The sequence below is a fragment of the Cervus canadensis genome, chromosome 20, assembly GCF_019320065.1.
Source record: "Cervus canadensis isolate Bull #8, Minnesota chromosome 20, ASM1932006v1, whole genome shotgun sequence".
NCBI lineage: Eukaryota > Metazoa > Chordata > Mammalia > Artiodactyla > Cervidae > Cervus > Cervus canadensis.
The window spans coordinates 31,536,103-31,608,191 of NC_057405.1; the positions used below are offsets into that span (position 1 = coordinate 31,536,103).

At 41.7% G+C, this 72,089-nt stretch overlaps 1 protein-coding gene across 4 annotated transcripts; it reads right to left on the reverse strand.

The window, feature by feature from the left end:
- Window positions 1-15,241: 15,241 nt before the first annotated feature.
- Window positions 15,242-48,760, reverse strand: HMGN3 (high mobility group nucleosomal binding domain 3). Of its 4 annotated transcripts, XM_043439349.1 has the most exons (7): window positions 48,526-48,727; window positions 27,703-27,753; window positions 21,855-21,884; window positions 18,583-18,633; window positions 16,269-16,385; window positions 16,050-16,149; window positions 15,242-15,723 (listed from the first exon to the last, which is right to left on the reverse strand). In XM_043439349.1, exons 1-7 carry the CDS (start codon window positions 48,538-48,540, stop codon window positions 15,710-15,712), a joined length of 378 nt encoding a protein of 125 aa, XP_043295284.1. In that variant the 5' UTR covers window positions 48,541-48,727; the 3' UTR covers window positions 15,242-15,709. The 4 variants fall into 4 exon arrangements, with proteins under 4 accessions (XP_043295284.1, XP_043295286.1, XP_043295283.1 ...); XM_043439351.1 differs by lacking the exon at window positions 16,050-16,149 and having other exon boundaries at window positions 48,526-48,715; XM_043439348.1 differs by having other exon boundaries at window positions 15,678-16,149; window positions 48,526-48,729.
- Window positions 48,761-72,089: the final 23,329 nt, after the last annotated feature.

The window sequence follows — 72,089 nt, forward strand, 5'->3', positions numbered from 1 at the left end:
CTGAGTATCCTAACTGCTTTTTGCACAGTTTTAACCGTTGTGCTTAGTTTGAAAACTTTAACAAGCATTGTGCACCATTTCAGGAAATCACATCAGCAAGAGCAACGCCATTTGTAGCATCTGAATCTCTGATGCCAATGCAGCTGTTGCATCGCTGTGATTCCAAGCTTAGAAATAAACATATTTATCGCCTATTTTAAAGTCTCAAGTGTAAAGGAAAAATGCTGATAACTCACTGAATATGTCTTACTTTTCTTAGATATGACCTTATTTTATGCATCTATCTATACTTTATTATATCTTCTTGTGAAGTCACACCCAAACATTTACATATTGAAATACATAAGTCATCATAAATGACTTTGATTTACATCCTTCTTTATTTTACAGTTAGAGCAGTCTACCAAGATTTTTTGTTTTTTGTTTTTTTTAAACTGAGGTATAATTGACATACAATATTAGTTTCAGGTGCACAACATAATGATTCTATATTTGTATCCAGTGTTATATGATGATCACAGTAAGTCTAGTTAGTGTCCTTCCACCATAATATCACAGACATTTTTCTGGTAATGAGGACTTTTAAGATCTACTCTCTTTCAAATATGCAACACAAATGCTGTACTCTATATTACCAAGACTTACTTTCTTTTTATAGCTGGCTGGTAAACTGTACCTTTTGACCCCTTGACCTATTCCCAAATTACTCTTACCCTGGAAGCCCCAATCTGCTCTATCTATGATTTTGGTTTTTCTTGTTGGTTTTACTTGTCTTGTTTTTTAGATTCCATATATAAGTGAGATTGTGTGGTATTTGTCTTTCTCTGTCTGACTTATTTCACTTAGCATCAGTTCAGTTCAGTTCAGTTCAGTCGCTCAGTCGTGTCCAACTCTTTGCGACCCCATGAATCTCAGCACGCCAGGCCTCCCTGTCCATTACCAACTCCCGGAGTTTACTCAAACTCATGCCCATCGAGTCAGTGATGCCATCCAGCCATCTCATCCTCTGTCGTCCCCTTCTCCTCCTGCCCCCAATCCCTCTCAGTATCAGGGTCTTTTTCAGTGAGTCAACTCTTCACATGAGGTGGCCAGAGTACTGGAGTTTCAGCTTCAGCATCAGTCCTTCCAATGAACACTAAGGACTGATCTCCTTTAGGAGGGACTGGTTGGATCTCCTTGCAGTCCAAGGGACTCTCGAGAGTCTTCTCCAACACCATAGTTCAAAAGCATCAATTTTTCGGCGCTCATTTTTCTTCACAGTCCAACTCTCACATCCATACATGACCACTGGCAAAGTAATGTCTCTGCTTTTTAATATGCTATCCAGGTTGGTCATAACTTTCCTTCCAAAAGGGTCACTTAGCATAATGCCCTCCAAACCCATCCATGTCACAAATGACAAGCTTTCATTCCTTTTTATGGCTAAATAGTATTCCATTTTAATATACCTCATCTTCTTTATCAATTCATCCCACAGTGGTTGTTTCCATATCTCGGCTATTGTAAATAATGCTGCAATGAACATATATCTTTTCAAGATACTGTTTTCATTTCCTTCAAATAAATACTCAGAAGTAGAATGGCAGGATTATATGGTAGTTCACGTTTTAATTTCTTGAGGAACTCCATACTATTTCCATAGTTGCTGCACCAGTTTACAATCCCACCAATGATGTTAACTTTTGAATGCCTGTAGGCGTGGTGTAGTCTGTGAACTTTAGCTCAGGACAGTAAAAGGAATGTTAACAAATATTTGTTATACAAAGTCGGTTGGGTCTGATAGGGTTGAATACAACTATTCAACTGAAGGCCTGAGGTTCTTCTTTGTATGAGACTTGGATCCCTCCTGTCACAGTTTAATGCCATTTTCCATTTTCAGTCTTCCCCCTCTCCCTTTGGAGATGGAAAAGAGCTACTGCAAACGACCTTAAAATTCTTTTTTTATGTCCCAAAGTGTAAATGATGTAATATCTTGCGCTCACTAGGGTTGGCATTACGAAGTCTTTTCTGGGTATAAATTTAATTTTGCATGGCTCAAAGTTCAAAATCCACATTCCTGTGGACTCAGCCAAAAGATGGCAGCAGCTTTTCTGCAGTCTTTTCACCGCAGCCTTTCGTGAGCATCCCCGGCCAGCTGCGGGAAGGTTCCTGCTTCGCGATCCGGGAGCCTCCTGAGTCTCCACCCCCCGGGCTGGGCCCACTGCACTGTGTATTCTGGCGTTCGCACTGCTAATTCACCAAGCTAATTAGGCTAGTTAAGGGTCCATAAAGGCAGAAATCTGTTGGAGTTAGTCTCATTCATTTCTTTCAGAAAAAATTGCAAGGAAGCTCCTGTCAGCTTTTGGAATGGGAACAGAATCTCCCAGGCTTGGCATGAGAAACAGTTGAAGGCGCCAACCTGCCAGGCCAAAAGATTCTGGTCACAAAGAGTCCCAATTCAACTTTTTCCCTTGAGGCAAACTTCAAAGTACGCAGGAATCAAAAACTCATATTATGAAAATAAACCCAGGAATAACGCACGTAGCTAAGAATTGCTGGAAACACATTTCTCCTTGCTGCACCTCAATTCTCTCTGCCTCTAGAACTGCCTCGTGGTACTTAATCACTTCTACGGAAGACAAAGGCAGCTTCTCCGATGGTCACTTCATTCCATTGGTGCCCGCAGAGTCTCTTTCATTTGTCTTTAAACATTTTTATTAAATGAAGTTATATAGTTTTCCACATGACCAGCACTTTTTCTAAGCACTTTTAAAAATATTAATTCATTTAATCCTCATAACAGCCCTATGAGATCGGCACTTCTATTCTTATTTAATAGATGAGGAAACACGTAAATACCATTTCCTATTTCCTTTGGTGGTGGTTCCTTTCTCTCTTTCTTCCTTTCTTTTCTTTTTTTGTTTCTGTTTTTTTTTTTTCCTACATAAGGTTTTAGGACTGTGCCTAGTAACACTTTGGAATGAATTTTTTTTTTTAATCATTGAAAAAAATTGGAAAATGACTACAATTTGGAAAACGGAAAATTTGAAACCAAGTTTTTAGTCATTGAGAAAATTGGAAAATGACTTTTTTTTAATCATTGAAAAAAAACTGGAAAATGAGATCAGAGCATAGCATTATCTCAAACCACAATGTTTGAAGTTGCAGGGTTTTTTGGTTTCGTTTTGTCTTAGGTGAAATATAAGCCACTTTAGGAATCCCACGGAAGAGCCCAAACTAAAACCTCTTAGAGATTCATTCGCCATCAGGCTCACGTTAGCAGAATAAAGCAGCACCAGAGATTTAATCTCTTGGATTTCTCTTGTTTTACTGTGCTCTTGGCATTGCCGAATTTTTCCCCCACTAGTGAATTGCTTACCTCCAGGCTTTTTGGGGGGTGGCCAGGGAAGAATAGCACCCTCACAACCTGTGTCAGGGCATTGCTCACACATCAATGCACATATTCAAAGAGCAAATGCCCAACTTCATGACTACTGCAGAGGGTCATTCACATTTTTTGCTTGCATCTATACAGTACCATCTATCTGGAAGCTTTTGTGACGATTTGATTAAAATTTAATGCACATTCAGCTAGTTGGGTTTACAAAATTACCAACGTGCTTGCAAAATTGTGACATTTGTGGCCTGTTAAAATTAAACCTTTCCTGCAAAAGAAGTTCGGGAGCTTCACTTGTTAAATCTTCTTCCCTCATATACTTTCTTTAGGGTATTGAAATTTTTACCACCCTTATTTTTGAATTCTGAAGAACATGCCATTCTGATTTGGATTATTGTCAACTATCAATTAGTAGAGAGAGGTGTGGGACTGCTCTCTCTTTAAAGCATTTTTTCCATGCCACTGACATTTTATAGCAAGCCTCCTGTTAACCAGGATGGCTAGAGAATGTGGAGGTCTCGTTACTTGGACAAGGGAGAAGTTTATGAGAAAGCCCATTCTGTTAGAACTCTTGGGCTTCTTTACAAAATTAATTAGTCCACTTAATGACCTTAGCAAACAAAGTGTGTAGTATTAAACATCACTGAAACTTTCTTTCAGGGCTTGCTGTCTTATTATGCCTTAGGGTCTTTATCCTAAAGGTCCATTATTATTGTACAGAACTGTAGTTAAAGAATGGAGGAGACAGGATCTAACCTGGACCTACCTACTCTGGAATTCTATTCACTGATTTCCCTGAGATGAACTTGCTTCCTTATTAGCAAGAGGTACAAGCTCTGGTGCAGCCTGGGAAGGGGTAAATGCCAGTTCCACCATTTACTCACTGCATGACCTTGGACAAGGGACTTATCTGTTCCTAAGTTTTTCTAATCTGCAAAACAGGCAAAGAGAAGGCCCCATCACAACTCATTAATGCTCATGTTAGGAGTATTAAATATTCACACACAAGTATAAAGTAAAGGCTTGAGCCCTAGGTAGCCAAATTGCAAAGTCTAAGGACAGGGTCCCCAAGACAATCCCCACTTCTGACCCCAACCTCACCTCTGAACAACAGCAGCTTTGGGGGTTCTCACAGCCACCCCCACCCCCAGATTTGATAATGGGATAAATCTGGGAGACTCACAGAGCTCACTGAAGGCAGTTACACTCATGGTTACAGTTTATGAAAAAGGATACACATTAGAACCTGCTAAAGAGCCACTAGGGAAGAGCCTAGGAGGGTTCCAAAGGCAAAGCTTTCATTGTCCTCAGGAAGTGTTCAAGTCCTGGTACTGATGCTTGACAATTCACAGGGAGTATTACAAGCCTGGGGTGTTCACCAGGCTTTGATGTGCAGAGGTGTTACTGGGGTTTCACTATGGAGGCGTGTTTGATGATTGATTGCCCTTGTGGTTGAACTTGGTTTCCATTCTCCCCACCCCCAAACTGGACCAGAACCACGTGGCCCGGGGGCTCACCCCAAATATCAAAGACACTAGTATCAACTGCAGAATTCCAAAGGTGTAAAGGTTGCCCCTCAGAAGCCAGAGACCTAGGCCAGATTCTCTACTGGCAGAGATTAAGTACTGTCCTAATAGGTATGTTTCTGTTGCAAGGTAAGCAGCACCTGTATTCCCACCACTGGATCCAACAATTAACATTTTGCCATATTTGTAGTATCCATGTAGATAAATACATGTGTACGAGTGGGTGAATACATATAATACACATTGTATATACATGCATTATATATTCATATGTATTATATATGCATTATATATTCATATATTATATACATTATTATATGTACATAAACATTATATGTATACTATGTGCTCAGTTGTGTCTGACTCTTAGCAGCCTCATGGACTGCAGCCTTTCAGGCTCCTCTGTCCTCCTTCTCTGCCACTTTCCACTCCAGGGGATCTTTCTGACCCAGGGATCGAAATGGTTTCTTAGGTCTCCTGCATAGGTCTCTTGGCAGGCAGATTTTTTTACCCCTAGTGCCACCTGGGAAGCCCCATATATATACTATATACACTATAGTGTATATATATGCTATATACACTATATATACTATATACACTACTTATTTTCAAACAATTCAGATGTAGATATAGTTATATTTCTATATCTTAACTGTTTGAAAATAAGTTGCAGCTCTCACATGCTTTCATCCCTAAAAAACAAAACCGAAAAACTGCAGCACACCACACATTTCCTAAGAATAACTACAATACCATATTTTACCTTAGAAAACTAACTATAGTTCCATAATATGTCATATCCAGACTACATTCTAATTAAAGGAAAATGCATACCGTGTTCATTTTGTCAATCCCCCATGGAAGAATCTAGGGTGGCTCCATGTCTCAAAGCTAAGCACTGGTGACCACAATTCAAGGCCTCTCTGACCACGTGGACAGCACATTCCCAGCCTACAACAGTACCTTCCCACGGACACTGACATGTCATTTCCTTAGTGCTGACTGTGTGCCAGGCCCAGCTCCAACTCTCTCTGCTTCCCACCAGCAACCCTCTCCTCCAGTCACGGGATTTTTCCATTTTCCTGCACTAACTGTGCCACTGATAGCTGGGAGGAGTCAAACTCTCTCTCAGGCCTCTAGGATTCCCCTGGTCCATTAGTCTTCAAATCGCGTCCTGTGGGCTCACCCAACGAGCCTTAGGAGCCGCCCAAAGAAGTGAGGTGATGGCTGTGAGGGTGGGTCTACCTCTCTCACCAGCATCCAAAAGAAGTATTGGTGTCCTACTGCCCCTGGTGGCTCAGTGGTAAAGAATCCGCCTGCAATGCAGGACCCGTAGGAGATGCGGGTTTGACCCCTGTGTCGGGAAGATCTCCTGAAGCAGGGCATGGCAACCCACTCCAGCATTCTTGCCTGCAGAAATCCATGAACAAAGGAGCCTGGCAGGCTACAGTCCAAAGGGTTTGCAAAGAGTCAGACACAACTGAAGCGACTTAGCATGCACTATTTTGAAAAATGGTTTAAAAAGCCATTAATCAAACCCAACCTATCATTTTGCAGAAAAAAATGGAAGCAGGAAACAGTGAAATCTATTTGCTTGGGTACCCAAAACATGGTTTTAGGAGATGAACCTACTCCAGATGTGACTCCACGTACTTCCCTCCAGCCTTGTAAAGGTTGTTTCCCATCTGACAAGTTCTCCTTCTACTCTCAAGACTCATCCAGACCTCCTTCAAACATCAGGAGCATATGTGCATAATCCACCATAATCCTTCCACAGTTACTCAAAATGGTTCCCTGCTCTGGTCTCCTAGAGTCTTTTTTAGACTGAATTGCACACATATATAATGATTGATTTTTTACCCTGGAGTCTTTTATGGTATTATAGTATCAGACAGAATGGAATCAGTATAAAATATAGGTCAAGAAGGTGCTCTAAGAATGCAAAAGGACAAAGCAACACATTGTGACTGAAAAGATCAGTCAAGTGTCCAAGTCTTTGGACATGGGGACACTGTAGCCACTCAACAGCTACTGATCAACTGAAGATTTTACACAATTTGATTAATCACTATTCAACTCATGGTAAAAAAAAAGAAAAGAAAACAAAAAACCTGGAAGTGTATATGGCCAAAGGTCTGTCTGGACTCGTAAGAATGAAGCCCCAAATTACATCTCTTCTTGGGTTGTTATCAATTCTTTAGCAAAGTGCTCAGAACACAGCAGCAGCTCAGCAATTGCTGGTTAAATGTAGTTCTTGGGGGCTTTGTATATGTTAAGTAAACCAGTTTTTAAGAGCACTGTTCATTACCAATTACTCAAGCTGAATTCAACCAAAAAGAATGAATGAATACTGTAAACATTTACCTTATCCTGATTTAGATCCTACTATGAAAAGACCTTAAAATTTTCACAGATAAAAAAGCAATTCTTTTGGAATTCAAAGGAGACTTGGCTTTAAAAATAAAAGTACCCATCCAGGTCAGTTCCACCTGAGTTTCCTTCCTCCCATCCTCTACTCTCCCCAAATTCCGTTTTGCCTTTCAAATCACTCCAGTTCCACAGGTCATTGAGTGATGGGCTGGAGTCTTCCAGCCCAAAAAGACATCAGTGGAAGAGCCACAGGAAGTATTATTCAAAATCAATTATTTCCTGGAAATACAGTTAAACACTTATCCCAAGTCCAAGGAGTCATTTTTCATAGGCGCTCTACAGCAACCAGGTAAATAATATTTTAAAGTGCTATTCAGTAAATTAACTTACTTAGTTTTATGTATGTTTGTTTGTGACTAAAATCTGTTCTCAAAATGAAATCCATTAGAGTAATTATATGAAGGTTTTACAGTGGAAAAGGTTAGGATTCAGTAATGGCTTTTATAAATACACATTTGTGTTACTAAGTAACTAATAATGTTAGCTTCCCCACTAGACTCTGAGCTCCGTAAGATCAGGACAATGACCTTCTCAACGCTGCATCCCTAATACCTTGCAAAATGCCCAGCGTTTAGATGTTCAGTATGTTTTTGATGAATAGATGAACGTGGAAGACAGACTTTGGTGCAACCCTGATATGTCCTTTGTCCTGAAAACATACTTATTACAAATCAGGATGAATTCATAGAAGACACACTAAATCAAATTTCCACAAAGGAGAAAGACTGAGGAAAAGGATCAGTTGAATCATGCGAAATTGCTGTTTTTGAAGGTCCAAAGAGAAAATAAGATAGGCATTTCATAGTTAGGCCTAATGTGATTGTTTTAAAATTTTTCTGCTCTCATTTCTCAATCAGTCTGAATTTATGAGACTAATTTAAGTACCTTATATTTTAAAAAGAGATCTTTCCTCCTATCTTTATAGAGGAGTTCGAGAAACCAAAGTGTTTCCAAGGGGATGCAACAGGTGTCTTCAGACACTTGAAGGGTCACTGGATGAAGAATGTTAGCTTTCTATGTCCCTGATCCTGGGAGACCTGACATCAATAGTTGGCAGGTACGAGGATAGGGCTTCCCAGGTGGCTCAGTGGGTAAAGAATCCACCTGCAATGCAGGAGACTTAAGAGTGGTGAGTTCAATCTTTGTGTCAGGAAGATGCCCTGGAGAAGGGCATGGCAACTCACTCCAGTGATTTTGCCTGGAGAATCCCAAGGACAGAGCAGCCTGGTGGGCTACAAGCCAAAGTATTGCAAAGAGTCACATACACCTGAAGCGACTGAGCAGGTACCTACAAGGATACAGTTCTTAGCTCAACAATAAGAAAGTACTTTGTAACAGAGCTGTTTGAGTGATAATGTCAAGACTGAAGGAACTCAGTAAGTCTAAGAAACTCTTTGTCATGTTGTAAAGGGGATTTAAACCTCCTTAGAAGGGAGTAAGATGATCTCAGGGGTTCTTCCCACCTTCAGAGTCGATAATCTTGCTTCAAGCAACTCAGTGAGACCCATCAACCTAGGTCTAGGTGTATTTATCTCTATGTGAATATTTCCTGTTAAGTTGTTAAGCAATTTGTAATCTAGAAAGAAAGGTATTATACAGAACATGGTGTAATTTTTGTAGAGAAGTCAAGTTGGGTCTAAATTAAAAAAGAAAATGTGAGTACACAGGTCAAACTGGTATTGTCCCAAGAATAGTACCACAACCAAAAAAGATGTTCCTAAAGTTATGATGTGCCTGCGTACGTGTGTGCTAAATTGCTTCAGTCGTGTCTGACTCTTCGCAACCCCATGGACTGTAGCCTGCCACGCTCCTCTGTCCATGGGATTCTCCAGGCAAGAACACTGGAGTGGGTTGTGATGTCCTCCTCCAGGGGATCTCCCCAAACCAGAGATTGAACCCACGTCTCCTATGTCTCCTGCATTGGCAGACAGGTTCTTTACCATTAGCGTCACCTGGGAAGCCCAAAACTGGATTTTAAAAGGCTTTAAATACAAACAACCTGCCTGCAACTGAGGAGACCCCAGTTCAATTCCTTGGTCGGGAAGATCTGCTGGAGAAGGGATAGATAACCCACTCCAGTATTCTTGGGCTTCCCTGGTGGCTCAGCTGGTAAAGAATCCACCTGCAATGTGGGAGACCTGGGTTTGATCCTTGGGTTGGGAAGATCTCCTGGAGAAGGGAAAGGCTACCAACTCCATTATTCTGGCCTGGAGAATTCCATGGACTGTATAGTCCATGGGGTCACGAAGAGTTGGACACAACTGAGCGACAGTCACACAAAATAAAGATGATTTAATTTTTGCACTAATTCCAAAATATGAGCCTGAATTGTGGTTCATATGTTTGGGTTGCACTGTCCAATTAGCTTAATTTGGAGACACATAGAGCAATGATAAAATCCTGAGCTTGGTTCTTCTGTTTATTGAAGACCACATTGAGTTCAACAAGTATTTACTCTGCCTTTACCATACGTGACAAAGGTGAAAGAACAACGGTCACGGCCACCCAGGGACTAACATCTCACCTGCTGCATGGTTTGACTCTTAATACTTCCTAAACACTTACCTTGTATCATTTAACACTTTTAACACTCAATAAAGTAAGTACTGGGAGGGACTGGGGGCAGGAGGAGAAGGGGATGACAGAGGATGAGATGTCTGGATGGCATCTCCGACTCCATGGACGAGTTTGAGTAAACTCCGGGAGTTGGCGATGGACAGGGAGGCCTGGCGTGCTGCGATTCATGGGGTCACAAAGAGTTGGACACGACTGAGCGACTGAACTGAACTATTTTTATTCTCGTTTATAGACAGGAACTGTAAGATATGCAGAGTATAGAGAGTCTAAGTAACCTATCCATGGTTACATGGAGAGTAAGAAAGAAAGACAGGATTTGAACCTAGGCAGTCTGGTTTCAGAGTTTACAAGCTTAACCACTATATTATATTGCCTTTGACATGAAGCATAATTTTTTCTTTTGCACACTGACCTAAGACAGACCACTTGTGACAGACATACCTGATATATGCACCAGCCCACACCTACAAGGCCCATTCGTATTCATCCAATTTCCATTCAGTTGGCATTTATGGAAAATCTACTGCATTTCAGGCACTGCATTACGTGATTTCACAGTAACTATCTCATTCACCACCAACAGCTTTGTCGAACAGATATTATCTCTATTTTCAGGATGAGAAACTGAGAAGCAAAAGTTAAATGACCTGGCTGGCTTCACATAGGTGAGCAATGGTGACCTCCTGAATTCCTGTGCTTTTAGTAGCCTCATAAACGTCATTTTTAATGGTGTACAGTCAGTGGTTTTTAGTATAGTTACAAGCATGTACAACCATTTAAAAATTCCAGAACCTTTTCATTATCTCCCCCAAAGGAAACTGTTTCCATTATCAGTCAGTTTCCACTCTTCCCTCCCACTACCTACCATGAAATCTATTTTCTGTCATAAATTTGTCAGTTTTGGACATTTTGCATGCATGAAATCATATAATTGTTTTTTTTTGTGACAGCCTTCTTTCACTGAGCATGATGTTTTCAAGGTTCATCCTTGTGAGAGTATGTATCAGTACCTCATCCTTTCATATGGTTGAATAATATTCCACTGTGACACACATTTTGTTCATTCATTCATCAATGAATGGACATCTACACTGCTTCCACTCTGGGAAAATAAAAAATACTGCTATAAAATATCATGCACCAGTTTTTGAGTGAATATGTTTTCAATTTTCTTGGGTATATATACCTAGGGGTAGAACTCCTGGGTCATTTGGTAACTTTCATTTTCCGAGGAGCTTCCAAAACTGTTCGCCAAAGATGCTGCACCATTTTACATTCCCACCAGCAACAAATGAAGGCTTCAATTTCACCAGGTGCTCTCCAACACTTGTTTTCAATTTTTTAAAAGTTATCCTAGTGATTGCAAAGTATTGTCTCCTTATGAGTTTGACTTGCATTTCCCTAATAATTTTGAGCATCCCTTTATTTAAATATTGGCTATTGATACATATTGCTGGAGATGGGTCTATTCAAATCCTTTGCCCATTTAAAATTTTAAAATTGTTTATTGTTGGGTTTTAAAATTTTTATTACATGTTCTGGATACTAAGTCCTTATCAGATAAATTATTTGTAAAAATTTTCACCCATTCTGTGAATTGTACCTTTCTTGAAGTTTTAAATTTTGAAGTCCAATTTATCTAGTTTTTTATTTGGTTGCTGTGCTTAGAATCTCATACTTAAGAAACCGTTGCCTCATCAAGGTCATGAAGCTTACTCATAAATATCATCTTAAAACCAGCTTTCACTTTCTCTTCTCATACAAGGGAGAGATGTATAATCCCAAATTCCCTTTGCAGTTTTAAAAGAGCCTGAACCTCGACTTGGCATTGGAAAAAAAAGGCTCATTTTTACTGAGGCATAGGAGCATCATGTTAATATATTTAAAGAATTCACAAATTTTCTCCCAAATTAATTTATGAAAAGTGCTTATTACAGAGTAGTAAATAAATTGTGGCTACTTATAATTATTATCTTAATCATTATAATTATTGCAAGATATTTTACATATGTGTTCTGGATAAAATAATAGAAAATAATAAAAGTTCAGAGCTCACAATTAAGAGAGAGGCATTCAAAGAGATATATTAGCATAGGTGACATCTAGAAATTGAGATGGCCTCCTTATATCTGCTGGGATTGGAAACCTGAAGGACAGCACTTGTACCTCTAGCTGAGAAAAACATCTCCTAAAATTTGATGACAGGGAAAAAAACTTTCGTTTCATAAACCTGTTTCAAAATCCTTAATCATTTTAACGTCCACCCAAGATGTTATACAACAGTTCACCTACTGTTGGGCTGATGTATCTGATGTATCTTTTCAGTTCACATGATCTTTTCACAGAACATAAAAATGAGAATTACAGAGCCACTTGCTTCTCAAAGCCCACTCTTATTCCACCACAATCCATGGGCCGGCCTCAGGGAGAATTTTAGGACTACCCCTTAGAACTGGACAAGCAGCGCACTGCTCAACCATAAGGCCATGTGATTTGACTCAAAGTCACCGTACATCCAAAGAGTTATGATTTTCCAGCAGGTTAGGCAGACAAGTGGGCTTTCCAGGTGGTTCAGTGGTAAAGAATCTGCCTGCCAATGCGGGAGATGCAAGGGACACAGGTTCGATACCTAGATCAGGAAATGGCAACCCACTCCAGTCTTCTTGCCTGGGAAAATGGGTTGCCGTTTTCCCTGGAGTAGAAATTGGTGACCCACTCCAGTATTGTTTCCTGGGAAATCCCAAGGACAGGGGAGCCTGGTGAGAGCCCACGGGGTTGCAAAGAGTTGGACAGAACTGAGCACAGCGCAGAACACAAACAAGCATTTTGGAGGACACCTGTTTTTCTAACTTGTGTACGTTCACTGAAGGGGTAAGCAATGTGGCAGTGGATGGGATTCCCAAACCTTCACTGCATTTGCAGGCAGCACACTCATACCCTTGGCTTATCCTTAGGTCTTCAAGTTCTTGGGAAGCAATGCGGGCTTCCTGTGTTATTTTGGTGGCAGTCTGCTCTGCAGTATTCCATGTGCTAGTAATAATACCCATAACTTTGAGACGTACACCAATGGCCTACAGAACCCCTCTGTGTCTGAATTAAACGGAATGACAGCAGTGGCCATGGCAAATAAGGATTTAAAACACACTGATGCCCCAAGAGAAAAATATCACAATTCATAGAAGAAATTAAAGTGATGTTAAACATAGGAAATGCTCAGTTTTACTAGTAACAAATTTAAAAGTTAAAACAGTACAGCATATTTTTCACTTATGAGACTAACCAAAATAAGGGTGCTGACAAACGCAGGAAGAAATGGCATTTATATGCTCTTGATGGAAGTGGATAGGGACCACTTATTCGACAACAGTGAGAACATCGAATGTATATTCCCTTTGATTCAGACATTCCACTTCTAGGAAATTATTTGAGTTGAAATATCTAAGTAGGCAAAACTTTCTGTGTACAAGAATGGTTACTGCAGCACTACTGGCGATGCTGCACTGTTAGAGATGGTCTTTATATCCTATTGGTTGAATTAAATTAAAAATAGAATGCATAGTATGATTCCTTCTTTTAAAATTATATGCACATATGTACACGTGCACACAAGTGCTTATATATGCACATATACACACAGTAAAATAGGGAAAATGATGGACAGTGATTATCTGTGGGGGATATAAAGGAGAAAAAGGAGTTCGACTTTATATGTCTTTGTAATTTTTTTTTTTTTAAAAGATCACCAGCAGCACTTTAGAAATTAAATGTAAACCTATGAAGTTTACACTTCACTTCAGAACTGGAAGCTAGCCAGAAATGTACTTCAACTGTATATTAACTGCATGATGAAAATATTTTTGTCAAGTGGTCATAGGATACCAGCTATTTTCCTTTAGGGTAAAAGTTCTTGGCATATCTAACCTTCATCAGTCAAGGTACATTTCATAATCAGAAACTATACATGAGATTATCCTCTATATAATATGGTTCCTATCTGCAGGAGATTAATGCCAAACTTGGGACAATGACACAGGTGTAAGTTCTGAGTCCTGAAACTATACCTCGGAGGAGGGAGTTTGTTTTAGTTGATAAGAGAAAAGCATGGAAGGCCCCAGGAACAACAGCCTTTGTGCAAGAGCCCCAGAGCAGCACAAGCAATAACTATTCTCCAGTTTTTCATCCAAGAGGAATCCGCAGATTTCAGCTTTTCTTGGGGTGTTCATGCAGTTACCCAACTTCTCAGGAATGTAAACAAACAAATTTGCATTTAGAAAACAGCTCTTCCGCTCCTCTGTCCTTCCAGAAACAGAAAGACACTGCTATGGCCTGAATGTTTGTGTCCTCCCAAAGTTCCTATGTTGAAATTCCAACTCCCAAAGATGATGGTAGTAGGAGGTGAGGCCTCTGGGAAGAGCTTAAGTCATGAGGCTGGAGGCCCCATGAATGGCATCAGTGCATAAGAGAGACCCCCAGCCCCTTCCCCCATGTGTGGACACAGTGAGAAGTCTCAGATCTGAGGGGGGCCTCGCTCGATCCTGCTGGCACTTGATCACAGACTTCCAGCCTCCAGAACTGTGAGAAAGAAATTTCTGCTGTTTATAAGCCACCCAGTTGGTGGTTATTTTGTTATAGCAGCTCAAACAGACTAAGGCGGATGCATTTCAAATGATCAGGTTCATGTCCGGATTGTTCTTTTTCCTGAGGGCGTGGAGTAAGTCACACACTCTCCTACTTCTTAGCCTAGAGTGCTCTAATAACACCTAGGCCAACTCCTTTTCCAAATGTGGTCACTTGGGTAAAAAAAACTGTGAAATTCTCAATGAATGGGAAAGCATTTTAACATGAATGTAACTTACTATTGGCTTCCCAGGTGACCTGCCTGCCAATGCAGGATATGTAAGTGACGTGGGTTCCACTCCGGGGTTAGGAAGATCCCCTGGAGCAGAAAACGACAACCCACTCCAGTGTTCTTGCCTGGAGAATCCCATGGACAGAGGAGCCTGGTGGGCTACTCTCCACAGGGTCACAGAGCCGGACACGACTAAAGCGACTTATAAGGATTTCAACAAAATAATGTTGCTTTAAGTTTTATTATATGGTGACTATTGCTGGCCACTTCTGGTATAAAGGATATTAGAAATAATTCTACACTGGCACCCATAGATGATTCTATTAAAATAACATTTTTAATGGCCAGAAAATTAAGAAACAACCCTATATGAATTATTAGAGGGACCATGATGGGACAGACTGTACAAATTCGTTCCATCTTCTGCAACAAGAAAATGAAACACTGCCTAAATTTAGCAAAGACACTATAAGAGGCAGGTAGTTTGCAGGCAGGAAAACCTTTTATTTTAAACCACAAATAATCAGCAGGTGGCCACAACTATCCATGTTTCATTAAAATCACATAAAACCTAGGTACAAAAGCACCACTGATTATTGCTCTAGAAAAACGGCATGAAAAAATCCAAATACGCACAGTAAAAGCACCACAGTATGCACAGGACTAAATTTTTAAAGCGAGTGCATGGAATGCTGAATCAATTTTACAGACAGCTTCCAATATTAAACCGGTATTTATTTTACTCAAGGATGATGGAAATTTCCAAAAAGCACGACTATGAGAAGGTAAAATGTCCATCCTTATATATTTTTGTATGCCAACTAGTAGAGTCCTAAAAAATTAGCATTTACAAAATACTCGGTAAAAATAGCTTTTAAAAGTTGTCCCAAGAGGTACATAAAATCAACCCCAATTTTCATGACCATTCATTCTCCCTCGTTAGCTACAGATTCAGTTTTCTGTGCCTGTGAAAAAAGAAAGGAAGACAAAAAAGACAGTTACTATTAAAACTACCATAAGCCAAAGAAGACTCCACCCGAGCAACACGCACAGCTTGGAACATCTGTTTTTAGCGGCTCTACTGCAAAACCGAGTCAACTCTGGGTGTAAAAACAGACAGGGCAGGGCTATATGACACGAACACTTGGCTGCATTTGTTGCTTTCTGCTTTGCAAACGACCATAGAAGCTTTGCCTGCGGGGCTCCCGCGGTTCATGATTAAAGAAAAAGAACACCACCACACTGCCATCTGATGCTAGTCACTGCAAACGTGCAGAATGGTCTACTGTACCCTTAACCCTCACTGTTTCAATCTGCCCCTTTACTGCCAGTGTGCTGGGTGGGGTACCTCTGGAGGCTGACACATTAACAGTTGAGCGAGAGATGTGGATCTGCAATCACATTACGGGCAATAAAGAGACACATTATGAATGTGCAGTCGCCGGCTGAAGGATCCAGCAATTGCTTTCAAGACACTGATTCAATCGGCGGGAGGTGTTGGGGAAAGTACCTCTTCAGCTTGAGTGTCACCATTTTCAGCCGGTGCTGCGGTACCTTCCTTCCCAGCTTCCTGCTTCTCCTCCTTCTTCCCTTTAACACCTTTGCTAACCTTTGTTGCCGGTTCTTTCTAATAGAGGATCAAAGCACAAGGAGACAGAGTGTGTAAGACAGGGTGGGAGGTGGTGGAAACTCAGCCAGCCTCCATCCAAACACAGGGGAAGCACAAACAGGGGTGACGGGGTGGCTCTTGGGGGAAAACGGGAACCCGGTTCCGCTGAGCTGTGAGTGGGTTACTCGGAGGCTCCCGTGGAAACGGAACAGGCAACTTAGGAAATCCACTGGACTTTGACTTCTCAAGTGTGTGTCTGGTGAGCATCCTCTCTTGATACAGTGAGAAGCGGTCCTGCCGTGGGGAGAGCAGCTGCAGGGGGACACAGTGAAGTCAGGGCAGACCCAGCCAGAGAAACACTGCACGTGAGGACCTGGGGCTACAAGCTGGGAGAGCCCTGGAGAAGGCAGGCCCAGAGGAAGAAAAATTCCTGATTTTAAGACCAAGCCGGGACTGCCCTGGTGGTCCAGCAGTTAAGACTCTAATGTGCTCCCAAAGCAGGGGGCCCAGGTTCCATCTCTGGTTTGGGAACTAAGATTCCAGATCCCACAGGCAATGAGGTGTGACCCCCACTGCCCCCCCCAAAAACACCAAAGCCACAGAAATGAGTTCTGCTTCACAATCGCCTTTTCATACCTCAATACACATCAGTTCAAACAATGCACACACAAGGGATGACGCTCTGAAGGGCAGAGTAAAGAAAAGCCGTTTGGGGGTAAACTTCCTACCCCCGATAATTCTGCACTGCAATTTCCTCATCTGCCAAACAGAATATGTGTCCCTACCTCTGATCTGAGTGTCTATGCATAGGATGAAAGTGGAAGGCGCTCAGTCGTGTCTGACTTTGTGACCCGAGACTACACAATCCATGGAATTCTCCAGGCCAGAATACTGGAGTGGGTAGCCTTTCCCTTCTCCAGGGGATCTTCCCAGCCCAGGGATCAAACCCAGGCCTCTTGCATTGCAGGCGGATTCTTTACCTGCTGAGCTACCAGGGAAGCCCGTGCATAGGATGAGGGTCTGGCATGGGACAAGAGGCTTCCCAGGTGGCTCAGTGGGTAAAGAATCTGCCTGCAAAAAAAAAAAAAAAAAAAAGAAAAAAAAGAATCTACCTGCAATGCAGGAGCTGGAGGAGAACGTGGATTCGATCCGTGGGTCAGAAGGATCCCGTGGGGAAGGAAATAGCCACCCACTCCAGTATTCTTGCCTGGAGAATCCCCATGAACAGAGGAGTCTGGTGGGCTACAGTTCATAGGGTCACAAAGAGTTGGACCTGACTGAAGCTACTGAAACACACACACATAGGGCAAGGGCAATATAACTGTTTGCTGATATTAATTTGCTGTGTGTTATTATTACTACTGTGTGTGTTAGTCGCTCAGTCGTGTCCGACTCTTTGAGACCCCGTGGGATGCTGCCTGCCAGGATCCTCTGTCCACGTGATTCCCCAGGCAAGAATACTGGAGTGGGCGGCCATTCCCTTCTCCAGGGGATCTTCCTGACCCAGGGATCAAACCCAGGTCTCCTGTTTCCCTGGTGGCTCAGCTGGTAAAGAATCCACCTGCAGTGTGGGAGACCTGGGTTCGATCCCTGGGTTGGGAAGATCCCCTGGAGAAGGGAAAGGCTACCCACTCCAGTATTCTGGCCTGGAGAACTCCATGGACTGTATAGTCCACGGGGTCACATAAGAGTCAGACACGACTGCGCGCCTTTCACTTACACTTACTTACCTGCATTGTAGGCAGACTCTCTACCGTCTGAGCTACCAAGGAAGCCTTAATTATTTGGTAGTATTGATTAATTAATACTCAGCAGACTGGCCTCCTAAGACCAATTCTAGGAAGCCAGAAGCCCCTCACAAGTCCTTCACCAGCTGTTGGCTGCAGGCCCAGGCTCACTGCTCTGGAGAACCACCTGAACTGTGTGTTTCATGAGGCAGCGACCAAACTCCACCTTGGACATGAGGCTTCTCAGAGCACCATATGCTCTGACTTCCTCTGCTGTATGGACCAAACGGAAAATACACTCCCAGTAAAGTGTAAAAACTGTGCTCTCTGCTTTTTGAGAAAGCCTGTCTCCAGCTCGGGTGAGTTTTCTAGTCCAGGCACTGAGCCTGAATCATTAAATGTGATCTTTCCTCGGATGACTCTGGGACATGGAATTATAATTTGTTCACTGTTGAAAAAGCCAAAGCGGGGGAGGGAGCACCTCTTACCTTAGCAGATGTTTTTCTTGGTTTAGGTTCAGGTTTGGGGGGAGCAGGTTTCTGCAAAGATAAATGAAGTTATACAAATACTGAAAAAGACAACCCTCAGCACCAAAGGAAACAGCAACAAGACTGCCAAAGACAACAGTCCATTTTGATTATGACATTCATTTCAAAAGAAAAAAAATGTCGTCCTTTTTTCAGCACCAACAAAAAGACCTCCCCATTTCATGACTATCTTCATCCTGGGTTCTCAAGTCAACGACAGGTGAGATCTGAAAGTCAATTCACTATTCCCTGGGCCAGAACAACTCTCTGGGAACACATTTAAGCTTCTGTCTGATGTCTCTTTATTTCCTTTTATCACAGCAATGCAGCAAGAGGAACGACTCAGGCCCTCGGCCAAATGACGCTGTGGATTTGGTTCACACCGGCCTTCCAAACAGTCTAGAAATCCTAGCACCATCACAGGCAAGGCCCATCTGGAAATGAAGAGAGCTGCCCATGAAGTATTCCAAAACCAGTTCCAAATTCTCCCACCTCTGATGTGGGTTTCAAATGCCTGAGCTTGAGCTTCTTCCTACGTTTCTCTTCCAAGGCCAGTTCAAGGTGAACAGAATCTCCTGGCCACCCAGACCCCAGGCTCCCTAGAGTCTGTTATTAGGAACACAATTATAATGATGCAATGTTTACTGTGTGTGTGCGCGCTCAGTCACTTCAGCTGTGTCCGACTCTTTGCGACCCTATGGACTGTTGCCCGCCAGGCTCCTCTGTCCGTGGAATTCTCCAGGCAAGAATACTGGAGTGGGTTGCTGCGCCCTCCCCCGGGGGATCTTCCCGACCCAGGGATCGAACCTGTGTCTCTTATATCTCCTGCACTGGCAGGCGGGTTCTTTACCACTAGCGCCACCTGGGAAGCCCACAGCGTATACTGTTAGCTCCCAAAGTTCAAGATCTTTCACAGACCTTATTAGCCAGGGGGCCCACCAGGCGATTTCTTTTTTTTCTTGCCTTGTGTTTTTCTCCCCACTCCTGGGAGCAGGAGTGGCCCCACGCCCCTCCACACAAGGCTTCAGCCTGGCTGCTTCCTAAGGGCCTGAGATGGGTACAAGGAGACACGGGGGGGAGTTTAAACCTGCGGTTTTTCTAAAGCTATCTTAGGGCAAATATTTCTCGCTCATCAAGCTAGGAAAAAATTATACCTCTCTCCTGGTACCAGGGAGCATGGTTTTTAAACAGAAAACACTGCCCAGAGTACCTCCTGGGCCACCCCACCCCCATCCCCCTCCCCCTCATGGAGAAAAACACGTGTTCTTCCCCAGTGACGCCATGTGTTCAGGATCATACCGAATCCGGCCCTTTCCATTAAGGTCATAAACTGAAATTATAATCAGTTCAATTCCGGAAGGGGTCTTTGGACATAACCTCTCAAATAAGAAAAGGGAAGTGAGGTTGAAAAGCAGGGGCTATTTTCCTTAATCTTCTGACCACCATAAATTTGCTCCCCAAATATATCAGCTTGCATAGCTCTTAAATTTTCAGGATATAAAACATTTTACCTCAGGCTTTGATACATTGTACTAACATGTCCTTGTTTTCTCAATTTACAGCAAGATGGACCTTTCCCCCCTAAACTCAGTATTAGCGTTTTAATGGGACAGGAAATGGTGATGTTTTTGTAGTCTGTAATCCCACTGGCTTCCGAGGCTCTGCGTCAGCACTGAGGTCATGATGTCAGTGGAAGGTGTTATATTGCTGGACCCTGGTGCTCAGGAAAGGCCTTGTTTTATATTTCAGTTTTTGACTTAAACGTCTACCCCCCTTGATAGGCTAGATATCCATGCAATACAACGGCTTTCAGCATAAACTACAGTGACATCGAAAAGAGTTAAGACACAGTGTTTCAACCGTGGTGAAAATTACACCACTGGACAAGAATAACCTTTTGTGTTGGTGTATTGTATTGGTATTGCAGCAGAATCTGGATTAACTATGTATACATACAAACACACCTCCCAGGTCTTAACCTTCCAGGTGACTCTGATGTTGCTTCTTAGGTTGGGACTCATGTGGCTCTAGGGGTAAAGAACCTGCCTGCCAATGCAGGAGACACAGGAGACATGATCCTTGGGTCAGGAAGATCCCCAGGAGAAGAAAATGGCAACCCACTCCAGTATTCTTGCCTGGAGCACCCCATGGACAGAGGAGCCTGGCGGGCTGCAGTCCATGGGGTTACAAAGAGTCAGACACGCCAGAAGTGACTTAGCATGCACACGTGTAGATCACTGGCTCAACCTAACCTAAACCTGGCTATACTTCCAAACTTGAGAATGGCTCCAGTACCTATTTCTTTCCTTTTCTTTTAAATTTGTTTAAACAAACAAGTTTAGCAAAAATATATTGAGAAGAAAAGCCAGAAACTGATATATTTTTTTTAATTTGTGAAAAGTTTGCAATATCCATTTCACAGCTTGGATTCCCTGCATTGTTCCAGGCACAGGTGTGGGCTGAGGAAGAAAGCCAGGCTTCCCTGAAGGTCCCAGCACCATCTAGTACGGGCTGTTAGCCAAGAGGTCAGTGCCTTCCCCACTACATCTCATTGGGCAGCGCAAGTCCCCCTCCAGAGAGCTGGGCTGACCGGTCTCGGGAGGAGGAGGCCGGGCACATGAGCAGGGTGGGCGGGAGGAGCACAGCGGGGCGAGGAGGGCTGGGGCACAGTCTTGTCAAGGCTTGATCACTGCCCATCCCAGCTTCAATGATCTTAACCCACGACTCTTCCATAGGCTTGGCCCAGAGAGGGAGACCCCAGGTGGCAGAGTGGAAATGGCTCCTTTTTTAAAGATTGTCTAGTTCTGAAGTGAGGCTACAGCCTATGGATTCAGACGACTTTCAGAACATTCTGACTACGGTATGGACTTTCTCTTTTCTCGTGGAGAGAGAATCAAGACTTCTTGTCTCCTTTGGTACATCAGGTGTAGGATAGGAGATGAGGGCTTTGCTAATAACGTCACTCTTCATTGCACGGCTCCAGCCATGGCAAACAACTCCCTGGGCTTCGTATCCTTGCTCGCTGGGCTGGCCACTGTTCTTCACCAGCGTATCTGATCAACTGAATTGCTTGGCAACACTTGTCCAACCTGCTCGAAATTCTGACCCAGGCAATTTCCAAAAAGGAAATTAAACAAAGCTCAAGAGAAACACCACCTTAGTCTTCATTCTGCTGCCGTGGACAGGAGTGTGTGTTCGTGAGAGCTAACAACAGTGGGGCCCAAAGTACTCACCGCTGACAACCTGGCAGACCGTCTGGTGGGCTACAAAAGGAAAAGAAACACAAAACATAATTTTTCGTCATTATGCACAATCAAGCTGATTTTTAAAAAATTCATTCTTACTGTCTTACTTTGTTGAAAGAATAGAACGCATGAGTCCCATTAATCCCCCACCTCCACCCCTGGTGAGCACAGTGAAACATAACCCCAAGTGCCCTGAGCACTGGAATATTCCAGAAAAAGTGTTTGAGTAAGGAGGTGCAAGCGCACTGTTCAAAGAAATGGCCTCTCGCAGCGGAGGGTGCTGTGGGCAAGGCAAGAAAGATGCATTTAGGCTCCGACCCAAACCATCATCTACTTCTATTATAAAATGGGCAGCAGGAGCACTGAGGCGCTATTTCAGAACCAGTCCAGTCTGACGCGCATTTCTTACAAACGGAACCGAAGCTTATAAATTTATACAAAAAGAGATTTATATAATCGTGCAGAAACTGAAATAGCAGGAGTCTTCTCCCTGGTTACTATGTTAGAAAAGAGAATGACTACAAATCTTAGGCAGTTAACAGCCACAGTTTCCTTTTACCTGTAATAAACACAATGATTGATCTAGAAATGCACATCGCTGAAAGATTTAAACAGAGTAAAAAGCTCTTTTCATTTGGGAAGTTTACAAATTTAGAGAACCTGTTGAGATTAGAATTTCTCAAGGAAATCTTCTTCCTCAAGGATGGTACAAGTTCACAGCAAAGGAGATGGCAAAGAAAATTTCTAAGAGCAGAAATGCTCTACGGATTTCAGAAAAACACACATGCACCCGGTACTCTACTCCTCACCAGCCAAAGTCGGACCTCAAGGGGATTGCACTTTGTACAACTTCCTTTGTTTAAAATTGTTCCAGGAGCAGATGCTCCACCCATTCTCTTTTGTTCACGGCTCTATTTCTATTAGAACAGTGTACCACCTAATATATAATGGATATGCAAGAATATTCATGAAAGAAAATAAAAAAGGAACTCAAGCTTGTCTCTAATTTGCTGCCTTATGCGGATGCTGCCTCATGACAATAGCTTAAAGGTCTCAAACAATCTTTTTGAGGGTCAGCGCAAATGGTCAGCAGGGACCTGGGTCACAATTCCGAGGAATCATGGAATTCTCAAGTAAGTCTGGGTGAGCTGGTCAAGGCCAAAGAGCCTTGGGGCATTTCTTGCCATCTCCACATCGAAGAATTTTCTTGCTGAAAATAGCCAGACGAAGCTAAAACCGTCTTTTTTTAAACTACAGAAGGAAATGAAGGGCCAGAGCCTCCAGGAATAACTTTAACCCTTCGTTAAAGTTTGTGTGCACAGCTCAGAGGTGGACTTCAGGCGGGCGGGCAGAAGTGTCGAGTCAGGAGACTGTGCAGACACGTCACTGTACAGGGTCGGGGGGTGCACAACTCGACACATAATGTGGGTCTTCCCTCCCACCCCTTGTCTGTACCCCTTCTGCACGGAACCATTATCTTCTCTTGCACTTCTGTAGCTCTGATGCCTAGCGGGGGCCCTCAGCAAACATGGAGGTGACTGGACTGGGTGAGCACCAGAAACGCACAGCCAAGAGTGAACTCGCAGGGAGCGGTGCCAAGGCCACTAGTTACTTAGGATCCAGTTTGGAGCCTGAAAAGGGGCCAACAGCTTAACCATTATTTACAACTGCCTCCCTATGAACCAACGAGCTGTCCCGAGTAACAGCTCATTGAAGGGAAGCCAGATCTTGTGAAAAATTCCCCAACTCGACGGTTCTCTGCTCCCTCCCTCTCCAGGCAAGAGGGGAAGAACTGAAGAGGCAGAGTGATGTCACACCCCCACCCCCACCCCAGGATTTCCAGAGACATTCCAACAGAGCACTGCCCTGCCCGCTGTTCTGATCCAAATGACTCACTACCTTTTCATAATTCAGGTCCAGTGTAAGAGTTTCAAAATAAAAAGCCTACAAAATGCATGCGAAACAAAGTCTGCCTTTACTAGGCCATCTAAATGGTGCCATCTCTAAAAAGCATATATTTTACAGTAAAACGATTTTATGACTTCCTGCCTAAAACTTACCAGCTCTTCTATGTTAGGGAGAAAAACAACAACTTCTCTTAAGTATCCTTCTCTTAAACCATTCTAAGACATGCTCTTTCTCACTGCAGAGAGAGGGGAGGCCGAAACAAACTTTCACTCCCAGTCAGTAGTACTGACTTTGCACCAGGTGTGTATACCCTCCTGGAAAGTTTCATCACATTTCACAAGTCTTCCTATAAATGACTGGACTCTATTTACTGGATACAAAATAGACCCGGCTGCTCTTCTCCCCTCTTTCAAACACTAGAATTTGAAGTATTCATTTGAGACTCAGACTGTGGGGGAAAACTACTATTTAAAAAAAAAAAGAATTTCTCTCAATAAACAAGGGTTTACTGTATAGCACAGGGAACTATATTCAATATCTTGTAATAACTTATAGTGGAAAAGAACTTTAAAAAAGAATATAGATGTATACATATATGTGTATCACCAAATCATTTTATGTGCCTAAAACACAATATTGTAAATCAACGATATGTCAATTAAAATAAAAAAAAAAAAAGAATGTCTCTCCATTTGTTGATTGTGAATCAGCAGGAAAAGTGGCCAAAAGAGCAGTCCTCGGGGGAAAATAGGAAGGCTTTTAGAAAGATGGGTCGCTAAGAGTTACAGAAACAGTGTGAGTGTTTGTTACTGTGGTACACAGGTGCTGGACAAAATGGAATTATTCAGTGAGTATTTATTGATTACCTGATAAACTCCCTAGGCTGGACAAAATTATAGTGAGGGCTACTATGAAGGATATGGAGTCTTTAATGTCCTGGTTGCAAAAGCAGCACAGACATCTGATCTCAATATGACAGAATTCCCTGGGAGAGCTAGAGCAAGTAGAATCACTGGACTTAGCTTAATATTGCTCAAAACATATGGGCCATTCCAGTGGAATTCAGAAGTATATTTACTTTCATGAGATTTCTTAGTGCTTCTGTGCTTCACCATGCACTTCCAAGCAAAGCCTACAAGTCAAGTTGCTTTTAACTTTCAAAAACAAATGAAGAGCTAGGTAGAATTTCCCCTCTTTGCAGCACTGAGAAGTGGAGCAGGATGCATATCAGGGTCTTGACTAGAGGATGGAGAAGACAGAAAAGGCACGGGGTGACCAGATTCTTTTTTTTTGGCCGTGACGTGTGGCATGGTCAATTCCTGACCAGGGATGGAACCCCGGGCCCCCTGCACTGGGAGTACAGTCTTAACCCCTGGAACACCACGAAGTCCCACGACCAGATTTACGATGACCCCAAAAGGGGCATAAGGACAGGGGATTTTGAGTCAGAAGACTCAGAAATCTTTCCTGGTGCTGCAACTGACTAGGTGTGACACCTGGGGGAAAAGTATGTTATTTCTCTGAGAACCTTTTTCACTCTTGTTAAACGGGGATAATAATTGGTGCCTCTGTTGGCCAAAACAGTTCTTCTCTGACATAAATTACTCCCCCTCTGATTGCTTTCTTTTTCTTCATAGCAGATTTCTGATCATTTTATTTACTCTATCTTTCGCCCTCCTACAGTGGAAGCCCCATGAAGGCAGAGACTTGCTCCTTTGTTCACTACGCAATCTGCACAGCCTGCTGCATTCAAGTGCCCCACACGTCTTTTGGTTGCTTTGGTCGAAATGCTGTTACTGCTGTTCAGTCGTTAAGTCAGTCATGTCTTCTCAACCCCCTGGACTCCAGCATATCAAGCTTCCCTATTCTTCACCATCTCCCAGAGTCTGCTCAAACTCATGTCCACTGAGTCAGTGATGCCATTCAGCCATCTCATCCTCTGCCGCCCCCCTTCCCCACCTGCCCTCAATCTCCCCCAGCATCAGGGTCTTTTCCAATGAGTCTGCTCTGGGCATGGCCAAATGTTTCTACGGAAATCCTGAAGGGCTCTCTCCCCTCGTTCCAGGGTTAAATTAAGGGTCAGCTCAAACAATGGAGGTGAAAAGGCTTAGGAATCTGCCCAGTGTAAAATGACTGCAGCCTATCACTTTGGTCATTTATTGTCCAGATACTATACTCTGCACTGTGCCCTTCAAATACCGCGGAGGAGATTTTCAAAAGTGGATCCTCCTTTGTAACTGATATTTATTGACTGTAGACTAGGCTGGGCACACTCAGTGACATAACTAGAAGACCCCATCAATTCAGCAGGGAAAATCAATATATGATCAAACAGTTCTTATCCCAAAGCACTTCTAATTAACCAACCTTTTTTTCACTTTTTAAACAATTGTGTTGGTGTCCTGAAGACAAATCATAAGTTTTACTCTGGTCTTGATTTAAATGATAGGAAGAGTCTTTTCTAGGAAAGATTTCTGATAGCAGTAAGATAATACATGCAATCAGATAAAATATTAAAAATAATAATGTAAAAATATAAGTAATAAAAATTCTGAGGCTAAAAGAATATGCATAAGACAGTTGTATGAGCAAAAATATTTTTCATGTATACTAATCAGCTTGCTGACTTTTAGTGTTCAAAGGGGGGAAAAGTTGTTTTCACTATCCATGATCTGTTGTACATAATGGTTTCGAGGTTTTCTGACAGATCAATTTAAATAGCAGTCCCCAAGGACAAACCCAAATGCATTTGTGCCCAAACCTAAAAACATTAAGGCATATTACACTTAGTCAACTGTCCTACAGATTATGTTTCACCATTTTCCAGAAAATTCAAGCACTGGGACTTTGGTATGATAACATTTTTTTGTTTGCTTCTACCATTTGTTTAGTGACTTGACCTTGGATTGCCAGTTTTACCTCCCAAACTCTGCTGGACACTGAAAACTGGGTAAACGCATGGCGGGGAATTGGCTATAAGCAGTTCTGTTTGTTCTGCTTTTGAATTATTTCTTTACAGATTCTGTTGAAGATTTTCCATTCGGCAGAACGAACTTCCTTTTTACAAGTCACGTGTAGGGGTTTTGCTCTCTTGACAACCTCTGAATTATTAACACAAAATGAGTTACCCAATCAAAGAATATGTAACTAGATATTGTTTTCGTCTCTTTCATGACCCCTTTTAGTTTATAAGTTCAAGGGTTAAGAGCTTCAGTGTTTCCACACACTGTAAAGTTCTGTGCAAAAGGGAATGGCTGTCATCACAGTTACCATCTCATCTGCTGCTTTGCTAGCTCGTCTCCTTTTAGAAGTTCATGATATTGCCATGGAAGGTCAAGTGCAAGTATCTCTTCCAAGTTCCCAGCTTTTTGGAGTTTTCTGTATTTTCATACAGAGCTTCTTTGACTTATTATCTAATTATCCCAAACCCTAAGAATTTTCCTGGTTAAAAATAAAAACTTCAAAATTCTGACATTTTACACATCTTTTGTAGTTTTTAACTTTAGAAGACGATTGCTTTTAGGCAAATATTCAGAACCCAAACGGTAATTTATAGTTCACTCACTGGAGTGGAGAATTTATTAAATCAACAGTCTTTCATTTCCTTACTGTGAAAGGCGGACTTTGTTCTCCTTGATGAATTTACCTATTATCTCACTCTTTGCCCAGAAGGAATTCTCAGTATCTGCTTTAAGAGACAGCAGCACTGACAAGTAGAAACATAAACAGCATAGTAAGTGGAAAACACCTCCTCAGTGCCCCTGAAATCTACCGAGGCCAAGGGCGGTGACAGAGCCACACTTTTATCTCTGGTTTACGCAGTCTCAACAATCCAGTTTAGAAGAGGAGTCATTCAGATGCAGACAATCATAACAATACTAGAAATTCCAGTTAACAATTAAATGCAGGGTGTTAAAGATACACTTACCTCCTGTTTAGTTACTTTGGATCCATCCTTGCCCTCTGTATTCTCTGGAGACTAAAAAGAAAATATTTGGGTGAATTGTATTTAAGTTGGAAAATGCATATTAAAAGACCACATAAGCCAATGATAATCTCCAGGGAAAAGTAAGCTTGTAAGAGGATACGTTTTACACACACACACACACTGCATTTATCTGCATAACTGCTCTAATATTAAACCAGAATTGTTGCAAGAACTGATCTGAGCCCCTGTTCTCAATGTACACTCACTTGAAGTGATTTTCATTGATTTCTCCTGCCACCGGGGGAAAGAACAGGGAGCCAGTAGTCACTTTGTTCCCCTAAGATGAGAGCAGGAAACGCCCAGGCCAAGCGCAAAACTGTATTTTCACCCCATACTCGCCTCGCTTTGATTTCTAGCCCATTTCCTGATAAGACTTGACACATTTATCATGAATTCCTGTTGTTCCATCAGTAACTCCAGGGTCTCTCCCACACTCCCAGCCTCAGCAGAACGGCCCAGCACCCAGCCACCCTAGCTGATTTCTTCCCAGACTTTGATCCATCCCCCCGGGCAGCATCTGCCCACTCTTGCAACAGCTCAAACCTGACTCCTTTCCAGACTCCATAAATACACTTAGATTTATAAGACAAATCAATTATGTCAATATATTTGTATTGGCTGAACAATAAATAAGATGAAAATTCAAATAATCAGAAAATTAAAACTATTTGACACAAGACAGGAATAGAGTGGGCTTCCCAAGTGGTGCTAGTGGTAAAGAACCTGCCTCCCAGTGCAGGAGACTTAAGAGACGCGGGTTCGATCCCTGGATGGGGACGATCCCCTGGAGAAGGGAATGCCTACCCACGCCAGTATTCTTGCCTGGAGAATCCCATGGACAGAGGAGCCTAGCGGGCTACACAAAGATTTGGACACAACTGAAGTGACTTAGCAGGCAAGCATACAGGAACAGAGGAGTGGCTCAGATGGTAAAGAATCTGCTTGTAACGCAGGAGACCCAGGTTTGATCCTCAGGTCGGGAAGATCTCCTGGAGAATGGAAGGGGTACCCACTTCAGTACTCTTGTCTGGAGAATTCCATGGACAGAGGAGCCTGGTGGGGCTACACTCCATAGGGTCGCAAAGAGTCGGACACTAACTGAGTTAATAGAATTCCTGGGACAAAAAAATACAAATAGCAAACTGACATTTGACACAATGTATGGCTTAGGAAAATAAAACAGCTATGTGGTAATGCCTAGTCTGAGAAAATGAGAAAAACATTGAAAAGCTTCTCAAACCCACTGTTTGCTGGGGTCGGTGACACTGTGAATTAATACAATATTTTCAAAGAACAATCTAGCAATATAAAAAAGACACAGAGGACTAATCATGTAATGACGGAGTAATTCTGATTTTGGAACCAAGACTCAGAGAAAGAAACTTTGTAAAAATACCATTTTGTCTGTATTCTTTCTAATATGAAATAACTGGAAACAACTCACAGGATCAATAAATAACAGACAAATGTTTAGATAAACAATATAAGTATTAATGTTATGGGATTAAAAATAGTTAAGCTATGTGAACACATGGAAAGTCCACATAAAGTAAGATTAAATTTAAACACTTAGATTATAGGAAAATCCCTGGCAGACCAGTGGTTAGGACGCCACACTTCCACTGCTGAGGGCCTGGGTTCAATCTTGGGTAGGGGAACTACGATCATGTAAGCTGCACAGTGCCGCCAAGAAAATATTAATAAATAAACAGAGGCTTAGATTATAAAGTAACACGTAAAAGGTCAGAAGTAGCTGAAGTCTTTGAGAAAGACAGAAGCTTTTCTTCAATGCAAACAACACAGTAAACCTCTTCTTCTCTGAGACTGCCTGGGACCCAGTCCCTCTCCTCAGAACCTCCCAGATCCTATCTCTTCAGAACCTCCCAGATCCATGGAGTTCTCTCCTGTTTCCACATCAACCAACTATTTCCCCCTCATCCATGGAATCCTCTCTATCATCAAGGAAAACAGAGCTTCTCTTTTCTCTCCCCACTCTGGCACCGGAATGTCTGGCTCATAGATCTTGTTCTGTATCAGCCGGCTGAGTTAGAGACAGAAAAAACTTAGAAAATCTAACAGGTGAGCCGTTTGACTTTGCCCATTCCCCCAGTCACCAATGTGACCCTTCTGGCCACAAACCAGGCGCTCTGCTGTCTGAAGTGCTGGGCTCTCATTTCTTATCCGGCCACTCAGCAGATCCGATCTGGGCTACCCTCTACCTGTAACTGACAGGCTTTTAAAGAAGCAGCACACAGCTTCTTCTTATTTGTTTTTTGGCCATGTGGGATGTTAAGTTTCCTGACCGGGGATTGAATCCACCCTCCCTGCATTGTAAGCGTGGAGTCTTAACCACTGGACTTCCAGGGAAGTCTCCACACAGCTTCTACTGACATTAAATGACATTAATTTTTCTTTTCTTAAACTGATATTATCCACAAATTTTTTTCCCCTTAAACTGATATTAATGACATTATGTTCAATATGCTTCCAGGCAGTGGATTTGTGACAGCAATATGACTGATCACTCTCTAAACTGAACTAATATTGTTTGTACTGAATGCAAATTATTCAAAAGAGAAACCTGGAAACCACCCCCCCACCCCCGAAAAAAGGCAGGTATAACTGAATATGTTAATGCTTCCAGATGAATGAATGAGCCTAAGACTGGAGATGGGAAGGGAGACAACTGTAGCAAAGCTGGTTTCTCTGGCAACCACTCCACGAGATCACTGTATAAACAAGCACACAGCAAACTGGTAGGCAGGAACGACCCAAATGATCGTCACCCTGGGATCAGTGGGGTTCTGCGGCATGCACGCAGGTCCAGACACCACTGCACTCTTGGCTCTCCAGCTCAGAGCCCTGTGATCTGGGACAGTGACCTGATCATGTGACTCCGTCTCTTTCTCTGATCGAGGATGATGACACCGAACTCAAAGGGTCCTTGTTTACGATCAAGCGAGATATTAGGGAGAGCATTTCATACACTGAATGGCTATACAGATGTTATACAACAAAACATGTAAGATCTTAATGAGTCTTTTTTTATAGTAATTTTCATTTGAGTATAGAGGTAAAATAAAGAACCACCTTTTAATCCTGAAATTCTAGACTTCCATATTTGTGACTAAACCATATCTACTAAGCTGTATTCATCTTAATGAGTCTGTAAATCATCAAATATGATATATTAAATTCAACAGAGTCTTGAGATTGAGCGCAATTCCTTACATCCAGATTCCCTGCAACCTTGTCATCTGTTTCTGTTACATGGAGTAACAGGTATATGATTTCAGAAAGACCTACCACCTTTCAGGCTGTCGTATCACACACTGCTAACACTTAGCCACGAGGCTGGAGAGAGCAGGAGGTCATGGTATAAGGGAATCAAAAGAGAAGCCCGAAGCTTTCGTCCGAGATTTTGAGGAATAAAAATGAAGAAAAGGGAGAAATAAGGCTTGGGGGTGTACACAGATGATCTCAGATATACTTCAACCGCCTTGTGAGCAGAAGGGAAGGATGAAGTGAGTGAGATAGGATGCGGGGGGTTCCAAGGCAGAGGGGTTCCTGCCCGGCTCCCCCAGACAGGGCAGACTCACACTGATCTAGTTTGAATGCAGAATGGTCAAGAAGGCAGAGAACCACGGTCTAACAAAAAAGATATTCACATATCTGAGGCTCCTTCAGCATCCAAGTGGATGGGGACTGAACTAAGAACCAGCAAGGGGTAGGGGACACATGTGGTGGCCTGATGAAGGCACAGCAGGGATTCTGGGGGAGTCAGAAATACCACTGGGTGGCAGATCGCGCAAGTCAGCAGGCAGCTGGATCACCGAACACCCAGTGGAAAAAGAGAATCAGCCAAGAGCACGAATTGTGTATGGCAAAAATCAACAGGTAGTTGAACTTTTTAAAACTGCAAGTTCTGAAAATGCAAGTAGGCTCCTTGAAATTAAAAAGAACTCAAAACATAAACTCTAGACCAGATACAGCAGGAGAAATAATGAATTGTCATGGAGTGCTGAGGAACTAGCCCAGAATGCAACAAACAGCAATAAGGAGATAAACAGTATGAAAGAGAGGTTAGGAGACACAGCGGTTAACTGCAAGGACCCACATATGTTTAATAGACATTCAGAAGCAGAGAACAGAGACACTGGTGGGAAGGCAAAGGCATAATGGGTGAGAATCTCCCCAAACTGAAGTCATGAGTTTCCAGATGGAAAACTCACACCAAGGAACAAACTGGAAACAAAACAAACCAACCATGTACAACGAGACATGATAAAACTACAGAAGGGCAAAGAAAACGAAGAAAGTCATTAAAAGTTTCCAGAATTAACAGATAGATTATTCTCAAAGAATTAACTTCTCACCAGAATCTGTAAACTATAGGAAACTCCAGAGAAATGTTCAAGGAGTTGAGGAAAACTGTCAGCCTAAAATTTTACACCCAGCTATTATTTAAGAATAAAGGTAAAATGAAGATATGTCAGAATACAAATACTAAGAGAGTTTACTGCCAACAGAGTCTTTCTTTCAACAAGGATCTAAAACTAAAAGATCAAATTCAGCAAGAAGAAAAGAGAATTGAGATGAAAGAAAAATGTATATGAAAAAAGTATAAAATATATTGGCAAATCTATTAATTGTAGATACTAATATCTATTTTTTGTGTTTAAAATATTTCAATAGAAATCATAGACTAGTGTTGCCCTATAGAATTATAAAATGTAATTTTAGATTTTCTGGTAGCTAATGAAGAAAGTAAAAAGACAAAGGTGAAACTAATTTTGATAATATATTTCATTTAGCTGAAGATACCTGAAACTTTATCATTTCAACACGCTATCAAGATTCAAATTATTACTCAGATATGTGACAAACATTCTTAACACCAAATCTTCAAAACTTGGCATATATTTTACATTTACAGCACATTTCCACTCAGATGCTAAGTTTTCACTAGGAATACCTGACCTCTATTTAGAGGTCATAAACTTTATTGTAGTTTCACATATCCAGGTTGTTGCAAACATGTTTAAAACCTCCCAGTAACTGAATCAAATGTCAGCTTTTAAATTTAAATTGATGAAATTAAAATTTTTTAAACTTGGTTCATTCTTTCTCAGTGGCTAATAGCCTCACGTAGTTGGTGGCTGCCACACTGGGAGGCACAGGTCTAGACAGTCACAACCATGAAAGATGAGAGGAGGGGAACAGAGTATCCCCAGTTCCAGCATGGGAGGGTCCTGGTTTTGTTCTGGAGGATTATACAGACACAGAATCATTTTAGATCATATTAAAATAAAATTTTAAAGACAGGCATTATGTTTTTTAAGAAAATTAAAAGCATCTATACACTGAACAAATCAGGAGGAGTGAAATAAAGCGAATTTTACAAATCAAAGGCAAGGAAGAAAAGAGTAAAAAAAAAAAAAGGAAAACACATGATAAATAGAAACCACAAAATAAGTCATTAGAAAAAGCCCACATATATTAGTTATCATAATATACCTAAACAAATTACACTCATTCATTATAATGTCAAATAACAAAAGAAATAGAATGCAAGTATATGATTACTTGTAAATTTCCAAACATGCACAAATCAATGTTATGGATTTATAAATTACATATACATCATGAACATCTAAAATCATGACCTGCAAGGATATCATGACCTGCAAGGATACTGCAAGGATAGACCATGAATTCATGATCATAGTTATCTTCAGGCAAGGTCACAAGGGAAGGGAACCAAGGGGTGTTTTGAACTTAAACTTTACAACATTTAATTCTTAGAAAGATCTGAAGCAAAGAGGATAAAAAATGTTCAAATACGTGAATTCTGAATGATGGGTAAACAGGCATGTCATATTACCTCCTGAATGTTTCTGTATTTAAAACCCCCGAAGTATTACCAATATTCGGGGGGAAAGGGGGTGGAGATAAAGCCCCATTGACAGCACCACATCTCCTGCCAACACAAATTCCACAACTATTAGTGTTTCTTGTATTTCTTACAAGTCTGGGCGGACACCACCTCTTCCTCTTCTGGCCAAAACATATAGTTCTGAGTCATTTCATCTGTGCTGATATGAAGGAATCTGGAGTCAGGCAAGATGGGAAGCCAAGATCATTAGAGACACGAATTCAGAACTGTCCTCTTGAGCGGGTGTGGGAGCAGAGCTGGTGAAGGAAGCCAGGGTTCCTTCAGCAGCTGACCAACTTCACTGTCTCCACTCTCCCATCTTACAAAGATGCCGGAGTCCCGCATCTGAGGACACGAAAATGCACCAAAGGGGACAAAATCATATGGCCTTAAGACTGCAACAGGATGAAGAGTCCTTCTTGGGGAACGAAGGAAATGAAATCTGGAGTTTTCATTCTGCAGATCATCCATAGGAATCAACAGAACAAATGCCCACTTATTGAGATTCCCCTTGAATAAACAGCAGTTACCACTTTACTCAGGGGCTCTTACCGGGACCATCAGCCCAGCTTTCTCTCTCCAAACTCAGGAAGGTATCTGCAAAGATGAGAGAATCATTATGCCCCTCAACAGTTGCTTGGAAACAGCTCTGGATGGTCCTAGGCTCCAAATTTGTCACTTCTGAGAAAAATCATGAGGGTGTGGCAGGAAGCTGGGAAGTATAGTACCTCCTGGTGCCATCTTTTTCAGCTGCAGAAGACAAGAGCTCTGGATTCTTAGAAATGAGTGCTGGACCTTGTGTTAAAGTTCCAAATAGTCTTTACTGCTAAGTGCAGGCTCTCAGAGTTTTCCTTCCAAGACATTAAGTGACAAGGGTTAATGTTTTCTAACAAGTGAATTCACTGAGATCTTAGAGTATGTACACAATTCAAGTAACCATTAGCCAGCTGCCATAGAACAAAATCCAGACTCAACTGCTGGATTATCTATGCTGATGCAGGAAAGTTGGGAGCAGATATAACACTGCAAATAAACAATCACTTCTTTTCATCTGGGGAATGTATTACTTTGAGCGGACTCTTATTTAACTTGCTGGTCAGTATGTTTAAATTAGTATCATTTCTCTTTTAAAATTAATTTTTAAACATTTTCAAAACTAATTTACATTTTCTGTTACAAATCTAAAGCTGGAGAAAATAGAGCAGTCCAATAGTGAGCTGGTTAGCAGAGGGAAACCATTTGAGGACAAAAATCCAAATAACCCACCCAGAGGAAGACTGAAATGTGTCCATAACTAAATTTTCACTCTTCTGCTAAAATTGACACATAATTAAATTACTTAAGGCAGCATTAATTTCCCTCCACAAATGAGGGCACTGTCCATGAAATTCTCATTAAAGTTTTCCAAATAACACATATTTCCCCTTAAACTCAAATATGCACATATTTGAATTTGACTCATGAAACAGACTGACAATTTTATTCAAAGTCCTAAGGACCACTGTTTAACATCCACATGGCAGTTTTCCGTTCACTCTCTAAGTGTATGTTTGGGATCTTCCAATATTGCCATTTCCTTCTCCAGGAGATCTTCCCAATCCAGGGATTGAACCTGGGTCTCCCGCATTGTAGGCAGACACTTACTGTCTGAGCCAGCAGGGAAGTCCAGCCAGCAGGGAAGTCCAATACTGCCTTGCTTGCTAAAATAACCCTTAAAATTCCAGTATTTGGGAATGAGAGGTCACATGCAAATGACCTTCATTAATAATGAAACCAATGTCAAATGTCTTTCTTACTTCCTCCTTGGCTTATGTCTATTAATTTCATCAACTTCTAGAAACCCAAATAGCTTATTAAGGCCACGAAGCTAGTATGTCTTCCCAAAATAAAATCTTGTTGTTCACGATAAAAGTAATGGAGTAAAGACTCTGCTTTAAAAAGACTCTTGATGAACTGAAACAAACAGCAACTCTCTCTTTTCTGAGGGATACTTTTAAGGAAAGTATCTCACGGATTCCATTACAAAAGACAACTGAAAGCAAAGAAAAAGCCGTGTTTTAAGTATGCTCAGCGAAATCTTCTTCGTATGAATGTACATAATTTAAAAATGAAAATATATCATTAATACGAAATAACTTAAAAATTTTACACAGCTCTTTGGTCTGAGCTGCCTTTTTCACGAGAGTCACCTCTTCCCATATGTTGGGTGAATGGGATGGTGGAGGAAGCTCCTGGCTGAGGCTGAAAGCCTGACCCCAACCTGGCTTGTATCTTATGTCCCAGGGCCTGAGTTTCTTCATGAGGAAGACTAAGAATCTAAAGATCTCACTCGCCTGACTTACTGAGCTACTCGAATATATACTAATCATATATACTAACATACACTATGGAGTGTATATTACAGAGATGTCAGGTACTGAAGCCTTGGAAAGGGATACAAGAAGAGACCCAGAGCAACCATCATCCTCTCAGCAAACATGGATTCTGTACTGCACTCACGTGCAAGGCAGTGATCTAAATGAGTTAATTTCCTTCACCACAATCCTGTGAGGCAGGTAAACGGCATCATATCCATTGTATGAATGAGGAACTGGCCAGAGAGGTTTAGGTAACTTGCCCGAGACAACACAGCTGGTAATCTCACTGGTAAGTGTAAGAGCTGGGATTCAGACCCGGGGGCCGGATCAGAGTTCATCCTCTCATCCACTACAGGCTCTAAGCGCTTTCTTCTGGCTTTGCTAGATTCAAAATCGGGTGCAGAGCTGGGACGTTAGGGCGGCAGGAGGCTTCCAGTCTGGGAAGTACCTTAACCTGATTCTAGACCTGGGCAAGCAGCACATAATATGCAATGGAGTGTTTCCTCCTCTGTCTCATTTCTGAGCCTCTTAGAATAACAAGAAACAATTTCCCATTAGAAATATGACGTGTTAATTGCTTCCAAGTTCTGGCTATTTGCAGCAAACAATGGGGTGCATGTATTGTCCCAAATTACGGTTTTCTCTGAATATATGACCAAGAGTGGGACTGCTGGATCATAGGGTAGCTCTGTTTTTAGTTTTTTAAGGAACTAAATGTCCATTTGAATGAATAAACATGTGGGGGCTTCCCTAGTGTTCCAGTGGCTAAGATTCCTCTCCTCCAACGCAGGGGCCCAGATTTGATCCCTGGACTGGGAACTAGATCCCACATGCTGCAACTAAAGAGTTCACACACCCTAACTAGAAATCCTGCATGTCACAACTAAGACCTGCATAGCCAAATAAAATAAATACTAAAAAAAAAAAAAAAGATGTGGTACATATATACAATGGAATATTTCTCAACCATAAGAATGAAATAATGACACAGAAACATCAATAGACTTAGAGATCATTACACTAAGCAAAATGTCAGGCAGAGAAAAATATCATGACATCATTTGTATGTGGAATCTGTAAAAATGATACAAATGAACTTATTTACAAAACAGAAACAGACTCACAGACTTAGAACACAAATTTACAGTAAACAAAGGGGAAAGGTGAGGGTGGGATGAATTAGCAGTTTGGGATTAACACATACACACTACTATATACATTAATAAAACAGATAATCGACAAGGACCTACTGTATAGCACAGGGAACTTTACTCAATATTCTGCAGTAAGCTATATGGGAAAAGAATCTGAAAAAGAATAGATATATGTATATGTAAAACTGAATCACCTTGCTATATACCTGAAACTAACACAATACTGTAAATCAACTATACTGCAACATAACCTATACTGCAAATAAAAAAATAAAAAATTTAAAAAAAACTAAACCTATTATAAAACTTAAGATAATTCTGAAAAAATAAAAATATTACATGTTGAGATGCACATAAATTTACTATCCTAGGTTTTTAAATGTTCATACATATGGCTACAAGTACTTTCATCTTACTATTAAAAGACAAAACACCAAATCATTTCTATCATTTTCATAGCACTTTATGTTTCTCTATGTACACTCACCTTGTTGCTGTGTTTGATCATCTCAACTGCACTGACATACACAGGGACTGTCTCAATATTCCCATTTTACAGATGAAAAATAGAGGCTCAAAGAGGTCAAGTGACTTTCCCCCATTAAAGGGTGGGGGAGACCACCCTAGACCCCAGGCTCTCAACTTTTACACCAGTGATTTTAAAGGGATGTTATCAAATCCCTTTATTTTCCTATTTGCTCAGATACGAATTTACTTCTACTAAATGGTAAGCAAGTTATGATGTTCCTTATATTTTTGCAAAATGAATCAAGCCGGCTCTGATGTGATGGATGTGTGACCGTTAAAAGGGGGGACAGTAAAATTAAAAACTGTAAATAAAAGAAGAGATAAAGGAAAGCAATGAAGAGTAGACAGAAAAGATACAGTTCAAAAATGTATTCTATGGCACATATATGGAACATCAGAAGTCTTGTAAGCTTCACACTCAAGTCTTTGGTGTGTTTACCTCTGACACACACTGGGTTTAGGACTCACAGCAACTTCCCACAAAGTAGAATTTAACTAATTGTGTCCAGTATTGTAAAAAGCCACAGCTTATAACCAAAAAGAGAAAGATAGAAAAGAAAAGAAAAAAAAAAACACCTCTGGGGGTAAACTTTGTATTTATCTGTGTATGGGGTCAAATTAATAAAAGACGTAACTTTAAAATAATGTCACTTCACACCTTTTAAAAATAACTTTTAAAACACTAATCAACTGGTAATCCACAACTCTGAAATAAAAATCCATTCAGTTCTAGGTCCAACAGCTTTTCCAAGCTATGAGGCTTTTATTCTTATTTTGAGTTCCAAACACAAAAGCACTTGCTTGTTTTTTTAAATCCAATGCCTAAGCAATGGGGGCTTCGTATACGTATTACAACCTGTCAATGCTGCTGCTTCAGCCGTGTCCGACTCTTTGCGATCCTCTGTCCCTGGGATTCTCCAGGCAAGAACACTGGAGTGGGTTGCCATTTCCTTCTCCAGTGCATGAAAGTGAAAAGTGAAAGTGAAGTCGCTCAGTCGTGTCTCCATGGACTGCAGCCTACCAGGCCCCTCTGTCCATGGGATTTTCCAGGCAAGAGTAGTGGCGTGGGTCACCATTGCCTTCTCCACAATCTGTCAATATTACTGTATAATATGCAAGTGTTCATAGGGTTCTCAGGTCTCTGAGACTCAGATTCCTCATCTGCAAAACTGGGCCAAAAATATATTCTACCATGTTGGGTTACTGGAGACATTAAATGAGATGGTGAATGCAAAGTTCTTAGCACAGGGCCTGGCATATGTGAATCAGTCAATGGATGTTCCATATCGTGAGGCCGGTATTTTTTTTTAATTGAAGTATTAGAAAAGACCCTGATGCTGGGAAAGACTGAAGGCAGGAGGAGAAGGGGACGACAGAGGATGAGACGGTTGGATGGCATCACCAACTCGATGGACGTGGGTTTGAGCAAGCTCTGGTGGTTGCTAATGGACAGGGGAGCCTGGTGTGCAGTCCATGGGGTCGCAAAGAGTCGGACGCGACTGAGGGACTGAACTGAAACTGATGCTAGTGTATTTACATGTATTTACAGGCGAATATCCCTGTTGTCTGAAAATATAACAATGAAGACAATACACCTTGGAAATAGTAAGTCCACCAGTTCATGGTGGAATTAAGAGAAAATATGAAGTTTTAGACTCTCAACACTCGAAGATGCCAATGCTTAGGGATGGAAACTTCACATATATGCCTTGTGTAGGAGCCTACGGACCATTAGTTCCTGAAATGCCCAGAAGGCTTCATGATAATGTGCATCTTTCAGAAGCCAGAGGTCTGGACCCTGAGGGCAGCCTTAGGGTGTGATCACAGATAATAATGACTTGTGGGGTAACTTCTGACTGGTGCCTAGAAGCAATGGCATCAGCCTATATCTTAATAAAGACAATATTTTAAACAGATGGACACACTTGTTTACATAACTCTTGAGTCTTTCTTGTTTCATTCATTGAGTGCCTTTATTTAAATACAAATACCTATCACTGACTCAGTGGATGTGAATTTAAGCAAACTCCGGGAGATAGTGAAGGACAGGGAAACCTGTCATGCTTCAGTCCATGGGGTCACAAAGAGTCGGACACAACTTTGAGAAACTGAACATCGACTACCACCTGAGATTATCAGAAATGAACATGTACGGGAAATACTGTGGTGTCACAGTTAGGAGCAAAATGCTTGAGGGCTGGGGTGGAATTCCTAGTTCTGTCACTTCCCAGCTATGTGACCCAGGGGAAATGCCTTCATCTGACTAAGTCCCAGTTTTCTCACTGTGTCTGGGGCTGAGACCAGCTGCAGGCTCCGTGGTTCAGGACACAGACTGCAGGCAGATCTGGCTCGGCCACCCCCTACCTCTGAAGATGTCATGGAGAACACACCTGATCGGGTGCTTAGATGATTCAGCTTATTAATGCAAAGTATTGGGAACAGTGCCTGAGTCATAGAAAGCCACCTAAATGTTATTTATTGTGGCTGTCAGTATCATACTCTGTCAGACGAGGCCAGCCTTGCAGAACTGCAGGGAGAATAAAGTGAAATAATATGAAATTACTCCATAATGCTTCCCACCCAGGTTTATCTCTAACAACTTCACATATTTTTATTTAAAAGAAGGTGTCTAATGACTATAAAGTACAAAGCTCAGCCAGGCATTCAATAAATGGTAGCTATTTAACGTTTAATGGTAATAAATATATGCATATGTTGTTACTGGTAAGTTTCTCTTAAAATATTAAATTTTGGAACCAATTTTGAGATTTAAAGCCTTTTTTCTCTACCTCCCTACTTCTGATTATGCATATCATTTACTTTCTGTGACTGAACAAGCATTTGCTTTGGGCAGATTTAAATGGCCCTGTTTTCTGGATATGCCCACAAGATGTAAAAATACTGGACTCAATAAACACCTTGACCAGCGTCCAATACATGATTCGATTGAACTCTTCTAAGAAGGCAGTGAAGTACACAATAAATAAGCAGCCAGTGGGGGGAAAAAATTCAACATTTTGATTTGGTTTGTTATCTTCAACACTGATTTTCAAATTACTCAGGAGACTACCGTCGTATTTCAACACACTAGGTGCTCTGAAAGCAGACAGCTTAAATGGTCCTTATGTCAGTCACCATTTCCAAACTGTAACCTGCAGGAAAGTGGAATATATTTAAATTTGGTGTAAACAAAGGCAGTGCTTTAGGGGAAAAATATAGGGAAAATGGATCACCTGATAACTGATTTGCCAAGGGAATTTTAATGTTATATGGTGATATTTTTAAGCGTAATTTTTTTCTGTGAGAAAAATCAACCATGTAAAAATACACCAGATGAAAGCTTCTGTTCTCTTAAAAACACTACATTTGTTATCTGATTGTTGAACAGTGACTTCTATAATTGCAGTTAATTGGACATACAGGTGAGATCTATGTGCCACTGGTCCTCCTGTAAAATAAAAGCTTGGATCACTACAAGGCTATTATTTCACTGCAATTCTCTTAATAATTAAAAATTATCATTCAGTATCCTATGATAAACCATAATGGACAAGTACATATATATATATATTCCTATGTGTAAAGATAGATATATACACATAAAGCACTTTCCTATATAGCAGAAATTTAACACAACACTGTAAATCAACTATACATCAATTAAAAACAAAAACCGGTCTCACAATATGGAATATCTATTGACTGTTTCACACATGCTAGGCCCTGTGCTGAGAACTTTGCATTCACCACCTCATTTAATGTCTCCAATAACCCAACAAGGTAGCATATATTTTTAGCCCAGTTTTGCAGATGAGGAACCGGAGTCTGAGAGACCTGAGAACTGAGAGGCTTACAGAGTTAAGCAACCTGCCCTAAAACATACAGCTAGTAAACAGTAAAGCCAGGTCAAACTGGACGATCTCCCCAACAAAGACATGAAGTAATTCAAGTTACTCCTTTCTTTTCTTGAAAACGATTCATTCACGCACTTGTTCAACCAACAGGTATAGTACCTGTGCTAGGTGCTGTGGCGGGAATTAAGAAAAGACCAGAGCCATCAAACACTGCATGGTCAAGTGAAATTAGAAGGACTACAAAATTAATTCAAAATTAGGCAATCAATCAAACAATATATGTCAATTTAGAAACATGGTCCTCACCTTTTAAACATCAGAGGGTGGCTACAAGAAAAGCATGGGGCCAGGAAGTCACAGAATCTTCACTAATGAGAGAGGGTACCTATTGTGCACAATCTAACCTCAATTGCTATGAATATAACAGGCCTTGAATTTAACTTTCTTCTACTGCAAAGAAAGCAAGACTTCACAGACGACCTCTATTAACAAACTAGCAATGATCCCCTTGAGATTAAAAAAACAAAGTAACCCCCACAACCCTTTTAACAACTTTTTGTCAGTGTTTTTTGTTTGGACATTCAGTCTGGCCAAACTTGTGAATGTTTAGAGCTCAGAGTTTCTCTTGTGGCTCACTATCACTCCTTGCCATGAATTATAAACACTGTCATATTTATATTAATTACACTGTCAGACTGAAAGATCCTTAAAAACAAGGGCCTTTACTCACTCATTTCAGAAAGAGTTTGTAATGTCAATCATTCACTTACTTTCCCAAGGTGATGGTACTCTGCATTAAGGTGATGCTTGATAAATGTTTATTTCACATGAAGTGAGTGAAGGGCTGAATAAAATGTATAACCCTGATGTTTTGGAGCCTTTACTCAAATGTAGGTTTCATAGACGTTATCAACTCAAACTCAGCAGTATTTATGGATGGCATACTACGTGTCAGGCCCTTTCACATTCAGACTGGGTAGCTCAAGATTGCATGCGTGCATGCTCAGTCACTTCACTCGTGTCTGACTCTTTGTGACCCTATGGACTGCAGCCCGCCAGTCTCCTTTGTCCATGGGATTTTCCAGGCAAGAATACTGGAGTGGGTTCCCATTTCCTCTTCCAGGATATCTTCCTAACCCAGGGACACAACCCATGTGTCCTGCATCTCCTGCATTGCAGGCAGATTCTTTACCACTGAGCCACTGGGGAAGCCCAAACCAACTTATAGATTCAATTCAAGCCCTATTAAAATCATGGAAGGCATGCTGTAGAAATTTACAAGCTGATTCAAAAATCTGTATGAAAGCCAAAACAATTTTTAAAAAGAACATAGTGAGAGACTGACATTACCAGTATCAAATCTTACTATACCATTTTAACATGGTATTAACATATGAATTAAATATATAGATTATGAACACAATTCAGAGCACAGACATCAAACCTTTACATTTATGATGAACTGATTTTCGATAAAGGTGCATAAGCACCTCAGTGAAAAAGGATGGTCTTTTTTAACAATTGGTGCTGTGACAAGTAGATATCCACATATACCAAAACAAAAATAATATAAAACTGAAACCCTTATCTCACACTATTTACAAATTTAACTCAAAATGGATCATAGACCTAAATATCAGGGCTAAAATTATAAAACTTCTAGAAGTAAATATCTGTGACCTTAGATTAGGCAAAGATTTATTAGATAAGATGTTAAACAGATTTCATCAAAATTAAAAAAACTTCTGTTCTTTCAAAGACATCAAGACAATACTTTTTAAAAAGCCACAGATTGGAAGGAAAGACCTATAAATTATTTATGATAAAGGACTTGTATCCAGAATATATAAAGAACTCTTACAAATCAATAATAAGATGAAAATCCAATTTAAAAATGGGCAAAACATTTGAATAGACATTTCACCTAAGGTATCTATTATGCTAGTAAACAAATGAAAAGATGCTCATCATCATTACTTATTATGGAAATGTAAATTAGGCTAATTAAAAAGCTACAAGCAAAAAACCCCAACAATATTAGCTATGAGCACAGATGCAGAGAAAACTGGAACCCTCATGCACTGATGATACAATTACCATCAAAATCAGTTTGGAACTTTCTTAAATCATTAAATATAGACTTTCATACCACCTGTCAGTTCCACCCTTAGGAAACTTCCCAAGAGAAAATGAAAATATGTCCATGCAAAGACTTACATATAAATATTTGTGACAGCATTATTTATAACAATTCAAAATTAAAACAATTCAGATGTCTATCAACCTGTGAAAGGATAAACAAAAAGTCGGAAATTCATACAACGGACTACTATTAGGCAATAAAAAAAGAATGGAGTACGGATACATGCTACTCTATGGATGGACCTCAAAATCATTGTGCTGAGTGAAAGAAACCAGACACAATTAGACGACATATTGTCTGATTCCTTTTATATAAAATTTCTAGAAAAAGCAAATCTATAGAGATAGTAATCAGTGGCTGCCTAGGACTGGGGTGGGAGTAGGGAATGTCTGCAAACAATGGAGAAGACCTTTCTGGAGTGATGGAAGTGGTTTAAAACAGGACTATAGAAATGTTACACAACTCTAAAAATGTATTAAAAGTCACTGATCCGTATACTTTGTATAGATAAATGGACTCTATGGTAAGTACATCATACCTCAATAAACCTTTTTTCTAAGAGAATCATAGCCCCATGCATATTGCTTGAGAGTTGCTTAAATGTGTCACTCAGCACTGCACAGTGACACAATCTTTTTCTTTAAAACCACACTGTTTTTAAAAACTCACATCTCATTATTCTTAATGATATATACATTTATTTGATTTCTAGTTAAAGTAAACATTTTCATCTATTGGGTCTGTTATTTTCTTATAAGGATATACATCTATTTCATAAGGACATCTTTTCATCTTTTTTAAAGTAGCACACTTTTTTCAGTGGTATGTGGTAGAACTATTTTTTCCCAGTTTTTCATGAGTTTTAAAATTTTGTTAACAGGGTTTTCTTTTTCTTTGCCATACTGACATATTCATTTTCATGTAGTCAAATTTATCTATTTTTATTTACAGAGTCTGTCTCTGGTGTTATAATATACAATCTTCTTTTGAAACATTAACCAGAAACCTTGAGTACTGTTAGGTAAGCATCCCCTGTCCCAAGCCCAGTGTTACTGGGCTTTTCTATTTTATGAAAAGAGATAAAACATACTTTCAAATCTCAAAGCTGTAGGCAGATGGACTTTTCTGCCTTAAACCTTCACGGGTGAAGAGACTAGTGTTGACATCCCAAATTCCTGCAAAATTGTCTCATTAGAGAAAACTTCTGATGTGATACACTTGACACTTCCAGTAGTTCCAGTGATGAGGAATTGGAAAAATAAAAAGAAGGATGGGAAAATGTGCCTGCTGCTGCTAGTCATGCCAGGACGATGGCTCGAGGGCTCGTTGGCTGAGGCCTCTTTGTAGACCATCAGGTCATTCCGTAACAACGTGATCACTGCATTCAACGAGATCAGGCATTCGTGGATGTCTGACCGGAAAAGTCTAGAACTCAGTCACTCACTGTCCCACCACCACCTGAGTCCAGAAATATTATCATTTTCCCTGCTGCTCCATTCACTATTAGTGGGTGGTCACTCATTACCCATTAGGTAATGAATACAGGAAACACAACTTTATTTAAATCTCACTGACTCAGGAAGAAATGTAACACTAACTGAAGAACTCGTCGCTACTGAGTGATATATTCATCGAAAAATACTATTGCAGTTCCAAAAACCACGTGTTTTCATGCAGCTATGACTACCACACAAAGATACAGAGAAAACTCATAAAGGTAAGACAGGCTCAAGGATGTATTGTACAACACAGGGACTACAGTTAATATTCTGCAGTAACTGTAAATGGAACGTAACCTTTATAACTGGATAAAAATTTTTTTTAAAATAATAAAGTATTTAAAAAAAAGAAATGCCGTAAAAACGTTTTATATTAATGTGGACACTATGACCTTCAAGGCATATAACCTGAGGCCAGGTCACGTTAGATACAATCAGAAGAGGCATTCAAATGCCTGAAAACAGAAAATGACTGATTTTTTTCTTTGTATATTTGAGTCTCCCCCACATACATACACTTTCAAGACTGGCCCCAATTCAACCTCTTTCCTTATCTATCCTACAGTTTTTGGAATCTATACTATAAATTCTGGGACCTATATACAGGTTTAATATTATTCAATTGTTTCGTGCCCATTACTCATCAAATTAAACATAAGCTCCATGAGGGCAAACTTTGTCTTCCTATGGCATTCAAGCAGTGCTAGGATTCCAGATGCTTCTACTGACTTTGTTAGTGCCATTTCTTCCTCTGCAGCCTCAACAGTGCTCATTAAATAACATTTCTTGATTTCTGGAAAAAGTTGGAAAAAAAGGGCCAAGAAGGTAAACAAACAAACAAAAATATTGTGAGGGCACTTTGAAAACTTACAATGTAAAACAGGCAGTGCTTTAGCTAAAAAAAATATCACGGAGTAGTATGTAAATGCTTTGGCAGATACCCCAGCTTTACAGATCTCGAAGAGCAACGCACAGATTGTCTCCAGTTCTCTTCTTTGCACCTAAGCAGGCTTCATCTAATGACTATAGTTTCCTATGTAAGTTTCAGGGAACCCCAGGGTTCCATGAGGCAGTTCCAGGGTTCTATGAGGCAGCATCAAGGTTTGCCTGGTGAAGGGGATGGCTATGGGAGCCACGTTTAATTTGTGGTTGCTCCTATCCAAGTAACAGCCCAGGTCTTTGAGCTGTATGTATAGATGAAAAGAATTTCTATTAATCAAGGAGAGGTGTCCTGTCTCCAAAGAAGACTGACACATAGGTGCCTGCATACAGGTCCACCCTCAGTGCCAGGATGCCTGGATAGCTGCTTCTCTGCTTTCTAGGGAAATAAAACAATAATCAAAACCCAGTTTCTCTACTGCTCTTCTGTTCTCCCCTTCTGTTCCCTTAAGAGAGGAGGGCACTGAGAATAAGTAAGAGTAATGGTTTCACCAACTCTGACTCCTGGACAACAGGATTCCAGCACATCAGGATCTCTTATAATAAAGAATTTGTACAATCTAACTATTTGTCTACCTTTGTTAATAATTCCCAGAATGGAGATGATATCAACTCACTCTGGAACCCAGTTCTTGGTGACTCTACTGGAATTCCCAACCTCATCATTAAACCAAAGATTAAATGCCAAAAATGGTGGCATCATTCTAATATCCTCATTGTAGTACTGGAAAAACCATACTTTCATAATAATTAAATTTAACTAATGAATCTAAAGTATTAGTACTCTTAACATGCCATCCATCTTCTCAGGCTGGGCGTTTCTTCGCATTTCAAATTCCTCTTCGCCACCCATGAATGAGTAAATAAAAGAGAATGAGTAAACAATGTCTGAAAGTAAGGCCTTTACCTACAGCATCTAATTAAACCTTTGGTACTAGTTATTGGTAGCTGAGACCCTTAGGTAATTCCTGTCTTAGAGCCCCAGTTCAATGGCAGTACCACATCTCAAGGGGTTCTGAGGATTAAATGCGACGTTAAATCAAACCCCGCCCACAGTATGAGGCATATAGTATGTGCACAATAAACTCTTAAGATTTAAAAAAAAAAGCTTTTAATTATTTTTTTTTGCAAATGGAAGAGACAAGTTTTCACTAACTTCTAAGACAGATAAAAAGGCAAAAGCCTCTGTATTTTTAAAGCTGCAAGATTTTGAAAATAATGAGATCACTTACAAACACAAATCATTCCACCATCTTTAACTGATAGAGCAACATACTATTTGCCCTTTTGCTTCCAATTTAACACCCTCACTGCTTAACACTGTTGGACACGCGAGGCCAGGCGGTGGGAGGGTGCAAAGTATTTTCTTAGCAACAGCCGCCACACTGCAGTTTCTCCTCGGGGTGGAGGAAAGCCTTCCCTTCCCTCCCTGGGACAATGACAAGTCGCAGCCGGACTCCGAGGGAAACGTGCGTACCCGGTGCGAGTCACTTGGGTGTCCGGGGCCTGCGCGGAAGGGGACACATAATGGCCCTCCAGGAGGGACCCCCGGTGCCCCCTCCGCACCCAGGGGCGCGAGAGCACGCGGAGCCCGCCTTCCCGGACCGAGTGTGGGTTCGGGTCGCCGAATCGGGCCCGGTGACCCCTGCCCTTTGCAACCACAGTTGCGCGCGCCCCCGGCGGCGTCCCGCTCCTGCGCAGGGCCAACTCCGCGAGTCCCTGCCGCCAACTGCACGCAGGTCCAGCCGCCCGGCCCTGCCCGACACTGGAGTGGGTACAATACGGGTCTGCAGCGGGGGCGGCAGCGGGGTGAGCGCTCCGTTAAAACAGGGAAAACATGGCTTTCCCTCTCTCGTGGCCTGAGCGCCTTCGCGGCGCACCGGCGTGGGCACGGCCCACAAGGGAATAACCCCGACATCTGCCCGACTTACTGGATTCATTTCCGATCTCCCTGTGCGTGTTAGTTGTTACCCCTCCCCTCCCCCGCGTCTCGCAGCTTTTTCCTGCACACCGACCTCAATCTGGCAGTTTTGGAAAAAGAAAACTCCCCTTCTGGGAGCGGGGGGGGTGAAAAGCGCTTTTGCTTCTTGTTCGCGGTAGAAACCATTCCGGCTAGAATGAGTTCGAAAAGAAGGGAAGTCGCGTCGCCGGAAAGAAAGTAACATCCCGAGATCGATGAGGACAGAGGGAGGGAGCAAGATCTGCAACAGGCACCTGAAAACAAGCGTGAAGGAGCCAAGAGAATCGCCGCCTCCGAGTTACTACCGAGTGCATTCCGCGCCATCCATAGCAATGGCAAGATTTGCTCTTCTCACAGTCTGAAGGCCTTTGAAATCTTTTTGGATAAGACTCACCTTTCTCTTCGGCATAATGACTGTATTCGTGCAGCTGAAAAGTAAAGCAACGGGCTGGAACTGCTGGCACCGCCGCTGGATGCTGCCGCCGCCGCAGCTGCTCACGCGCAGGTCTTGGCGTAGCCCGGCCTCCGGGACCTCAACCTCGGCGGCTCCCTCCAGGGGCCCTCTACTCGCTGGTCTCCCCGCTCCTCCAATGAGGAGCCCCGGCAGCCGGTCGCGAGGCCCCATTGGCTGCGGCAACGTTCTAAATTCCACGAGGGCACGCCCACCTCCGCGCGCACGGTACGCGCTGTTGTAGTTTCCACTTCACCGAAAAATCTGCCTGGCGACTGAGCATGCCCAGTTCAACTAGTAAACCCCCCAAGCCACGGGATCCTGGAGTTTCATTGTTTTGTTGCTCCCTATTTGGATTGTCACGAGTAGGAAGTGTGGGCCTTCCTAAGGAGGAAAAAGAGTTAAGGATGGACACATTAACTTTATAAGGTAAATGTATACATAGCAAGCATTTTATATGTTCCCTGTAAAAGCTTCTAATGAGTGCTATGTGGTGCAGAGCTTTGAAAGTGGGAAGGTACTCTGCTCTGAGACAGTCTGGCAATCTCTAAGGGTCTCAGTTTCCCCTTCTAGATTTCTAGTGACAGTAAACCCTAAAACTGCTTAGGAATAATTTCCTAAAATCTGATTTCATATCGCTTACTAATTCGGTCACCAGCAAACTAGGCTTGAAGGTGAATGGAGTATGTTTATTATGGAAATTAAAAAAGACTGAACAAGATCAAATAAGATTATTTTATTTTTTGGAACGTATTTCTCAGAGTTCTGCAAGGCATTCAATAGGAATTGGGTGCCTGGATTAAATATAAATATAAAATATGTAAAATAAAATATAAAGTATTTTAATACAAAATAAAAAATAAACACTCTGGATTTATTTTATGAAATCATTCTTACCCTGATACCATAACCAGTGATAAACCTCAAAAGTAAAGAGAACTAGAGAGCAATTTCCTTCATAAACACACACATGAAATCTTGAATAATATTTTAGTAAATCAAATAACTATAAATGAAATGTAAATTTTTAAAATTGTGAATTGCCTTTATTTAGGTTGAATACTTGGAATCTATATAATATTCTACATCGCTCTACCTCAATAAAAGAAAAGTTCTTTTTAGTAAGTTAAATCCAGCAACATTTAAGAGGATGAGACTTCATGAGCAGTGAAGTTTATCCTGGGAATGCAGAATTGGTTTAACATCTGAAAGTCAAGCAATGTAATTCAACATAGTAATAGAATGAAGGAAAAAAATAATAATTTTTCAACAGATACAGGAAAAGCACTAGTGAATGGTTAAACAAACTTTAGTAACTGTATACAATAGAATACTACTCAGCTTGATGAAGAGGAACAAAATATTCCTACCTGAATGTCAAAAACAAAATGCTTTGTGAAAGAAGGCAAGTATAAAAGACCGTACTGAATAATTCCACTTACATGAAAAATTTTAAAGCAAAATTACACATAGTTTTATAATCATGTTGGAAGGCAAAAGTTCACATTATAGGAAAACACTAATGAGACCTTACACTACAAATATGGCCAAATCCACTTTAATTACACAAAGGCTACAAATATGTATTAAATAGCATCATCAAGTAATTAATTTTAATGCTTGACATTTTTCTTTGTTAATTCTCACAATAATGAATTAGTATCCTAGAAAACTGCAGAAGTGATCAATGACATTCTTTTTTGTAATATCTTTAGGAACACATGGATTTTTTGGCATGGATATTTTTTTGGCATGCTTCAATCTGTTGCCATTATTACTTTTTTTCATACTCATATTGCTCCAATGTGAGAGACTTTTTTCAAATTAGTGCTTGTCTACTTTTGACATGATCCCAATTGTTTTTTGATAGTCTCCTTATTTTCAGGTGTTCAGTGGATCACAATACACTCAAAAGAACTGGGATAAAACCAGTTCTTTGCTTCAGCACTGGATGGAACTTGTTTATAATTTTACCATGGTAATTAATTTATAATGAAATTGTTTTGAAAGAGAGTTAACTTGCAAAGTGCTTTTTATTTTTATTTTTTTAATTAAAAAATTTTGTTTTGGCCGAACCACACAGCATGTAGGGTCTCAGTCCCCTGACCAGGGATCAAACTCTGTATTGGAAGCACAGTTTTATCCACTGTACTTTCAGGGAAGTCCTTGCAAAATGCTTTTTAAACCAATGAAAACATTTTAAAATAAGGTATGTGTGGGAAGGATGCTGAGTAGCACTTGAAATCTGGGTTGAATTGTTTTTCTTTATGGAGATAAAATGTCACAACAAAGGTGGGCCTGGAGTGATTTATTTTTTCCCCTCTGTGATGAAAAGTGATTCATGAAGTTGGCTGCTTTAGTTGATGTTTGTCAAGACTAACCACTCAACCAACAACAGCAAACACAATTGTGACTGGTTTTACTGCATATAATTAAATAGTGGCACTGGTTTATGGAATTCTTCAGGCCCGAATACTGGAGTGGATAGTCATTCAATGAAAATGAGCATTGCTAATTAGATAAAGAGGGTTGATTGTGGGGACCGTGGGTCCTTTGAGCCCCAGAATTCATTTACAAGTGATGAGAGTAATAGCTTTAGTTGTAAAAATAAATAACAGCATTGGTTCTTTTTACTTTGAAGGCACTTGTACCTGCCTGAGCAGGATGTTAGGGAAGGGAGAGCTCGCCCTGTACCTTCAATAGCCTTCACTGGCAGCCCTGGGGGTGAGGAGGCAGGCAAGGAGGATGATTTTGCAGGTAGCTGCGATTCCAGATTAGAAGGTAAAGACAGCCAAGCAGAAGTGAGCATGCCCTCTGCAAGACAGCGAGAAGGCCAACCTAGTAAGAGGAGACTCCTTGGTTTATCAGTAAATTCCTCTGAGTGTTTCACTTACTTTGACCGATCAACCTCTAAGACTGTAAAGTCTTCTCTGTAGGTTGTGGGTGCTGTTTTAGCCAAGATAGACAAAGGATAAATGAAGAGGGTTACTGCCTGAGGAAGGAAGAAGGAAGAATGAGTGAACAGACCTCTTTTCCAGTTCCAGCTCTCCTCCCCTTCTTTCCTTCCCATAATGGTTGGAATCTTACGTGGACCCCCGCACTTTTCAAACACCAAGGTGAAACCATATATGGTACCATGACTGTCATTAAAGAAGGTAGGGGAGGGAGAAGGGAAAAGAAAAAAGGGCAGAGGGTAGAAAATACTAGAGTGCACTTCAGATGATAAAGGTAAGTCGTGTTTTAGAAAGTGTTTCCATTTTCCATATGTTTCCATGTAAACACATGCCACACATAGATACACATATGTGGAGTGTGTATGTGTGTGTGTGTTCTAGGTTATTTTTAGGAAGGGTCGTGGTGAAAAACCTTGAAGCTACTGCACAGCCCTAATAAATATTCATTGGAAGGACTGATTCTGAAGCTGAAGCTCCAATACTTTGGCCACCTGATGTGAAGAGCCGGCTCATTGGAAAGGACCCTGATGCTGGGAAGGATTAAAGGGAGAAGAAGGGGACAACAGAGGATGAGATGGTTGGATGGCATCACCAACTCAATGGACGTGAGTTTGAGCAAACTCCAGGAGATGGTGAAGGACAGGGAAGCCTGGCGTGCTGCAGTCCATGGGGTCGCAAAGAGTTGGGCACAGCTGAGTGACTGAACAATAATTGCCCTAATGAATCTTGTGGATTTGGGGGCTCCAGCAATTTCTTCCTCTGGAGGAAAGATGCTTCATCTTCGAATCTTGAAAAGAAAATTTGAAAGGAAGGGGTCACCTCCTTTTTCTGTCCCTCCTTCCCTCTTTCAGGCAGGCACAGGCAGGTTTTGCTCAAAGTAATGGCAGCTGTGGAGAAATCAGAAGAAGAATCATATTTTGTTGCTCCTGATAGACCTGTAATTCCTGGATAAGTTACTGTTCTTCAGTGAATAGGCCAAAGAACTCCAGAAGTCAATGAACAAGAGGTGACAAAAGAGTACTCCTTGGTCGTCGTTGTTGGTATTGTTATCAGTCAGGTCTCTAATTGGACTGAGTGCTTTTTTTTTGAAGAGACCATAGTTTTTACAAAGTAACTAGAACGGTCCATGGCTTCCCGGGTGGTGCAGTGGTAAAGAACCCGCCTGCCAATGCAGCAGGTACAAGAGACTCAAGTTCAATCCCTGGGTCGGGAGGATCCCCTGGAGTAGGAAACGGCAACCTGCTCCAATATTCTTGCCTGGAAAATTCCATGGACAGAGAAGCCTGGTGGCCAACAGTTCCTGGGTCACAAAGAGTCGAAGTTCTTTGTGACGTTTGTGGGGTTCCATCACTCTAACCCCAGTTTACTGAATCAGGATCTTTTAATGGCTGGATTTGGGAATATACGTTTCAAACAAGCTTCTCGTGTGTTTTTTACAGTAGAATTTGAGAATTCTAGTCTGGGCCTGAATGCTGGTACTTAGATTGTATATCTTTGAAAGCTCTAAAATTAACACACCTCAAAAGTAGGACCTTCATTCTGTGGGTGAAACCTTCCCCCCCAGACCTCATCTTGAGCTCGGACTTCATCCCCGCTCAGTTCCAGTGTTGCCAGGCACTACCTACTGTCTTCTCTAGTTGCAAGGAGAGTAAAAACGTCCCACCTTGAGATCTTAGAAAAGCATCTCATCCCAGCTTCCCAGACAGCTCCTCAGTCTCTGGCAAGGTTAAATTCTGTGGCCCCGTATCCTCAAAGGGCACCCAACCTAAGCAAAACCCCACAAGCCATGCCTCCAAGGCTCTATTATTTCAGCAACTGGACAAACACACCTTGTAACTGCATTATCGAGGAGGCCCAGGGTGTTCTGTGATCTTCCAACAGTAACCCCTTTTTTGTTTTCCCAGCCTTCAACAAATGTGGTTTATACAGTTTCCCCCCACCCCCCACCCCACCCCCTGGTCCTTTTCAGGTTCAATCTCCGTGTTATTTACCTCTCCTTCTTGTTGTTGCTGCTGCTTAAACTCACAGGAGTGGAATTAATTTGCTCTTTGTAGTTCTCCAAAGACGATTTGGGCAGAAATTAGCCATGCTCTGTAACTCGAACCAGGGATTGGGCTGCATTCCTTCAGCCATCCCTTTCGGCTGCATGGTCCACGTGTCCTCTGCCAGGAGCCAGCCAAGTTCAAGGTGGTGAAAGTGGGGGAATCCCCAAGGTTCAAGGCAAGGACACAGCCAAGTCAGGACACATCCTATCCCTTTAAGGCAGAAGCCACAGCCTGCCAGGTGCCCAAGGCCAGCTAGGGCTTGTTGTCAGGCTCCCAGGCAGAGTTGTACTTTTTTTTTTTTAATTGGTGTCTTTTAATTTTTATTTATTTATTGTTTTGGCCTCACTGTGAAGCGTGCAGGATCTTGGTTCCTGACCAAGGATCCAGCCCGGGTTCTCCTGCATTGCGATTGCAGAGTCTTGCCCCCTGGGCTGCCAGGGAAGTCACTGGGTTGCACATTCTTACAAACTATGGCCAGGGCAATACGCTCTCAAGCAGACCCACCTCTGCCTTCCCAGCTGGGATCTTGGTACCCATTTCTGATGTCTTCTGCATTTTCTTCAAACCTCACTATCCTTGCGAGCTTGTACAAAACATCCAGTAGCTCCACCTCCATCACTATTTGCAGGGTTCCTGCCTTTCAGGGCAGATCAAACCATTTCCTTTCCTCAGTGGTAGCAAAAGCAAAACAAAAAACACCAACCAAGAAATAAACAAAAATATCTAGGTTCAGGGAAATGAGAATCAAATGAATCCTTCTGGAAAACACATAGCAACTGGAGATGGTCTTCAGGTTAGCTTGGTTAAGAGCCGCTCTAGTTCTCAGGCATGAGGTTAGAGTTAATAGAGGCAATAAAATGACTTTGCCAGGTCAGAATGAGTTCTAGCCACGAGGCAATGAATTTTTTACCCACAGTGGGAAACTAGCCTGAAAATGTGCCATAATCTTTAAGGTTGCTTTTAAGCATGGAGTGTTTTTATCGTTGTTGTTTTTATTGTTTAAGCATTAGATTGTGCTGTTCCCACCAAAAATCTCATCTTTTCCCCCTTTCTCATTCCTACTTCCACTTCTCCAGAATATTTAACAAATGTTTTCTTTTTTGTTTGTTTGTTTTCTAGATAATTCAGTTTACCCCTTTATAAGTCAAAATATTTTAGATTTAACTACTTTAAAAGTAAATTCTTTCACAGACATGGAAAACAAACTTATAAGTTACCAAAGAAATTATGGGGGAGGGGCTAGATAAATCAGGAGTTTGATATTAACAGAAACACCCTACTAAATGTAAAATAAATAAACAACAAGGTCCTACTGTACAGCACAGGAAACTATTCTCAGTATCTTGTAATAATGTATAATGGAAAATAATCTGAAAAAGAAAATATGTATGTATATGTCCAACTGAATCACTTTGAGGTACACTTGAAACTGACACAACACTGTAAATTAACTATGTCAATTGTTCAGTCATTAAGTCACGTCTGACTCTCTTTCGATCCCATGGACTGTAGCCCGCCAGGCTTCTCTGTCCATCGGATTTACTATACTTCAATAAAAAAATTCCTCCTGCCAAATAAATAAATTCTTACCAGAAAGCCCTGAATTTGCACTTACAGAGCTTGAATTCCCAAGTCACTAAGCTATGATCATGTTACTCAACCTCTTTGAACCCTGGTTTCCTTGCTGTAGAATGAAAATAATGTTTATCTGAGCCAGACACTACCAGTCACCTGCCCAATATTCAAACTGGTTTTCTTTCTTACTAACAGAATTCTGATTTTGGTAATTGCTATCACCGAACCAAAACCTTTAGTCCCCCGGTTCCCCAGAAGAGAGAGGTTGCTATGTAACACTGTTTTGGAAATGAGATGTGTGTGGAAGTCAAGAGGTTGTAGTGTAAACACCACCTGTAGCTGGGCAGACCTAGCCCCATAGCTGCCTTCTGCCTTTGAACCTCCCCTTTCCATTCTGGAAGTTGCTAGTAATGTCTGGAGGTGGACTGAATGTTTCATGTCTGTGAGGATCAGGGCCAGAAGATTAGGACTAAAGAGCAGAAAGATAGGCATCTGGCTCTCTAAATCAGCCCTGGCTTACTGGGATTTCCCAAGTAGCTCAGTGGTAAAGAGTCCACCAATGCAGGAGACTTGGGAGATGTGGGTTCAATCTCTGGGTCAGGAAGATCCCCTGGAGTAGGAAATGGCAACCCACTCCAGTATTCTTGCCTGGCAGAGAAGCCTCGTGGGCTATATAGTCCACAGGGTGGCAAAGAGTCAGACATGACTGAGCATACACACATAGAGACTGCTTATTACACATGGAAAATGAACACTTTGCTTATTCAAGCTGCTGTAGCTGGGTGCCTGTGACATACAGCTAAACACAATCCCTCATTGGTACATGACCTTATAGAATTGGTGTCAGAATTGGAAACTGAACTGTGGGAGAGCATAAAAACCTGAAGCACAGTCCTTCACATTTTTGTTTGATGAAACTGTATTATCAGGTCTTCTCTGACCCAGTGCTTAGATCTTCGCCTTCCAATGGTGGGGGGAGGACAGCAGTTTGATCTTTGGTTGGGGAGATAAGATCCCACACGCCCAAAAAGCCAGAACAAAGACAGAAGCAATATTGTAACAAATTCAATAAAGACATTACGTCAAAACAAAATCTGTTTTTTTTTTAAAGTATATATATCTTCCCCCATAGATTGTAAAAGATAACACAAAAAAATTTTATTTTTTCCGGAATCCCTAAGGGCCTGACTTTGGCTGTTCAGTGTCAACCTCTTAAAATTAAAGTAGGTGGGGCCTGGGGGTATGTGAAAATTATAAACAAGCTTTATTGTTGCTATAGCACCTGCTGCCGAATGGTAAAGGATGGATGTGTTGCTTAACAACCTCATCTTCGCTGTGGTGGGTCTCCATGTGTCTAGATGCTAAAGTCTAAAAGCCAGATCCCAGAGTCCGCTGCAGCTCAGGTTCTGGGCGTGCTTTGAATCTGGCCAATCAGATGCACTGGCATGGATTTAGAAAACCGAGACTAGAAGGCCACACTTGCATCTGTCTATCCTGTCTGCTGCTTTGTCTTTTCCTCTGACAGTATCAGCAGAGATACCAGGCATCAGCTCTGTGGGTTCCGAGAGGCAGGCCTCCTGGCACCCAGCCTGTGGACCTAGCCGGTGCCAGGTGTGGTGTGGTCTACAACTAGTGGCAATGCTGGTTCCCTGATGGAGAGAGAGAGTTTTCATCCTCAAGGCATCCTGATGCTAATGGACTCCTGATTGCAGGGGAGACACAGCTCCATTGATGACTTGGTTCTGGGGTGTGACTTTGGGAGAGTTTTCTGAAAGCTCAACCTACAATTTATTTCTTTATTCTTCCAACTGTCCACGAACCATTGAAGCTTCGAATCTCTCTCTTCCTCCTTGAATTAGATACAGTGGGTTCTGTTCCCTGCATCGGAACTCAGAGCTATAGAGCTTCTATTCTTGTGTATATGTGCTCAGTCGTGTGTGATTTTTTTGTGACTCCGTGGACTGTAGCCCTCCAGGCTCCTCTGTCCATGGGATTTCCCAGGCAAGAATACTGGAGTGGGTTGCCATTTCCCACTCCAAGGGATCTTCCTGACCTAGAGATTGAATCCTTGTCACTTGCACCTCTTGCACTGGCAGGCGGACTCCTGCTTACCAAATATTTCCAGCTCTAAGAGGCACCCCCTCTCCCCCGAGAGCTCTGCTTAAAGGGAGCAGTTGTTGAGACGGAAACCGGCCATCTGTTTCCCTGAGTGACCACCTTGAACAGAATCATCTCAAGACCCGTCCAAGGCACATGGGACACAAGAGAAAAGAAACCTCTTATTTAAGCTGTTGGTATTGGGGGGGGCGGAGTTTGTCACCATGGGATTATCTTATCCTGAAATGACACAGAATTTGGAAGAGTGAGCTGCTGCTTTAATAATAAAATAAACCCTGAAATATGTGGCATTTGGCTTTACTGCTGGTCAAAGGAATCAAAGTAACTGTTCTTGAAGGACTGAAAATCTATCCATGTTTGTTTTGTTTTTTCTTTAATAAGTTTTTCCCATGCCCCCCGCAGTGAATGCGTGGAGTCCTAACCACTGGACCACCATGGAAATCCCTGGAAATCCATGTTTTCTAGTGGGCAAAAAGTTGGTAAAGTGTTGCCAGTGGTCAACTGGAAAGTAAAAGGCATACCTAACTTTAGGGAAGAGACTGAAAGCAAGTTATTATCATTACTGTTTATTTGCTTGCTATTGACTGCATTTGACAAGATATTGCAAGAAAGAGATATGAGGAGAAGGTTGGTCAGTTTTGGTAAAGATGCGTAAAAGAGACAAGAGAGTTTCTAAATTTGAGGACTTATAAGGTTGGAAAGGCAACGGTTTCTCAATCCAAACAATGAAAGATAAAACTGATACTTTGAGCCATGAAGTCTGTTAAAAGCCAGCATTGCAGTGAGGGTCAGATCTCTGAACATGGATTAGGGCATGGTGGCTGATATCCCCTTCAGTTGGACCAAATGGCTCAAAATGACTTAAACACGGTTCAGGGGAAGAGATGTTGCTCTCACTGCTGAGCTCAAGGAACCCACAATTAGGGAGGGAGGTGGAGAAAGAGGGAGAGAGAGCAGGGAAATATGGCAAAGAAACATGTCTAGAAAGGAAACATAGGGCTAAGTAAGAAGTCAGACAAGGTTTAATCTGGAAAACAGTTTTACTGGTAAAAGAGGTACCAACTTGAAAAAAAAAAAAAAAGAGGTACCAACTTGGATTAAAGGCAGTTGGGAGTACTTGAAACTTAAAATGAGCCTTGATTCCTACCAGAATGGGCAAGAAGTATGCTGACAAGACAGCTCAACCTCTACAATAGATAAAATCGTTGTCCCTGGCTATCCACTGGGCGACTGGTTCCACAGCTCCCGTGGATACCAAACTCCACGGTGATCAAATCCCTTGTATAAAATGGTGTGGTACCTGCAGCCCTCGGATGCGAAACCCCCAGGTATGGAGGGCTGACTGTATTTTTCAATACCTACTTCAGACAAGGCGAAGAAGAATTATGGAAAGGGAGGAGCCTCCCAAAAGGAAACTCCAAGGCCCCATGGAGATCAACCATCAGGGGACTCCCTCCTAGGAAACTCAAATGAAACCTCTTCAGGGAAAATTCCTCACCCTGCCAGGGGGCTCCTACACCTTCGGTGCAGACTAATATCAAGATTGTAATAGGCCAGTGACGGCCGTGTGTTTTCCATCTTTCTTATTTTAACTTCTAGTTTTTGAAATATTGTTTGTTTATTTGGCTGCACCAGGTCTTAGTAGTAGGACACAGGATCTAGCTCTCTTAGCCTCTGGACCACCAGGGGAGTGTCAGTAAAATTTTGTGTTGTGTGTGTGTGTGTGTGTGTGTGTGTGTGTTAGGGGAGGTTTGGGTCTGTGGATCAAGAGGAGCTGCACTTGGCCCTGTGAGGTTTGGGTCTGTGGATCAAGAGGAGCTGCACTTGGCCCTGTGAGAGAGGCTGGTTGTGCATTCCCCTCTGATACAAAAACTCCCAGGCATCACCCAGAGACCCTGAGCTTTGAGCTTGATGCCATCACTGGGACTTCCTGGAAAGCAAGTGAATGAATGCATCCTTACATGCAGGAAGGAGGGTAAAAGAAATATTTCACATCCAGAAGAAGAGCTTGTGATAATAGCTAATACTGTTCACCAGTGCTTCCCTGGTGGCTCAGTAGTATAGAATCTGCCTGCTAATGCAGGAGATACAGGTTCCATCCCTGGTCCGGGAAGATCCCACATGCTTCAGAGCAACTAAGCCCACGTGCCACAACTATTGAGCCTGTGCTGTAGAAGACTGGAGCTGCAGCTCCTCAGCGCCCTAGAGCCTGTGCCGCAGGAGAAGCCGTGCATGCACCAGAGTAGCCCCCGCTTGCTGTAACTAGAGAAGAGCCTATGAAGCAGCGAAGACCCAACACAGCCAAAAATAAATAAAATTATATTAAAAAAAATTCACCAAATGGATTTGTGTTACTGCTAATGGGCCCATACTAGGTTTATACCTCCCTCCCCCTACGTTTAAAGTCAGGCGCTGCTACTGTAACTTACTTTGCTAATTAACTGTGAACAGAAGCCACACCTTTCCTAAGCAACATTTTTTAAGTTGTGGTTAAAAACCCAGTCGTGTACAGTTAACCATCGTAGCTGTTTTGAAGTGTACACTTCTGTGGTGTGAAGCATACTCATGGGAATGTCTGTAAGACAGGGCTGCAGAACTTTTCCATCTTGCAAAACGGAAGCTCTATGCCCACTAAACAGCGACTCCTCATCCTTCCCTCCTCCCCAGCCCCATATAGCCACCATTCTGCTTTCCGCCTCTATAAATTTGACTGCTCTGGCTAACTCATGTAACTGGAATCAAGCGTACAGTATTTGTCTTTTGAGACTGCTTCTTTTACTTAGCACAGTGTCCTCATGGTTCATCCACATGTTGCATGTGACAAGATAGCCTTCCTTTTAAAGGCTGAATAGTATTCCACTGTGTGTGTATCTCACATTTTGTTTATTCATTCATCCATCAATGGGCATTGGGGTTGCTTCCGCCTCTTGACTATTATGAATAGTGCTGATTTGCTGAGCACCTTGACTATTATGAATAGTGCTCATTTTTTAAGAGCACCTTTTTCTGCTGTGACAAGCAAAAGAGCACATGTTAAGATGAACTTTTCTCAGCCTGAGTCCCTGAATTATTAAAATGAGTGGTGCTCCAGGCTGGCCCACATTGAACATGTACCGTGAACAGGAAATAAACCTTTGTTGTTTTAAGGCACTGAGATCTTGGGGTCCTTTTCCCCCTAGTGAAGACTGGTAAGGTTTTAACTTTTAAAATGAGAATTTAACTCCTGCAAAGTTTGCAGAGAGAGACATTGATCACAGGTTCCCCCAGTGTAGCTTCATTTGAACCCTGTTCTTCTGTGTGTCCCTTCAGTTACATTTTCCTCTTGAGGTTTTGTTTTGTTTTTGTCATACTCATGACTTCTTCTTCAGCTGGCCAAAGCCTGGAGAAATTTCAAATCCCTTTTTTGTAATTTCCTATTCACTTATCTTGTTTCCTATACTCTGGATTGGCAGTGTTTTTGCATCCTCTGTATTTGATAGGAGCAGGTTTGATTGAGCATCCAAACCCCCTGATAACAGAAGCTAAGAAGATAGATGTTGATTCCGCTCCCTCCCCACCCCACCACACCCCTGCCGCTTGCGTTAATGACATAGGGTCAGTATGATAGCTCACAATCCATTGGGATGCAGTCTCCTATGACTCTGTCATCCTCATTATGCACCTTCTCTGTCATATTCCACAATGCCTGATCCAGCTTCACTCCTCATGTGTGCGTTTGGGCCAGCAGAAAGGATAAAAAGAAAGGGAAAGACATGCCCTCTCTCTTTAAGGCAACTTCCAGAAGTTGCACGTAACACTTCCACTTCCATCACATGGTAGAATTCAGTCATGTCAAACATATCACAGGAAACTGGGCAACATGATCTCTGCTCTGGGCAGTGATATTCCCTGCTTTTGGTAAATAGCATGAAGGTCTTACTTCTGAAGAAGTGGAAAATAGATATTGAGGTATATGCCTCAATTGAGGCATATACCTATTCTGCCTATTGAGGTAGGCAGAATAATTATCCCCCAAAGGTACCCACATCCTAGTTCTCAGGGTGTTCCTGTGCCTATGTTACTGATTATGGAGAAATGACCTTTCAGTAGGAACCTTAAGATGTGGAGATTCTCCTGGATCATCCAACTGGGCCCAACATAATCACATAGACTCTTAAAAGTGGAGAACTTGGGGAAACAATGGAAACAGTGGCTGACTTTCTTTTTCTGGGCTCCAAAATCACTGCAGATGGTGATTGCAGCCATGAAATTAAAAGATGCTTACTCCTTGGAAGGAAAGTTATGACCAACCTAGACAGCTTATTAAAAAGCAGAGACATTACTTTGTCACAAAGGCCCGTCTAGTCAAGGCTATGGTTTTTCCAGTGGTCATGTATGGATATGAGAGTTGTACTATAAAGAAAGCTGAGCACTGAAGAATTGATGCTTTTGAACTGTGGTGTTGGAGAAGACTCTTGAGAGTCCCTTGGACTGCAAGGAGATCCAACCAGTCCATCCTAAAGGAGATCAGTCCTGGGTGTTCCTTGGAAGGACTGATGTTGAAGCTGAAACTCCAGTACTTTGGCCACCTCATGCGAAGAGCTGACTCATTTGAAAGACCCTGATGCTTGGAAAGATTGAGGGCAGGAGGAGAAGGGGACGATAGAGGATGAGATGGTTGGATGGCATCACCGACTCAATGGACATGGGTTTGGGTGGACTCTGGGAGTTGGTGATGGACAGGGAGGCCTGGCGTGCTGCGGTTCATGGGGTCACAAAGAGTTGGACAAGACTGAGCGACTGAACTGAACTGAACTGATGGCCCAATGGTAAAGAGTCAGCCTGCCAATGCAGGAGACACGGGTTCTATCCCTGATCCAAGACGATCCCACATGTCATGGAGCAGCTAAACCTGTATGCCGTAACTATTGAGCCTGTGCTCTAGAGCATGGGAGCCACAGCTACTGAAGCCCGACTGCCCTAGAACCCATGCTTTGCAACAAGAGAAGCCACTGCAATGAGATGCCCATGCACAGCACCTAGAGGGTAACCCTGCTCACCACAACTAGAGAAAAGCCCTTGCAGCAATGAAGACCCAGCACAGTCAAAAAATAAATAAGTAAATATTTTTTTTTTTTAAGGCAGAGAACTTTTCCTGGCTGTGGTCTGAAGGCAGGTCAGAGAGATTCCATACAGGCTTTGAAGAAGAAGGGTACTATGAGCTAGGGATTGCAGGTGGCCTCTAGAAACTGGAAAAAACAAGGGAACAGACTTTCCCCCAGACCCTTCAAAAGGAACACCTTAATCTTAGTGCAGTGGCAAGATGTGTTGGACTTCTGACCTGTAGGACTGTAGGATCATAATCTCCTTGTCTTTAGCCACTAAACTTATGGTACATTGTCACAGCAGCAATAGAAATTGAACACACTAGCATCTCAGCCACAATGCCCTCCTTTAGCCACCCAAACACGCGTGTCCAGTCTTTTCTTCACACACAGAACAGATTCACCTTCTGGGAGAAGCCTCTCAAATTCCATCCATCTCTTCCATTTACATTGTCCAGCTCAAAGTCCAAGACTCCAGGAGCTATTCAGTCCTCTCCATCGAGTCTGGATGTAGCCAAGTTACCTGCTTCCCAAACACCTGATATATTGCTACTGGCAGACTGGTAGACAAGCCTCATTCTCTAGCACCTAAGTCCTTTGACTGACTCATCTGGCAGCCTTAATGGCAAGGTCTCATATCCAGAAGGATCTCCCATGCCCACTTTCTCTACACACTCCCTGACTCTGCCCTGTGAAAAGGTCTTCCTGTGCTACGTCCTCCTGGGCCAATATCATGTGGGTTTTGAAGCGCTCATATCATTTGGAAGCCGCTAAACTTTACTATAAAAGCAAAGACATCACTTTGCTGACAAAGGGCTGTATAGTCAGAGCTATGGTCTTTCCACTAGTCATGTATGGATGTGAGTGTTGGACCATTAAGAAAGCTGAGCAGGAAAGAATTGATGCTTTTGAATTGCAGTGCTGGAGAAGACTCTTGAGAGTCTCTTGAACAGCAAGGAGATTAAACCAGTTGCTTTCCTTATGAAATCAGCCCTGACTATTCAATGGAAGAACTGATGCTGAAGCTCCAATACTTTGGCCACCTGACGCGAAGAACTGACTCACTGGAAAAGACCCTGATGCTGGGAAAGGTAGAGGACAGGAGAAGTGGCAACAAAGGATGACATAGTTGGATGGCATCATTGACTCAATGGACATAAACTTTGGCAAACTTTGGGAAATAGTGTAGCACAGGGAAGCCTGTGTGCTGAAGTCCATGGTGTCACAAGAGTGAGACATGACTTAGTGAGTGAACAACAAGAACAACAATAAACTTTGGTATCCCACCTCTTCTTAGCATGGGTTTGAGTGCCCAAGTATTGCTCTGCAGATTAAACAGTTTGAGGTTTTTAAAGTTTGCTCTTTCTTTGACAATCTATTTCTCCCAAATGCTTGACAGGCATTTATTTACTTTCAGTTAATTCCAATGGCAATTAACAATAGCCAGATGTGTCTAGATATAATTATTAAGCCTCAAGATTATTCTTTAGGGCTACCCTCATAGCTCAGTGGATAAAGAATCTGCCTGAAATGCAGGAGACCCAGGTTTGATCCCTGGGTTGGGAAGATCCCCTGAAGAAGGAAATGGCAACCCTCTCCAGTATGCTTGCCTGGAGAATCCCATGGACAGAGGAGCCTGGCAGGTTACAGTACATGGAGTTGCAAGAGTTGGACATGACTTAGCAACTAAACTTCTACTAAGATTATTCTTTAAGTCTTAAGATTATTAATTAATTGGGCATATGTAAACAGAGGTGTTGGGCTGTGCCTGGCAGCTTCCCACAGACCCTGATGGGTTTTGCTTTAATTGTCGACCACATGGAAGCTAGACAGTGTGCTTCCTAGTTTACAAAGTTCTCCAAAACTGAGGTATAAGAGCCAGAGTGACCTTCACCATGGCCAACTGTCACACAAATACATCATTCTGACTGCCAAGGAGACCAGATGCCAGGATAGTTCCTTAATATCAGGTCCAACCATATAATACTAGATATAGTATAACAAGCTTTTGGCTTCTCTTAATGATGGAGAAAGCCTTGAACACTTTGGTTAAGTTCAGAAGGACTTTTGTAGTCGATTCAAGATGGCGGAGTAGAAGGATATGCACTCACATTCTCCTGTGAAAACTCCAAAATTACAACTAACCACTGTACAACCATTGACAGGAGAATATTGGATTCTACCAAAAAAAGATACCCCATGTCCAACAGCAAAGGAGAAGCCCCAATAAGACAGTACGAGGGGCAAAATCACGTTTAGAATCAAACTCCATATTGTCCAGAAATGCTCGGAGGGTGTGCACAAACAAGGGCCCCACAAGAGACTGAACCACACCTGCCTTTGAGTGTTTGAGCGTCTCCTGCAGAGGCACAGGACAGCAGTGCCCTGCCACGGGGACAGGGGCTCTGGCGGCAGCAGACCTGGGTCACACGTTGTTACTCACCATAGAGTTGTCAAGTAGACAACCCACAAACCGGAGAACAGTTATACCAAAGAAGTTCCTGCACTGCTGGAAAAGTTCTATGGTCCACAATGATTTCCCAACTGGGGATCTGGCAGAGGTACTGAGAACCATCAAGGGCTTTGACTTTGAAGGCCGTTAGGATTTGATTACAGAACTTCCCTAGGGAAACACTCTTGGAGGGCAAAAGCAAAACATTGTGTGTACTGGGACCCAGGAGAAAGGAACAGTGACCACACAAGAGACCAAGCCAGACTTGCCTGCGAGTGTCCAGGAGTCTCCAGCAGAGGTATGGGTTGGCAGTGGCCTACAGTGGGGTCAGAGGCACTGAAAACAACAGTCCTGGCATATGCCCTTTTGAAGGAGGTTCCTATTACTGCCATTGCCCCTACCATAATTTGGCCTCAGGTAACATAGTCCCACCCATCAACAGAAAATGGGATTAAAGATTTACTGAGCATGAACCCGCCCATCAAAGCAAGACCCAGATTCCCTCACAGCCAGTCCCTTCCATCAGGAAGCTTTCACAAGCCTCTTATCCTTATCCATCAGAGGGCAGACAGAATGGAAACCACAATTATAGAAAACTAACCAAACTGATCGCTTGGATCACAGCCTTGTCTAACTCAACAAAACTATAAGCCATGCCGTGTAGGGCCACCCAAGATAGAAGAGTCATGGTGGAGAGTTCTGACAAAACATAGTCCACTGGAGAAGGGAATGGCAAACCACTTCAGCATTCTTCCCTTGAGAATCCCATGAACAGTATGAAAAGGCAAAAAGATATGGCACTGAAAGATGAACTCCCCAGGTTGGTAGGTGCCCAACATGCTAGGGAGAAATATCTCCAGAAAGAAGAGGCTGAGCCAAAGCAAAAAAAAAAAAAAAAGACAAACACCTAGTTGTGATACCTGTAGTAACAGACAAGTTTGGCCTTGGAGTACAAAATGAAGCAGGGCAAAAGCTAACAGAGTTTTTCCAAGAGAAGGAACTGGTCATAGCAAACACCCTCTTCCAACAATAAAAGAGATGACTCTACACATGGACATTACCAGATGGTCAATACCAAAAACAGATTGATTATATCTTTTGCAGCCAAAGATGGAGAAAGATACAAAGATACAGTCGGCAAAAACATAATCTGTGGCTCAGATCATGAGCTCCTTATTGCAAAATTAAAACTTAAATTGAAGAAAGTAGGGGAAACCATTAGACCATTCAGGTATGACCTAAATCAAATCCCTTACAATTATACAGTGGAAGTGACAAATAGATTCAAGGGATTAGATCTGATAGAGTGTCTGATGAACTATGGACCGAAGTGCAAAATATTGTACAGGAAAGTGAAAGAAAGTGACAGTAAAAGTCGCTCAGTCATGTCTAACTCTTTGCGACCCAATGGACTGTACAGTTCATGGAATTCTCCACGCCAGAATACTGGAGTGGGTCCTTTCCTGGTAGCTCAGTTGGTAAAGAATCTGCCTGCAATGCAGGAGACCCCAATTTGATTCCTGGGTTGGGAAGATCTGCTGAAGAAGGGATAGGCTACCAGCTTCAGTATTCTTGGGCCTCCCTTGTGGCTCAGCTGGTAAAGAATCTGCCTGCAATGTGGGAGACCTGGGTTCAAACCCTGGGTTGGGAAGATCCCCTGGAGAAGGGAAAGGAAACGCAATCCAGTATTCTGGCCTGGAGAATTCCACGGGGTCTCAAAGTGTTGGATGTGACCAAGCAGCTTTCACTTTCTCCTGCACTGCAGGCAGATTCTTTACTAACTGAGCTATGAGGGAAGCCCATAGTGGGTGATCAAAACCACCCCCAAGAAGAAGAAACGCAAAAAGGCAAAATGGCTGTCTGAGGAGGCCTTAGAAACAGCTGAGGAAAGAAGAGAAGTGAAAGGCAAATGAGAATAGGAAAGATGTGCCCATCTGAATGCAGAGTTCCAAAGAATAGCAAGGAGAGATAAGAAAGCTTTCCTCGGTGATCAATGCAAAGAAATAGAAGAAAACAATAGAATAAGAAAGACTAGAGGTCTCACAGGAATTTCATACAAAGATGGGTACAGTAAAGGACAGAAATGGTATGGGCCTAACAGAAGCAGAAGTTATTAAGAAGAGGTGGGAAGAATACAGAGAGCTATACAAAAAGATCTGAATAATGCAGATAACCATGATGGTGTGATCACTCAGAGCCATACATCCGGGAGTGCAAAGTCAAGTGGGCCTGAGGAAGCATCACTAGGAGAAAAGCTATTGGAGGTGATGGAATTCCAGCTGAGCTATTTCAAATCCCAAAAGATGATTCTGTGAAAGTGCTGCACTCAAAATGCCAGCAAATTTGGAAAACTTAGCAGTGGCCACAGGATTGGAAAAGGTCAGTTTTCATTCCAATCCCAAAGAAGGGCAATGCCAAAGAATGTTCCAACTACATCACAATTGCACTCATCTCACACACTAGCAAAGTAATGCTCAAAATTCTCCAAGCTAGGCTTCAACAGTACGTGAACCAAGAACTTCCAGATGTTCAAACTGGATTTAGAAAAGGCAGAGGAAACAGAGATCAAGTTGCCAACATTCGTTGGATCATAAAAAAGCAAAAGAGCTCCAGAAAAACTTCTATTTCTGCTTCATTGACTATGCTAAAGCCTTTGACAGTGTGGATCACAACAAACTGTGGGAAATTCTTAAAGAGATGGGCATACCTTAGCTGCCTCCTGAGAAATCTGTATGCAGGTCAAGAAGTAACAGTTAGAACCAGACATGGAACAATGGACTGGTTCCAAATTGTGAAAGGAGTATATCAAGGCTGTATATTGTCACCCTGCTTATTTAACTTATATGCAGAGTACAACATGTGAAATGCTGGGCTGGATGAAGCACAAGCTGTAATCAAGATTGCCAGGAGAAATATCAATAACCTCAGATACGCAGATGACACCACCCTTATGGCAGAGAGCGAAGAGGAACTAAAGAGCCTCTTGATGAAAGTGAAAGAGGAAAGTGAAAAACCTGGTTGAAAACTCAACTTTCAAAAAACGAAGATCATGGCATCCTGTCCCATCACTTCATGGCAAATAGATGGGGAAACAATGAGAGACTTTATTTTCTTGGGCTCTAAAATTACTGCAGATGGTGACTGCAGCCATGAAATTAAAAGACACTGGCTCCTTGAAAGGAAAGCTATGACCAACCTAGACAGCATACTAAAAAGCAGGGGCATTACTTTACCAACAAAGATCTGTCTAGTCAAAGCTATGGTTTTTCCAGTAGTCATGTATGGATGTGAGGGTTGGACCATAAAGAGAGCTGAGTGCTGAAGAGTTGATGCTTTTGAACTGTGGCATTGGAGAAGACTCTTCAGAGTCCCTTGGACAGCAAGGAGATCAAACCAGTCCATGCTAAAGGAAATCAGTCCCGAATATTCATTGGAAGGACTGATGCTGAAGCTGAAACTCCAATACTTTAGCCACCTGATGCGAACAAAGGGCTGACTCATTTGAAAAGACCCTGATGCTGGGAAAGATTGAGGGCAGGAGGAGAAGGGGACGACAGAGGATGAGATGGTTGGATGGCATCACTGACTCAATGGGCATGAGTTTGAGCAAGCTCTGGGAGTTGGTGATGGACAGGGAAGCCTGGCGTGCTGCAGTCCATGTGATCGTAAGAGTTGGACATGACTGAGGGATTAAACTGAAAAGGACATTTTGTATTTTGGACCCTAAACAAAATGGGAGTTTCATTCGGCCTCCGTTTCCCAAAGGACTGGGGATAGGAGCTTATAGAGCTTTCACTTATGCCACTGGGCTTGAAGGGAAGCTTTGAGAATGATCAGTGGTTTCCAACAAAATTTTTAAAGCTTTAGTGTGAATGAGGTTATAAATAAATCAAATCTTATTTATGTAGCAAAATGATTATGTATTTTTTTTTTTCTATTCAGAGTTTTTTAAACTCAGTTTTCAGCTAACTCATCACTTTCTTTACTTGGAGTACAAGAATGCCTCACTTCAGGGAAATGATCACATATGAGAACACACCACTTCCCAAAGAGGTCTCCTCTGCCTAACTCTGGGCCTTTGTAATCTGTGCTCCACACAGGGCCACCCAGTAGGGACGTTAGAAAACCCCTTTGAGATCTTTAATCTACTCTGATATTTCACACTCTTTTGACCAACGTCTCTTACTAGACCAAAGAGAAAAGGCTCTCAAAAGGCATCAAGTCTGCTTTGGCCCTAAGAGGAAACCATGGGAAATGTTAGCTATAAGCTGAGGATCAAGTGACTTTATGTAAGAAGGATTTGAAGAGCTTTTGCCCCACAGTCTGAGCATCACCATGGTTCCCAGTGTTGTAACCCATTTTTTTCATTTATTATTTCATTTTTATTTTATTATTTCATTTAATATTTTTATTGGGGTAAATCCACCTGCAATGCAGGAGACCTCGGTTCGATTCCTGTGTTGGGAAGATCCTCTGGAGAAGGGATAGGCTACCTCACTCCAGTATTCTGGCCTGATCACAAAGAGTCGGACACGACTGAGTGACTTTCACTTTCACTTTTCATAATTGCTTTACAATGTTGCATTAGCTTCTGCTATACAAGATGAATCATCTATGTGTGCGTGCTAAATTGCTTCAGTAGTATCTGACTCTTTGTGACCCCATGGACTGTAGCCTTCCAGGATCCTCTGTCCATGGGATTCTCCAGGCAAGAGTACTCAGGTGGGTTGCCATTTTCTTCTCCAGGGGATCTTCCTGACCCATGGATTGAACCTGCATCTCTTATATATCCTGCATTGGCAGACAGGTTCTTTACCACTAGCGCCATCTGGGAATCAGCTACCCCTCCTTCTGTAACCCATTTACAAATATTTCATTCTGGATACTTCCATGTCCTAAGACCCCTTTCAGAGTAACCTTCCTAGTGTGTTACTAGGCTGGAGAAGTAATCCTCACCTCAGATGCTGGCATGCCCCTCCTGCCTTAAAGGCTTAAATAGAACATAAAATCCCTAGATAGTATTGATTTTTTCCCTTTTCCCTGGAAAAATTAAAATAAATGGCATTTTGCTCCAGATAGGATGTAGAAAGTTGTGACAAAAATCACTTTCATCTTTAAAGAGAAAAAAATTAGATAAACTAAGAAAGTCATTTTAAAAAGATAAATGTTTTTGAGTGCAAAGAAGTTTAAACAAACTAAATTCCATAGAGGGGACAGATCCTAAATATGTATACATAATGTATACATATATGTGTGTGTCTGTGTGTACATGTGTGTGTGTGCATGTGCATGATCAGTGGCTCAGTTGTGTCTGACTCTTTGTAACCGCATGGGCTATAGCCTGCTAGGCTCCTCTGTCCCTGGGATTCTCCAGACCAGAATACTGGAGTGGGTAGTCATTCCGTTCTCCAGAGGATCGTCTCAACCCATGGACTGAACCCACATCTACTGTGTCTCCTGCATTGGCAAGTAAATTTTTTACCACTGTGCCACCTGGGAAGCCCATACATATGTGTGTGTGTGTGTGTGTGTGTGTGTGTGTGTGTGTGTGTGTATATACATATATATATATATAATTATATATAGGTAATGATAATAATATATATTCTATGTACATAATGATAATAGCAATGTAACTGAATATTTTTTAAATCATTCAAGGTGTTATTTTTCTAGCAAAAAAAAGCTATTGAAAAATTATTTCTTAATTATTTAGTAAACTTTTTTTTTTAACTTTTAATTTTGTATTGGGGTATAGCTGATTAACAAACAATATTGTGAGAGTTGCAGGTGAACTGTGAAGGGACTCATCCATATACATGTATATGTATCTATTCTCTCCCAAACTCCCCTCTCAACCAGGTTGCCACCTAACATTGAGCAGAATTCCATGTGCTATATAGTAGGTCCTTGTTGGTTATTCATTTGCAATATAGCAGTTTGTACATGTCCATCCCAAACTCCCTAATGATCCCTTCCTCCATTAACTTAATGTTTTCTAATATTAAAGTTTGTTATTGAAATATAGTTGATTTGTAATATTACATTAATTTCAGGTATACAATGTAGTGATTCACTACTTTTATAGATTTCCATTTAATGTTATTATAAAATAATGTGGAGAAGGAAATGGCAACCCACTCCAGTATTCTTGCCTGGACTGTATTTTCCTGTGCTGTTTAAATTTAACCTTAGACTTTTGCTTGATATGAAAATATAACTTTTAATTTAGTTGCTGGATATTCATGCCAAGATTGTTGACATTTTTCTTTTCAGCACTTGATGTCATTAAAATTGTATCACACAACTTTTGTCAAGTTAAATAATGAAAGAGAAAGTAATTTTACTTAATTCTCAAAGTCCAACTCACATACAAGAGCATGAGGAACAAACATAAACAACTATGCCACTTGAGAAGCCCTTACACCAGTCACAGAAAATATTTACAAAGTGAATATTTGTAAGAAAGACATATTTCTCCTTGAATTGTATAATTTAAAATATTTTGACTTCTTATATATAGTTTTATATGCACAAGGGATAAATTAACCCCCCTCTAAAAATGTTTTCCCTAAGTTGATTACAAAAGTCAGTGATCCAAAAACTCATTTAATAAAATTTCATTTTGGAGCAGACTTTTCCTAGGGACTTTAGGATCACCTTGTACAGTGAGGCCTATCTAGCCTGTGATCTTTAAATAATTACAAAAGTGGTTAATGGGTGTCATGAGCTATTTTCGATATTGCAAAATGCAATCATCCTATTGCTGGGCTTTCCCTCCCTGAAATGTGCACAGCTTTATAGGTCTTTCTTCCATAAAAACAGGACATCAAATTGTTGCTTAATTACCTGATGAAATTGACATGTCCTTCTGGCCCAATCACCTACCTTCCAGAATTTTTTTAAAAAAACAGAAAATGCAACATTTAATTATTGTTCACTAAGTGATTTTTCTAGACACAATATTTTGCAACACAAAGTTCATGGTTAAAAATTATTAGCAGAAGAGCTCAGTAGTGAAAATGTTTCAACTGTTTATCTGGTTTAACATTCTACAGAGGTCTAAAGAGGTCAAATGCATTTTCCAAGGTCATGCAACTGGTTAATGACAGAGGCAGAACTAAGTTCCCAATTTCTGGCTAAAACCTGTCATGCTTTTCATTAGTGCTGTCCTCAGAGTGGACAGCATTAAATGCTGTGCCATAAATGGCACAAAGGTCATTTTCTGTGGGTGGAGGTTAGTGGCTGTCTTCACCGCCTAAGGCATGTGAGAGCTACT

Coding starts and splice junctions, on each gene's coding strand:
- HMGN3 (XM_043439350.1), bottom strand. CDS start 48,756: ATGGGGCCTCGCGACCGGCTGCCGGGGCTCCTCATTGGAGGAGCGGGG. Junction 18,634..21,854: donor GGTCTGCCAGGTTGTCAGCG/GTGAGTACTTTG, acceptor TTATCTTTGCAG/AAACCTGCTCCCCCCAAACC. Junction 16,680..18,582: donor CAAGAAAAACATCTGCTAAG/GTAAGAGGTGCT, acceptor GTCCCCCTGCAG/CTGCTCTCCCCACGGCAGGA.